At 43.7% G+C, this 72,089-nt stretch overlaps 1 protein-coding gene and 1 non-coding gene across 3 annotated transcripts; both read right to left on the reverse strand.

Moving 5' to 3' along the window:
- Window positions 1-15,235: 15,235 nt before the first annotated feature.
- EIF4E (eukaryotic translation initiation factor 4E) lies at window positions 15,236-59,207 on the reverse strand. Of its 2 annotated transcripts, none has more exons than XM_073601247.1 (7): window positions 59,062-59,207; window positions 28,784-28,875; window positions 23,980-24,075; window positions 20,814-20,877; window positions 20,616-20,729; window positions 18,604-18,743; window positions 15,236-16,370 (listed from the first exon to the last, which is right to left on the reverse strand). In XM_073601247.1, the coding sequence occupies exons 1-7, from the start codon at window positions 59,077-59,079 to the stop codon at window positions 16,256-16,258; spliced, it is 639 nt and encodes a 212-aa protein (XP_073457348.1). In that variant the 5' UTR covers window positions 59,080-59,207; the 3' UTR covers window positions 15,236-16,255. The 2 variants fall into 2 exon arrangements, with proteins under 2 accessions (XP_073457348.1, XP_073457355.1); XM_073601254.1 differs by lacking the exon at window positions 59,062-59,207 and adding an exon at window positions 29,626-29,753.
- On the reverse strand, window positions 20,141-20,270 carry LOC141125042 (small Cajal body-specific RNA 15). The gene has a single exon (XR_012241344.1).
- Window positions 59,208-72,089: the final 12,882 nt, after the last annotated feature.

Below are 72,089 nucleotides of genomic sequence, written 5' to 3' on the forward strand. Positions count from 1 at the left end.
CGTTTTGTTCCAAGGAGATAGAATACTGTTTTGCAACAGTTTCGAATGGAACTGGGCATAGGAACTGCTTCAAATGAAGCTACCATCTTTCCTAACAACCTCATGCAAAGGCGAATTGAGGGATTTGCTTTTTACCTGACCATCCGCACCAGCTCTCGTATGGAGCTGATCTTTGCCGAAGGCAAGAACACCCTTTTCTGGGCTGTGTCTATGATCAAGCCCAAATACTCCAGTTTTCTTACTGGTTTTAAGGAAGACTTCTCTAGGTTGAGGATACAACCCAGCCTTTCCAGGTAACTGGTTGTGATGCGTATACTTTGCTCAAAGCGAGCCACTAACTGGTCTATTAACAACAGATCGTCCAGGTACATCAAAACGGTTATGCCCTGTGCCCTTAGCCTGGCTAGAGGTGGGGCCAGTACTTTAGTGAACACCGGGGGTGTAATAGCTAGCCCGAAGGGCAGGGCTACAAGCTGAAAGTGTTGTTCTACTTCAAACCGCAGAAATCTCTGGTGAGCAGGAAATATAGGGACATGCAGATATGCATCTCTGATGTCAATGGATGCCATAGGTCCTCTTCCTCGTAGGATGGAAACTACTGACTTGATTGACTCCATGCAAAAGGAGCGGATCTTCAGGAACCGATTTAGATTCCTTAGATCTAGAATGGGTTTGACATTTCCATATGGTTTTGGTACCGTAAACAGGTTTGAATAAAACCCCCAAACCTTGCTCTTCTGTGGGAATCTGTATGATCACCCCTTGAGCCAATAATCGGTCTAATGCTTGAAAACAGGGATTGCCTTTTCCCTGGGTCTTTGGGAACGTTTGATCTCAGAAAACGAAACGGTGGGAACTCCTGAAATTCTGGTTTGTATCCTAGAGACACTGTGGAGACTACCTATCTGTCCTGAATTTCCCTTTGCCACACTTCTGCATATTTCAGAAGTCTTCCCCCCACTCTGTAAGGGGACACGCCTCTTCATGATGAGGCTTTAGTATTCTGCTTTGCGGCCCCAGGTCTTCTTTTGTGCCTGGGTCTGACCCTGAGGTTTTCCTCTAGAGTCTGACGGCAGAGACCATCGCCACTGCCTAGAGGCAGATGCCCCTAGCGCAGAAGAAAAAAAAAAAAAAATCTGTTTAAATGAAGGACGTTTATATTTTCTTTTGACTGGCAAGAGTACTTTTTCCGCTAGAAATCATCTGGATGTATTTATCCAAATCATCGCCAAATAGTCGCTCCCCATGAAAAGGGGAAACTAGGCAGAAGCTCTTTGCAAGGTGCTTCGGCAGACCAATCTTTTAACTAAAGGGTCCTACGCCTGTGTACTAGTACAAGCGCAAGGCGAGATGCCTGGTGAATAGATTCCGTCATAGCATCTATGGAAAAACATAATGCTTTTGGTAACTTGGCCAACTGACGGGCCTGTTGTGCAGGGAGCTCTTTAAGAGCCTCTGGGAATTGGTCCTTTAAGGATTGACGGATACCTATTGCTGCAACTGCAGGCTGAGTAACGGTTCCTGCTAAAGAAAAAGAAGATTTTAACAGGAATTCCAACTTCTTATCTGTTGGATCTTTGAGCATTGTCTACGGGACAAGTTAGACTCTTAATCACACTGGAAATCGCAGCATCCATTGCTGGAACCTTCCCCTCCATGGGATAGAGAACTGGCAATCCCTTTGGAGGCTGAAAATGCTTATCCGGATGATCCCATTCAGCATAAATAAAGCTTTTCTAGGAATGCATGGACCGGAAACTAAAGCAAAGGTTGTAAAGGTTTCAAAGAACCCAAAGAGGAAACTGGACTTTCAGCTAACTCCGTTAGGGGTAGCATGAAGATGGAACAAACCCTTTCTGCAAGGATTTGTACCTCAGATTGTGAAGCCGATTCATCAGCTGTTTCCTCAACAGAGGAATAATCAGCTTGTTTTTCCCTCTCGATCATCTGAGGGTAACACCTCATCTTGTTCCCACTGTTCCCTTGGGAAAAGGGTTTGGTGTGGGAGAGGGATCTAGCATGCTTCCTATCCCCTTGGATGGAGGATGCGATTAAAGTCGCTAATCTTCCTTCTAAGCCCTGCAGCGCAGAGGAAAATGCATCTTCAGTCATGTATACAGGGGCTGAAGTGTGAGAAGCAGCTGCACCGCCAATCGGTTCCAAAGACCCACCCTGGCTTGCCATATCTGGTATCTCCGGAGAGGATGACAGCGTGGAGGCATGGCTGGAGGTCCCAGCGCCTGGGGGTGGAACCTTTGGTGCCTTAGTAGTAACCCTGCTAAGCACAATGCAGAGGTACTCTAAGTACTGTTCTATTTGCTAAGCAATAGTAGGAAAAAGAATGGCAGCATAGATTAAACTGCTTAAAACTATAATTTTTTTTCCCCTGTACTGAAAATGCCTGTGTAAACCCCACTGACATGCTCCTATGGCTGCCTTGCATCAGCTGCTCTGGTAGACAGTTTCTGCTTCTCAGAGCATTTAAAAAAAAAAAAAAAAAAAAAAAACCCTCAGGTGTAACCCTGATTGTCTGTGCGCTTTCCAAGGATGCAGAGTCCGTACACCCAGAAATTGGCAGCCGCGTGTGCGCAGATGGCTTCGGAGACAGTCGGAAGGAGGAGAGGAGGCTGCAGCCACCATGGCTCCTGATCACCCCGAGAAGAGGGCTTTACACTCTTATGCAAGTAAATGCTTTCTGTAGCTAAAAATGTGACCCCACGAAGGGGGGGTGTGGTGTACTCAGCCGTTTTGCTTTTAGTGTTTATCACACACTTTTATAAGCAAGCGGTCTCTGTATAATACTTGTTTACAAATGAAATGTACATAGTACCTGTACCCCTAGCCACCCAGTTTACCCAATTGGGGGGAGAGAAGCCCCCTCCAGCTGCAAGAACACACGCTTGTTTGTAGCAGATTCAACAGGGTACACATTCTTACTCCCTCTAGGAGTCTTTAAGGCATTACAACATATATGTTAAAAGAAAAGTCATAGGTGGACTTCGCAGTTCCTAAGTTTTTCTCCTACCTTTTCCTTGTTGCAGGATATTGCTGTAAATAGACAGATCCAAATTTCACCCATCACGGCGGGCAGCGTAGTAAAACCTTCAAAGACCGGGTCCCTTTTAATAGATGTTCCATTCCGTTGGACCTGTATAGCACCCCTCAGGACAACTTTAGGTAATGTAGCAAGACCAAAAAGAGTCCTGGTTCCTAGGGTCCAGCTCTCAAAATAGAAGCGTTGCAGGTAAAACCTCGTTCTTCTATGTGAGGCCCGGGTACTATCCTGTGGCCGCAGTGGCATGGATGGATCCGGTTGTGGAGGCTTTTTAAATCCAGCATGGATCGCTCCTGGAGCTTCTCAGAGCACATCTTCAAGCATGACCAACACCTTAGACACTGGCAAAAAAAAAAAAAAAAAAAAAAACACTGGTGTGCTCCTGGAAGGAGGAGGGGTTATATAGGGGAGTCAACTTCCTGTTTTGGGTATACCAGTGTCAACAAATGAAGGTGGCCCATAACCCATTAAGTAAACACTTACGGCTTTGTGTCCCAAGATGTACGATAAAGAAAACCCTTTTTGGGGTTCACGGCTGGAACACTAAGACATAGGTGAGGGCACACCTTCATGCTGAAGGGTCCTTGTCCGTGGGTCTAGTGTGCAATGCTCTCGACTCGCCAGACCAGGTCCATTGCGCACCGAGAAGGACTGCATCCACTACGAGACCCTTTTCCCCCCATGTCAGACTGTGGAAGAGATGTACACTTACCTCCTGTGAGACTCGGAATGATGTCATCCAGGGTAGCCCCAGACAATTGCCTTGAAATGGTAACCTAGTCAGAGCTTTTTTTTTTTTTTTTTTTTTTTTTTTTTTTTTTTTAGCAGCCCAGTCCACAGACCAACACTTAAGCCACAGCTTAGCAACCAGGGGAACTGCATCCAAGAAGTATCACATACAAAACTGCAGCCCCCAAACCAACAGGTCTGCCAACTCAGCAAAAGCAGAGGGAATCTGCTCCCCCTCCAGAAATAGGTCAGCCGGATCCTTAAAAGCCGGAGACTCCTCTACCACCATCATGGTCGCCTCGCGCAACCTAGAGACAGGGGGATCCAGTACTGGTGGAAAAGTCCAATCTTTAAGGAGGGACCCCACAAAGAGGTACCTCACAGCAAAGCGTCTTTGGAACCACAAAGGGGCGCTTTGGACACTCCCAGTCTTTACAAACAAATATTCCAAAATAGAGGGGAGAAGGGAACGCTTTTGCTGTGTGAGACAGTTTATGGGTGCCAAGGAAACCAGCACCTCCGCCACAGCTGCATCTTTCATCTTAGTTTCCCGCACAGATGTAATAAGGGTGACAACAAGCACCTTCTTATGCACCACAGCAGTTGTGGGGGAACAACCTCACTGACAGGACAGGGAGTGTGGCCGCCAACTCCGCAAGGTGGGTCACATCCATGACAGCAGAGCCAGACATAAGATCAGTCAAGACCGATGAAGCAGCAGCGCCACCTGTGAAAAACGCAAATAACTAAGGGGGCCACCGTCTGAGCCCTCTGCCACCTTAGGCCCCGCACAGGAGCGTCACTGAGGTCCCACACAGGGGACATCAACTGAGGCTCCTCACAAGGGGCACCACCCGATACCCCACAAGGGCACTGACTGAGACCCCCACACAGTGGGCATCCACTAAAACCCCACACAGTGGGCACCTATGGAGTGCCCACTTAAACCCCCCAAGAGGGGGTCACCCTCAGAGCCGGCCCACTGGAAGGCATCTGGTGTGGCCGCGCAGACTAGTAAACTGCAGCCGCGAGTGCACAGGCCCACAGGGAGACCAGACCAGGCAGAGCCAAGGAAGGATCATGGATGCCCATAACAGAAAGCGGTGGCCTCCGCTCCGCTCTAGGGCCACCACACACACGCCTGGTCGGTAGGCTGCAAAGCCGCGGCCTAAATGAGTGGAGGGCCGCCGATCCCCGGCAACCCGCCCAACTATCCAGCAGGTGCCAAGGTGTACCCACCCCAAAGTGGGGTGCGGTCGGCCATGAGGAACCGGGACCCGGTCGTATACGACCTAGCAAGACGTTTAACTCGCAGGGCCAGCCCCCGTGCAGTGGGGCTATGTCGCGGCCCACCTAGCGCGTAGCTGCAGTCTGCACGCGTTTGCTGGCCAGATGGGGAGACCACTGGATCTTAGTGTCCAGCCCGTCGCCCAGTCCAGCAGTTAATTGTAGATCTCACAGGACCAAAAAAAAAAAGTCGTTTAAAAAGCAAAAAGGGGGGTGTGTGTATATCCCCTAGGACTGCCCATAGGCGTAGCCAAGTCTTTTTAATGCCTGGTGTCCTACTCCGGTAGGGGGCAATATAACCCTATGGTTCTGAATAATGGAGCCCTGTGTGTCAATGAACGAAAAAACTTTATTTTTTCCAAAATTGCCGCTCTTTGTTTATAGCGCATAAAATAAAAACCGCAGAAGCGATCAAATACCACCAATAGAAAGCTATTTGTGGGGAGAAAAAAAAACAAAACGACAGCAATTTTGTTTAGGTGCGTCACACGACAGCGCAATTGTCAGTTAAAGCAACACAGTGCCGTATTGCAAAAAAAATGGTCTGGTCAGGAAAGGGGTAAATTCATCCAGGGCTGAAATGGTGTGCCCTGCTGCTAGCTTTTTGTGAAGATGAATACAAAGAGAAATTGTATTCGATTTACTATCATATGGGCAGGTACTATTTGAGATTGCACAGAAACGGACATTTAACCACTTCAATAGAAGGCACTTACCGTATTTATCGGCGTATAACACGCACTTTTTTCCCCTTAAAATCAGGGGAAAGTCGCAGGTGCGTGTTATACGCCGATACCCTGCGATCCCAAGCTGTCAAAATTTCAAAATCGCCGCCCGCGATTTGAAAATGGCGCCGCCGGCGCCGAAATACACAGAGCCGGTCCTCGGCTCTTTCCGGCGGCTCTCGTTTACTTTCGGCTCCACTCGTAGTCCCGAGCAGAGCTATCCGAACCTACTCGGATAGCTCCGCTCGGGACTACGAGTGGAGCCGAAAGTAAACGAGAGCCGCCGGAAAGAGCCGAGGACCGGCTCTGTGTATTTCGGCACCGGCGGCGCCATTTTCAAATCGCGGTCGGCGATTTTGAAGCCCAGGAAGCAGGGACCGTTGATCGAAGGCTGCACTGGGGCAAGGCTGTACTGAGAAGGCTGCAATGATGGGCATTTAAATGTAAGTTTTTTTTCCCTTCAACTTCCCTCCTAAAAGTTTTTTTTTCCTTAAAATTCCCTCCTAAATTGGGGTGCGTGTTATACGCCGATAAATACGGTATATACCCTTCCCGCCCAATTTGCAGCGCTCGCACACTTTGAATGTGCAACACTACCTAAACTAAATTTGGATAATTTTTTCACACAAAATAGAGCTTTCTTTTTGTGGTATTTAATTACCACTGGGTTTTTCTTTTTGCGACATAAGTGAAAAAAAAAAAAAAAAAAAAAAAACGCAAAAATTTGTTCATAAATTTGGGTCAATATTTATACTACTACACATCTTTGTTAAAAAATAACCCAAATAAGTGTATATTATTTGGCCTGTGTGAAAGTTGGAGTCTACAAGCTACAATCTCATCTCTTGAGGCCCTGAAAACGTCAGGAAAAGTACAAATTCACCCCCCAGAAACCCAGCAAGAAAGGGGGTTGTAGATTTGAGAATAGACACCAATTGTGCTTTCTCTTCATATAAATATAAGTCCCATTTCAGCTTTATTTTATCAGCAGGCATGTGCCCAGTTTCATTTTCCTCCACATGCTTCAGTGGTTGGATCCTCAAACTGACACTTTGCAGCTTGTGCTGATGTTACACGTCAGGAGCTCTTTAGCACCATAGAGACGGTTACAAGAGTCCTGAAGCTATGATAAAAAGGCATGACTGACCTTCCTTAACCACTTGCCAACTGGCTCACGCCGATATATGTCAAAGTGGCACAGGTGCGCAAAACAATGTACCCGGACGTTGCTGCGTCATCTGTGGCTAGCGGGCACACGGAAGCTTGCTTACGGGTCCTGCATACACCATGTCTGCCAGTGGCCCCACGATCAGGGCATGGAGACAGAATGGGGAGATACACATGTAAACAAGGCATTTCCCTGTTCTGCTTAGCAACATGACAGGGATCTACTGCTCCCAGTGGTCTGTCATGTTCTAGTGAGCCCATCCGCCTACAGTTAGAATATGCTGAGGGAACAGTTAACCCCTTCTCATCCAGTGACATTTACACAGTAATCAGTGCATTTTTATAGCACTGATCGCTGTATAAATGCCAATGGCATCCGATCTTTCCGCCGCAAATCATACACAGATCACCATTACTAATTTAAAAAAAAAAAAAGTAATAAAAATGCCATAAATCTATCCCTTATTTTGTAGACAATAACTTTTGCACAAACCAATCAATATACGCTTATTACGTTTTTTTGCCAAAAATATGAAGAATACATATTGGCCTAAAAAGTGGAAGAAATTTGTTTTTTTTTTTATATATTTTAGCAAACAATATTGCTTTTTCTAAATTGTTGTTTTCTTTAAATCAAAAACCACTAAAAGAAAGCTCCACTTGTGGGGGGGGTGGTGTAAATTTTGTTTGGGTACAACATTGCACGACCGCGCAAGTGTCAGGTAAAGCAACGCAGTGCCGTATCGCAAAAAAGGGCTTGGTCAGGAAGAGGGTAAATCCTTCCAGGGCTGAATAGGTTAACATAGGCAGGCATACAGGAGGCCATGCAGCATCCTGTACACTGATACAGAGCACAACAGGACTTGATGTAAATGACTATAGGGTTACATGATATCCTACAAGTCCAAGACGAACATGCATGCAAATTGACCACATTAGGACAGATCTACTTTCAGGCTTTACATAGTTTCCAACATCCATCAAGGACTGGCAGATTCACCAGGGATTTTTAAGAAGACTAGCAACAGGACAACTGCACAAAATCTCACACACACATGGAAAAAGAAATTTAGGGGTAATATAATTTAATAACATCTTTTTATCACTATTTTATTTATAAACTTAATGAATTTTATTCTTGCTTTGAAAGGCAACAAGTTAACAGTTGTGTGTTCTCACAAAAAATAATTAGCAGCCCTTTATTTTTCAAACCGTAGCAAGTTTAAACAAAACATTAGTAGTTCTGGTTTGTTATTTGCATCTCACACCCAGTTCGGGGGGGGAGGGGATGGTGTTTACTTGTGCAGGCTCACTCTCAAGCCCTGTCCCCTTATAGAATTTGACTGACAACAGGAGGAGCCAAAGGCTCCTGCTGCTATCAAATCAGTCCTGTGAGAAGGGAGAGAGCAACTGCACAGCACTGGATCACAATCAGGCTCAGGTTAAATATACTTACCTTCTCTGTGCATTTATTTTTTTTACCTTAACACAGGGAATGCTTTATGCTGACACAGTGGAGATTCGCGCAACTCGCAGCAGGAGTCCGGTGTGTCTCCATTCAATGTTTCAGGACCAACGTCGGCCCAAATTTTAGGCTGAATTCACAGGGCTCCTGTGTAATTCGCACTAAAGCCACTGCAGAGATTGTGACCAGCTCTCCTGCGATGTGGGAAAACCTGCATCCAATTAGCAATAGTGTGAACCCAGCCTTAAAAAGGTTGAAAGCTATTGGGGGAGGGGCTGCTGGACTACAATATCCAATATTTTCTCTCAGTACATATCCACTCATAACATGGCTCAAAACATTACCCTGCTTAGTAGCAAAATAGATCATTGTCTTTGTGTAAAATTACATAAAGACCCTGAAGAACTGTCTGTGGCGCCCAATGCAAGAGGCTCTTGGCCTTTAGGCATTTGCATTCAAGGCATTTATTCCTGCTGTAAATGTTAGTACGGCTAGTTGCAGCACCATCCAGCCACAGTCAGACGCCTTTCACACTGAAGCACCGCTAAAACACTAAAGCGCCGGTCACTTTTCGGGCACTAGCGGAGCTGGTTATTTAAAGGTCACGTGACTTTTTTAAAAAAAAGAAACCAGTTTTGTGGCACATTGGAAGCGCTGCCCATTCATTTCAATGGGCAGGGGAGTTTTTGGATTGCTTTTTACAGCACTCCAAACCCACCCCAAAGATGCTGCTTGAAGGACTTTTTCTAACGTGCTGCAAGCACACCGCCCGAGTGTGAAAGCACTCCTGCAAGTGAATGGGAGGCAGTTTTCAGGCGCTATTACTAGCGCTAAAATGCTTGAAAACTGCCTCTGTGTGAAAGGGGTCTCAGTCTCTCAGAATTTGACAGGCTTTCAGCAGTGGGGCTGGACAGTGCACCAGTGTCTTGCCTTCCTTTCTCCCCTGCACTTAAATACAGAAACTATAAGCAGCAGAGCCTTACCTCTAAGCATGGGGTTTATCCCTTTCATGACTACGCCTATTTTTGAAATTTGGTGTTTACAAGTTAAAATCCGTATTTTTTGCTAGAAAATGACTTAGAACCCCCAAACATTATATATATTTTTTTAGCAGAGAATCTAGAGAATAAAATGGCGATTGTTGCAATATTTTTTATCACACGGTATTTGTGCAGCGGTGTTTTAAACGCAAATTTTTGGAAAAGTGACACTTTCATGAATTTTAAAAAATCCAAACAGTTAAGATACCCCCAATTTTTTTGTATAATGTGAAAGATGATGTTACGCCGAGTAAATAGATACCAAACATGTCACCCTTTATATTGCACGCACTCGTGGAATGGCGACGAACTACGGTACCTTTGAATTTCCATAGGCGACGATTGAAAAATTTTTTACGGTTACCAGGTTTGAGCTACAGAGGAGGTCTAGGGCTAGAATTATTGCTCTCGCTCTGACGATCGCGGCGATACCTCACATGTGTGGTTTGAACACCGTTTACATATGCAGGCGCGACTTCCGTATGCATTTTCTTCGCTGCGTGAGCTCGCGGGGACAGGGGCACTTTAAAAATTTTTTTTTTTTTAATTTATTTATTTTTGTACTTTATAAATTGTGTTTAAAATTTTTTTTTTTTTTTTTTTACTTTTATTGCTGTCACAAGCAATGTAAACATCCCTTGTGACAGTAATATGTGGTGACAGGTACTCTTTATGGAGGGATCGGGGGTCTAAAAGACCCCCCATCCCTACTTTACACTTCAAAGTATTCAGATCGCCGAAAACGGCGATTTCTGAATACTGTGTACTTTTTTAAATTCGGCGCCATTGGCAGCCGAGTAAACGGGAAGTGACGTCATGACGTCGCTTCCGCATTTACAAGAAGGCTGGAACGAAGCCGCTTGCAGCTTCGTTCCAGCCCGCCCCCAGCCGCCGAAGGCAGCCGGACACCGGGCCTCCCGATCGCACGGGAGGCCCGGTAACAGCGGCGGGAGGGGGGGATGTCCCCACCGCTGTAAACAACGGTACCGGGATGATGCCTGCAGCTGCGGGCATCATCCCAGTATAGCCCCGGAAAGCAGAGTACGCATATGTGCGTTTGGTCGGCGGGAAGGGGTTATACAACTACTTTCAGTGACCGAACACTGGTCAAAAAAAGCTGCAGGAATGTTCCCTATATATTCACCACCCCTCCCTCTTGCCCAGCAAGCAAGGATGAATTTAAAAGAGGGGATGGACTGTGTGCTGTAGGGTACTCTCAGAAACATTTTACTTGTAAGTACAATTCTATTTTCTTCTTAGCTGTACACAACAGAGGATCTTTAACCATGGGACATCCAAAAGCAGTCAAACTAGACAAAAACAGAAAACTGCTAGCTGGCTCAAACAAATGGGTGAAGAAGGGCTTGACAACTCAAAGCATGTGGAAAAGTCCATGAGACACTAAGAGATCTAGTAAAGTGCTCTTAAACAGCGAAGTGCATTAACCTTTAGTCCAGGGATTTCAAAACTACAGCCCTCCAGCTGTTGCAGATCTACACATCGCATGAGGCACTGTAAAACTCTGACATTCGGGCATGATAGGAATTGTTCCTGAAGAACTGGAAGGCCATAGTTTTGAGACCTTTCTTTAGGCTACAGGCTCAAAATAATGGACTACTCCAATCTACTTAGAAATGGTGGAGTGCAAAGTAGGGAGCCCTTTTCAGGAACCTTCTGGCAGAAGGAATCCAGTTGCTAAAGAGACTGTATCCTCTCACAGCACATGCCATGTCAATATGGTGGCAAGCTCTTTGGAATGTTTTAGAGCAGGGAAGGAGAATGTCTGTTGAGGTAAAAGGATGACACTATCTTGGATTAAGGCTGAAGTCATCGGGACAACCTTGTCCCTGTAGAACAGTGGTCATCAACCCTGTCCTCAGGGCCCACTAACAGGCCAGGTTTTATGCATTACCTTGGGAAGATGCAGACTAGAATACTGCAATCACTGAGCAGCAAATTATATCACCTGTGATGTATTTCAGTTATCTTGCAAAGCTGGCCTGTTAGTGGTCCCTGAGGACAGGGTTGATGACGACAGCTGTAGAACACAAAAAAAAAAAAAAAAAAAAAAAAAAAAAAGGAGGATCTTTGCCAACTCAAACTTTCTGCACAGAAGTGATGGCTATGAGAAAGGCCACTTTGCAAATGAAGTTCATACAAGGGAACATCCCTAATAGGTCTGACAGGGTGAAAGAACCAGTTAAAGAGGTCCCACAGAAGTTAAAGGAAAATGGACAGGTAAAGAAATATGCGACACACTGCACAAATGGGCTTAACACTAAGGAATGAGAGGTCAATAGTCTCTAAAACAAAATGGCATGACCAAGATTTTCCACTTGATGGTACCAAAGGCAAAAAAGCTGGTCAAGACCAGACTGCATGAAGGACAGGAACCATCCCACAGAGTGCTTCCTAGAATTAAAATTTCTTGGTCTTACACTAAATAGGCTTCTAGGTGCGATGGTAGACTTTGTGAGAAGTCAACTTCCTAATGTTAAAGTAGGGACAACAGAATCCAATAGGTCCATGTCCCTTGGCTTCAACAGTAACGCCAATGACCACAAAGCAGCATTATGAACCAGCCTTTGAGACAAAGTCAAGGTGATTCAGAAGGACCCATAGAGTCTCTGCCAGGAGCCCAATTACATCCAAGTACCACAGCCTCCAGGATCAGTTCAGTGAAATGAGAATCAGCACATACTCTCCATCTTAATCCTACAGAGCAGCCAAGGGAGAAGCTGTAGAGTCAGGAAAGGCATAAAAGTCAGGTGGAATTGATCCTATAAAAGTCACCAGAGCATCTACTGTGACGGTCCACGAGTCACTGGACCTAGAAAACAATCCTGTCCAGTTTGTTAAAACTGGATGCCATAAGATCCACATGCTGAATCCCCCCCCCCCCCCCCCACCTGTGGGAAAAAGCTTCAAACATCTCTGGGTGAATCCTGACAAAGTCCACCAGCCGGTTTTCCGCACCTGGAATGCGAGTGGCAACCAGAACATGCCATTCCACCCAAGAACCAAATGTGTTTCTCTGTTTGTCGTAACCTCTGGTCTACATAAGTTGCTTTGAGTTCTACTTTTAACAAAATAAAGGTGAATATTTGGAGTGCGGCTATACAGCAACAATTTTTGTTTCTATGCCTTCTTGTTGATGTAGGCCAGTCATAGCATTGCATGACTGGATTCTTATTGGGCACCTCACAGCCGAGAGGTCTATTGTTGGAGACAATTAATCAAGCTTCCTCCAACAACCAAGTCCCCTGCACCAAGAGGGCATTCCAGGATTACTCCCAAGCCAGAGAGGATGGCATCAGTCATGAGAACCAGCCATGTCATTTAAGTGGTGGTGGTGGTGGGGGGGGGCACGGCAAGAACATGTCAAAAACTGACTCAGGAGGGGAGACTGAAGGGGCTCATTTGTGACTGATGATCTATGGCCTCAAAAAGACCAAGACCCTGCCCATAATATCAGAGATGGTGGCAGAACCCTTATCCCAAGATAGGAAGGATATGTGGTCAGAGGAAGGCAGTGAATCAGACTGGGAACAGGGCCCTGCGGAGAGAGACTCATCAGCTGGGCCTGAGCCAACAAGGCCTCACAACCCTTTACCCCTGAATTTGTGATCTGCCATGTGGAGTGAAAAGCATCCCCCCAAGGGGCAGCTGCTGTGGAAAGGAAGGGTGAATCCTTTTGGGCCAGGCACTATAAGCTGTTGAACCAAGGAAGGCATCCAAGAATAGCTGTACTACTGACAAAAGTTGAGTGTGCCAAGAAGAAAATGGCATACATGCATATTGAAGCCACTGAAACTGACTTGACAAATATATGGCCAAAGGCTGGTAGAGAAAGGGACCAAAATCGAAATGGCCAGCAATCCAGCTCCATGGTTGCGGCACATCAATTGAAATGACGCAACCTGAGCTCTGCTGCACCCAAAGACATCAGAGCACTGGCACCCTGGAACAGAGAAGGCAGAAACTCAAACCAAAATGTGGCAGATGTCTTCATATGCTGGGCAGGATGTTGTTGGGGACCAGTCCCATTCTGGCTTCCTGCTCCACAAGAGATAAAGTCCAAAAGGTATCCAGGGACAGGGCTCTGCTGCCTGCAGACCAGTGCAGTGTATAGCACTATGTAGGCCAATTCAACAAGATGCACCAAGTGTCAAAAGCACCCACACAGGATCCAGTGCTCAAAACATTAGAGACCTACCTCCGCATCTTCGCCAGGTGGGGTCTGGGTACAGCACCCAAAGGTTGCACTTAAGTAAACCAATCTGGAAGCTGCAAAAAAAAAGGAGTATGAAGTGGGTATGGGGCAGCCAGGAATTTGCAAAAACTCCACATAAAAAGAAGAGGTAAGCATTTCTCAGTAGAAGGACACGTCCATCACAGGACACTAGCAAAAAAAAAAAAAAAAAAAAAAAAAAAAAAAAAAAAAAAAAAGGCTTTCTGTGAGTGGGAGGGGTTATATAGGATATGTGCTTGGATACTTTATCAGTGCCAAATCAGGGTAGCCAAGTAACAGGTTTAGAAACTAAAGATCCTTTGTCCTGTACGACTAACACACACTAAGTGGTACATAAGGAGTCTTAAAATGGTAAAAAATTTGAAGTAAAAAAGGAAGAGCGTACTGAAAGTACACGTTACAAAAGCATTCTGGTCCCACACTAATCTTTCTCGACTATCAGCTGGCTAATGAGCAAGTGGTATTTTATTCTCTACTAACACACCAACATGACAGAATGGTCGGCAACGTACACTGGCATATTTCCTGAAGGAAACCACAGCAAGACTACACCAATCAGGAAAACAGTTTATATGGCTAAACCGTGAAAACATGGAATATAGAGCCTTCAGTGTTGACATGTGCACTTAAAATGTATATTTCAGCAGGTTCAGAAAATGTTACAAAACAGAAAAAAAAAAATTACACATGGCAAGCAGGTTAAAAAGGAGTGGCTTACAAAGCTCTGATTTATAATATGAACAAGATTTCTTGAACCAACCAGTAAGAGGAAATAAATTATTTTCTTAATACTACCAAGCAAAGCAAGGGTAAAATGCATAATCCAGCACTCTAAATGTTTTAGCAGAAACAAAATCATACTTTGTACAACATATTTCAAAACAGAACATACCCACTGCAACTTTTAGACTACGGCAGCAATGCTGGAGGCCTTGTTTCATTGGGAGACCAGCAGATGCTTAATATTTCACTTTAAGCATCAATCATGTGATCTTTAAAAGTAACCCAATAGTTACGGCAAACCTTACCTGTGGTAGAAGAGCAACAATACTATGCATTCGAATACTGAGCGAAATTAAGTTTAATGCATCTATTTCATTTATGGGAGCATAATAATAAAAAAAAAAGCTACTAACAGCTTGAAAGCAACTAGTTTCAAGATCTGCAACTTTTATGCACAATGGCCAAAATAACTACATTTTAAGGCATAGCCATATACACAAAACACATTCTGGAATTTTGCATGCCACGTAAAATGTATCCAACTATAGGATATAAAATACAAAAATAGCAATTAGTGTAATTGCAAGTAAAAAAAAAAAAAATAATAATAAAAAAACAAAGTCTAGCCAATCAGAAGTCTTCATAAGTAGGGCAGTAGGTTACAAAAGATGCACACTGTTGCCAGACTGAAGGAAGCAGAAACATTTACCACTGGGTAAGGTGATTGGAAAACAAAAAAAAAAAACAAAAAAAAAAAAACAAAAAAAAACCAAAAAAAGAAGACGACAAATCTAGCTGTCTAAAAGACAATTCACTGTACACTTTTTATTTACAGTTTTGTACACTGTCTTATGAATGGTGACTGCTTTGCTACTTGAGCCGTTTAACCAAAGCAAAATATAATCTAATACAAAGTGTTAAAACGCGCCATAAGATATTAAGAAATAAAAAGCAAAAAAAAAACAAAAACAAACAAAAAAACTATTTCTAGTAAGGAATGTCATTATAAAACAGGTCACTGATTCTACTGAAATGCATAAACTTGCAGCAAAGCTTCATAATGGCATACAAAAAAAAAATTTTTTTTTTTTTTTTTTTTAAAGAATGTTTCTAAACACAAAAAACACTTTTATTCAACCCATTTTGTTTTCTTTTCCCAGATCCATCACCAATGTTACATGAGCTAAAAAAAAAATTAAATCAGATGATAGTACTAATGTTATCAAGGAGGGAAACAAATAAATTAAACCTAGCAGCCAACATCAGCACAAAATACAGCCAGAACAATGCTGTTAAAATAAGGGGGAAAAAATAAAAACAAACCATGAATCGCTAGAGAAGTTTGAATGCATTTTAATCCTCCGCCTTGCAAGATCAGCAAACTATTGTAACTGCATACAATGCAAAATGTAGAGATTTCAAGGTGGGTTATGCGAGCGCACATTTTGGATAAATAATTCTGTAATCGTAGTTAGCCCAAAAAAAAAAAAAAAAAAAAAAAAAAAAAAAACCTATTACAGAGATAACCTGGGCAACCACTGCGGATACTGGGAGGAAGGGTGTTGAAATGTTATGATTGGATAACTTAATCTTACCAAAAAAGAAAAAAAAAAAAAAAAAAAAAGTGAGGAAAATTGAACATTAGCACAAGACAAAAAAGGCGAATGACTTTTCACAATTCTTAGCAATATTGAGGTGGAAATCAAATCTGAATGCAGTCCACGCTGCTTTTGTAGAGGCTTTGGTACAGCTCCCAAATCGCAATTGCTTGACGCAGTCTCCTATGAAAAAAAATACTCAGAAGGCGTCTTCTTAAACAACAAATCTATTCTTGGTGGTGGAGCCGCTCTTAGTAGCCGTATCTGCATGGGACTGATATCCAATCACTACTTTTGCAGGAAGTCCTAATCTTTCCTTGTAAACCCTCCTAGATTTAAAAAGAAAGTTTTAAGAGTCAATTTTTTCAACAGTCAACAACTTTTTTTTTATAACAGTTTTGTTTCTGTAACGCATAGAGTGCACCGATATGCAACCAAAAAAAATTCAAGCAGTTATGAGAGCTACAATCCTTGCAGCATGCCTTGCCAGCACTGTAGAGCAGTAGCTGTCTATCTTGGTATGACCACTGACTGTTTTTGAAAGTGCAAGCTCCATGCCAGTCTCACTTAGGCCTCATGTACACTGCTGCTAAACGGACGCTTAGGAGCAGTTGGGCATTTTTTTCAATTGCTCATGAACTCTCCTATAGGTTATCTTATCAGTACATGTACACAGGGTCATTTACAGTAGTTTCTAGGCAGTTGAGTTTAGAGGCTTTTTTGGAATGCAAAAAAAAAAAAAAAAAAAAAAAAAAAAAAAAAAAGGGTTCAGAAGCTGAGTTTAGAGGCATTTCAAGTGCTAAATGCTTCTAAACGCTTTTGTTTCCAGGCGCTTTTCATTTTTTGCTTTTTTAAAACGCTTCTAAAATGTAATGCAGCAAAACACCACTAAACACGGCAAAATGGACGTTTTAAACATGGGTTACTATTAGAGGTCGACCGATATATCGGCCGATATTTGACGTTTTTTTTCTTAATCGGCATCAGCCGATTGTGCTGATAAAAAAGGCCGATATAACTCAGCGGACTTGCAAATGACTTCTGAAGTCAATACAAGTTGCCTGTATTCTTCTCTGAAGCGACTTCTCCCCCTCTCTGGGCAGCCTGCCAAATATGATAAAAAAAACCTGAATTGATACAATGTTTACACTTCTGAATGAGCTGAACTGTGTGTAGAAGTTCTCAGTTTAACCATTTAAAGACTAAATCTTTTCTGACACTCGTTGCTTACAAGTAAAAATCCTGTATTTTCTGCTGGAAAATCACTTAGAACCCCCAAACATTATATATTTTTTTTTAGCAGAGACCCTAGGGAATAAAATAGCGGTTGTTGCAATATTTTATGTCACACGGTATTTGCGCAGCGGTCTTTCAAACGCAATTAAAAAAAAAAAAAAAAAAAACACACTAATAAATTTACAAAAAAAATAAGCAGTAAAGTTAGCCCATTTTTTTTCGTCTAAAAGTTTTGATTACCTGTTTTTGTGTATTTATTTTTAAGATATAGTTTTTTTTTTATATATTTTTTTTAATCTAAATTCTACATACAAGTGAACTGATTGGAGGTTTGTTTTGTTTAATAAATGTTTAAATGTAAAAAATTTTCTGTATCACTTTAGGTTGCTTTCACACTGCAGCGGGCATGCATTGACGGTAAAACGCTGCTAGTTTTAGCGGCGCTTTACCGTCATTTTAGCGGCGCTATTCGGCTGCTAGCGGGGAGCTTATAACCCAGCTAGCAGCCGAGGAAGGGGTTAAATGCGCCCCTGAAGCGCCGCTGCCGAAGCGCTTTGCAGGCGCTTTGGCAGCGGTGTGCATTCATTTCAATGGGCAGGAGTGGTGGTATACACCGCTCCAAAGATGCTGCTTGCAGGACTTTTTTTTAACATCCTGCCAGCGCATCGCCTCAGTGTGACAGCACTCGGGATATCACACAGACTGCAGGGAAGACGTTTTACAGGCACTTTACAGGCGCTATTTTTAGCCCAAAAGCGCCTGAAAAACGCCCCAGTGTGAAAGGGGTCTAACTGTTAAATTTTATGAGATGGAGAAAAGAAAAAAAAAAAAAAAAAAAAAAAAATCGGCCTAATATATCGGCCCAAAAAAATCGGCATCACATATCGGCCATCGAGATTTCTAAATATCGGCATCGGCCAGAGAAAAACCCATATCGGTCGACCTCTAGTTACTATCGGTCAGGTTAAATCGTTCAGGAGAGGTAAAAACATCCCGTGCACAGCCTTACAGATATGAAGCCTACAGTAAAACAATGAAAAATTCATTTACAGTCCATTGGATTAAGGTCAATACATTCTGAGGAACCAAAATTATTCTGGTGGCATTCCGCCAGCAAAAGACCGATGGCGCATATACACTGTCGCATTTTCCGACAAAAAGCTCTCATCTGAGTTTTGCTGGCGGCATTTCCGATCGTGTGTACGCGGCATAAGTGTTAAGACTTGATCAACTGTTGGTGCTTTCCATGCATGTTTTAGTAAAATGGTAACAAAAAAACAAAAACGCAAACAAAAAGACAAACAAAACACAAACAAAAAAAGTTACCCTATATGTGTGACTGCTTCCCTGTTTTCACATTCAGTAGTCCAGATTGCTATTTTGTCTCCTTTTGCTCTAACATTTACAACAGCTCCACATACATCTTCACTGTGTTCATCAAATGACTCTCCAATAAGGCACATGAGCTGAAAAGGTAAAACAAGAATTGGAAATATTGTATAAAACTCTTCTTTGATCCACATTGTATCTTCTAAATACCATAAAGAAAACTCATGGACAACAAAAGAAACCATGGAAAACAAAAATCAGCAAAAAGTAGCCAAAACACAAAATAGTATCTGTATCTTGACAAAGAACATTTTGAAGTTATATATGGTATAGTAAACCCAAAAGATTATTGTTCTAAGTGGAGCTGGCATGGCTCAATCAGGATCTGCCACCTTTTACATCTTGGGTACTCTAAAGGAGTTCTCCCTGCCAACATTTTCAATAGTTCCTGCCCATATGGGAGTTTCCTTCCACCTTTGTGCATTTTAACTTCTCCCATTGAACAACAAGCAGAATAGGACCCCCTTCATAAAGGGAACAACGGGTCTGCAGAGATCAATAAAGTTGCCTAGAGATATAGTAAACTGTCAGCTGATTCAAAAGGGATTGCAAAGGTTCTGTCTTTTTCCATTAAAATAATAAACATCTTAGTTACCTGCTCTGTGCAATGGTTTTGCAGACCCGATCCTCCTCTTCTCTGGTCCTCTGCTGGCATTCCCCTGGCTCCTCATCCCTCACCAAGTGATGCTATGGGAGCACTCCTGCAGGCTCATTCCAGAGCAGTCCTGTCTGCGTCTATTGACAGCTGGGGCTCAGCCTCGCGTGCCCCCACATCATCATAGGATCTGATTTACAGGAGGTGGAGAACTGCTGCTCTCATGCACATCGCTGGATTGAGATCGGGCTCAGGTAGGGGGGCAAGGGGTCTGCAACATGTTTACCTTCTTGCATAGAATGCAGTAAGGTACAAAAAAAAGGAAGGCTTTAGAATCACTTTATGGCTGGGTTCACACCATTACAAATTGGATGCGGATCCAACATTTCTCCGCATTCAATTCGCATAGCAGGAAATTGTGACCAGCTCTCTATTGAGCCAGTTCACACATCGCCGCAGCGGCTCAGGAGCGAATTGCACAGGAGCCCTGTGCGTCTTTTGGTCCATATTTGGCCAAACATTCGGGCTGAAATTGGACCTGAAACTAGATGGAGACGCACCGGACTTTTGCTGCGAGGCCTGCATTCTGCAGTAGCTAGCAAAAGCTGAAAAGTTAGTTTTGGATGGATGGACCCTTTATTCTCACATTTCAACCCTATAACTCCTATAAAGAATTAGAGATATAAATCTCTATCTTAAACGCAAAAACACACTGTATATTGTCTGTTTTCAACAATGCTGGAGTCACAGGTGCCACCAACATTTCTGCACACACGTACGGAATAATTAGAATACTGGTGTTGACTACACTAAGACATCCTAACCTTTTATTGGTATGAATGGGTATACGCTACAGGTTGAACCATCTGCATATAATGACAGTGTTGATAGATTAAGTAGGTCCTTCACACACCTTGTAGTCAGACCTGTTCTTCTATCATTTTCTTTAGGAGGATAGTATCAGTAAAATCCAAATAACTTCTCTGGATTTACTTTCTTAGTCCTCCGTTCAGTCAGCATTTTCAGGAAAGAGTAGACATCCAGCATATAAAGCAGATTCAATATTAAAAAAAAAAAAAAATACACTGAAGAAACATTTTCTCTGGGAGAAATACAGTAGGTTATGGTTGTACCACTCGCACAAATGCTCTGCTTGTAGATAAGACAGATTAAATGAAGGGAACAATGGTTAAAGAGCTAAAAATTGTATGACAAACCAACTGAAATTATGAAGCAAGAAAAGTACTAAACACCAAAACCCAAGGCGCACATTTATGCAAATACAAAAAATTCAACTATAGATTACCATAATTCAGGAAAACCCAATAACTAAGCAAAAACCAAGAAAACCCACCGTTTCTAACCAAAAGCGGTCAAGGTCATTTCTCCTTTGCTGCTTATTAAGTGTAATTAACCATCTTCCCCCACGCTTATTTTTTTCATCTTCCCACATGGGCTCAACACCATCCTGTTAAAAAAACAAAAACAAACAATCAGTTGTTGATAAATATATAATTTTACAAATGTTAGGACGGAGAGATAAAGCACTTACCTTAAAAAGTGAGTAGTCGCAACCGGACATTAGGTTACTAGACACCTGGATATGATTGTAAAGCCTACAATAGGTGAAAAAAAAAAAAAAAATTTTTAGACAACCTCAGATGTGTCTCCTATCAGGAGATCCAAATCCTTACAGCTCTCTGCAAGACATTCTACACCTTGCTGCCAACAGAATTGCCATGTGTTAATTTTAAAAATCAGAGAATCCTCCAGCACAATGAAGGGCACCATGGAGAATTCTTACCATACATAACTATAAAAGGAACACCAAGGCAAATATAATGTTACCACCTCCATCATTTTTTAAGACAGACAACTGGATGAACGTTATTGCATATACAAACTTAACTACACTACAAAAAAGTAACCTTATTCTGGATTAAAATTCTGTACTAATACTTACATATTACAGTATACTGAAATGGCTAAGCTTGGTCTAAAAAGACAAATATGAAACCAGCGAATGTTCAAAATATTTTGATCTATTTTCTGAGATCTGAGTGGTTCCTTGCCGACAGCACTAGTCATTTTGCCAAGTGTTCTTAGTAGATTACTATAAAATAAAAATTATTTTCCACATACTATGGCCAAACAGTAGCAAAAAAAAAAAACATAGTGAATTATAACTAAATTCTTTTGTTCATTTTAGAAACTTTTTAAAAAGAAGGCAAAGCATGAACTGTCACCCAAGAAAACAAAAAAAAAAAAAAAACAAAAAAAAAAACAAAAAAAAAAAAAAAAACACACTGGCAGCTTGGATCCCGTTGGCTGGAACCTTGACTCCTGACTCATTCATGTGCGTACATTGCACCTTCAGCTACTGAGCTCTGTAAACAAATGGCTTTTCACAATAGGTCGTAAAAATAAGGAAACTGGTGAGAAGCATTAACACTTTACTGAATAGATAAAGAGATTAAAAATTGTGCTGTCTCCCTTTGATTTGTAAAAATGATGCAAACTGTTGGCACAATATAAATCGAGGATAGAGGGTAGAGGGACACTGACACACGTGTGTAAGTACACCCCTCACATTTTTGTAATTATATCTTTTCATGTGACAACACTGAAGAAATGAAACTTTGCTACAATGTAAAGTAGTGAGTGTACCAGCTTGTATAAGGACTCCTTCACACGGGACGGATACGAGATGATCCGCCCCGTGAACATCCGCTTGCTCAGCGGGGATCACTCTGTGGATCACCGCTGAGCAGGCAGATGACAGGTCCATCGCTGCACACTGTGCGACGGACCTGTCACAGTGCCGCTCTCCCCTATGGGGGATCGGCTGACGACGGACCATAGGGTCCGTCGTCAGCCAAACCGATAACGGATGGAAAAGTAGGTTTTTCCTCCGTTACACTTTTTCGGATCGGAGCGGGTCGGATGTCAGCGGACATGTCACCGCTGACATCCGACGCTCCATAGAGGTCTATGGAGGGTCCGCCTAAAAAGCTGACAAGCGGACCTGAACGGATCGTTCGTCTGAAAGAGGCCCAACAGTGTAAATTTGCTGCCCCCTAAAAATAACTCAAACAGCCATTCATGTCTAAACCGCTGGCAACAAAAGTGAGTACACCCGTAAGTGAAAATGTCCAAATTGGGCCCAAAGTGTCAATATTTTGTGCGGCCACCATTATTTACCAGCACTGCCTTAACCCTCTTGGGCATGGAGTTCACCAGAGCTTCACAGGTTGCCACTCCATGATGACATCACGGAGCTTGTGGATGTTGGAGACCTTGTGCTCCTCCACCTTCCGTTTGAGGATGCACCACAGATGTTCAATAGGGTTTAGGTCCAGAGACATGCTTGGCCAGTCCATCACCTGTACGCTCAGCTTTTTTTTTTTTTAAGGTAGTGGTCATATTGGAGGTGTGTTTGGGGTCGTTCTGTTGGAATACTGCCACCCAGTCTCCGAAGGGGGGGGGGGGATCAGGCTCTGCTTCAGTATGTCACAGTACATGTTGGCATTCATGGTTCCCTCAATGAAATGTAGCTCCCAAGTGCTGGCAGCAATCATGCAGCCCCAGACCACAACACTCCCACCACCATGCTTGACTGTAGGCCGGACACACTTGTCTTTGTACTCCTCACCTGGTTGCCGCCACACACACACTTGACACCATCTAAACCAAATAAGATTATCTTGCTCTTAGACCACAGGACACGGTTCCAGTAATCCATGTTCTTAGTCTGCTTGCCTTCAGTAAACTTTACAGGCTTTCTTGTGCATCATCTTTAGAAGAGGCTTCCTTCTGGGACAACAGCCATGCAGACCAATTTGATGCAGTGTGTGGCATATGGTCCGAGCACTGACAGGCTGACCCCTCACCCCTTCAACCTCTGCAGCAATGCTGGCAGCACTCATACAGCTATTTCCCAAAGACAACCTCTGGATATGTTGCTGAACATGTGCACTCAAATATTTTGGTCAACCATGGCGAGGCCTGTTCTGAGTGGAACCGGTCTTGTTAAACCGCTGTATGGTCTTGGCCACCGTGCCGTGCTGCAGCTCAGTTTCAGGGTCTTGGCAATCTTATAGCCTACGCCAGTGATGGTGAACCTCGGCACTCCAGATGTTTTGGAACTACATGTCCCATGATGGTCAACTACACAGCAGTGTGCATGAGCATCATGGGAAATGTAGTTCCAAGATATCTGGGGTGCCAAGGTTCACAATCACCGGCCTAGGCCATTTTATGTAGAGCAAATGTTCTTTTTTCAGATCCTCAAAGAGTTCTTTGCCATGAGGTGCCATGTTCAACTTCCAGTGACCACTATGAGTGAGAGCAATAACACCAAAATGTAACACCTGCTCTCCATTCACACGTTAGACCTTGTACCACTAACGAGTCACATGACACCAGGGAAGGGAAATGGCTAATTGGGCCCAATTGTTGACATTTTCACTTAGGGGTGTACTCACTTTTGTTGCCAGTGGTTTAGACATTAATGGCTGTGTGTTGAATTTTGAGGAGACAGCAAATGTACAGTTATACAAGTTCTACACTCACTACTTTACATTGTAGCAAAGTAATTTTTTCAGTGTTGTCACATGAAAAGAATTAAAATATTCACAAAAATGCAATGGGTGTACTCTCACTTGTGAGAAATATATTTAGTGCATGTTTGCAAAGACAACATAAATGTAGATACTTACGCCCAAAAATCTTCAACAGTGTCAAACTTTGAAATTAATCGAAGGTTGGCTTGCCAGGTTTTGCTTTTGTCATTTTTGAAGAACCACAAGGCCCATCTGCAACAAATATTTATCATGCCAAGTGCGATTATTTTTACGGTCTAATCCACAACAAAACACTACACCTAGATCTTGCAAAAGGGAGCAGGAACAAGGCATCAATATTTTCCAATAAAAAAAAAAAAAAAAAAAAACACACACAACAACACATGCTCAACACATTCTGGATGTCTGACAAAATACAAATAGAAACTCCTTTCACAATTAAATACAATTTTGGATAGTGGCTGGCAAGCTCCCCATTTGTCTCCTCTCTGAACATAGTACAAGCAACTGGAGTAACGCTCCAATAAATGTTATAAAAAAACCCCAAAAAAACCCCACACCTTGTAGAACAGGGATATGCAATTAGCGTACCTCCAGCTGTTGCAGAACTACAAGTCCCATGAGGCATAGCAAGACTGATAGCCACAAGCATGACACCTAGAGGCATGATGGGACCTGTAGTTTTGCAACAGCTGGAGGTCCGCTAATTGCATATTCCTGTTGTAGAAGATCAAAGGACACACCCAGCTTTAACAATCTGGCAGGTGATGCAATCCCTCTACTCATGATTGAGGCTGGGTTTACACTGGTGTGACAAACGCGCCGACATTGGGAGCTCATGTCGCATGACGTGTGAAAATCAAGGTTTCCCTATGGGAGCCGTCTTAACTGGTCTGACACAAGACGGTCCAGACTTTGAAAACGCTCCCTGTACTACTCTGGTCCGACTTTGATCCTACTTCAGCCCATTGACCATCATTGAAGTCGGATCAAAGTCGGATCGCCGTTTTGCATGATCCGACTTTAGCATGCGACTTGTGCTCTGATGATCTTGAGGGGGAACTCCACGCCAAATTTTAAATAAACGGCATGGGTATCCCCCTCCAAGAGCATACCAGGCCCTTCTGTCTGATATGGATACCAGACCCTTATCCGAGCACGTAGCCCTGCTGGTGGGGGGTGTGCTTTGGAGCAGGGGGGCTCCCTGCGGCCCCCACCCCAAAGCACCTTGTCCCCATGGGAAAAGGCCCTTGTCCTCATCAACGACAACCTTGGCCGTTGGTTGTCGGGGTCTGCGGGCGGGGGGCTTATCGGACTCCAGGAGCCCCCTCTAATAAGGGGCCCACCACCCTATGTGAATGAGTATGGGGTACATTGTACCCTTTCCCACTCACCGGGGGAGGAAAAAAAAAAAAAACCACACTAGACCGTTTTTAAAAGCAATTTATTATTAGGCAGCTTCGTGGGTCTTCTTCCGACTTCGGGGGGTCTCTTCCGACTTCTCTGCGCTCTCCAGTGCCTTCTGACGGGCTCCTCCGCTAGCTTTTGCTCTTCTGCCCGGTCTTCCCTGTCATCTTCTTCCGGTGTTGACACGACGCTCTCTCCCGCTGTAATGCCATGTGCGCAACAACCTATATAGACATGGGGCATGGTCACCGATGATGTCACCTGGTAACCCTGCCCCTTATGACGTCACAAGATGGGGCTGCGACCACGCCCCATGCCTATATAAGTCGTTGCGCACGTGGCATTACAGCGGGAGAGAGTGTCGTGTCAACATCGGAAGACGGCCGGAGGGAAGAAGACGGAGAAGACCGGGCCAACGCTACCAAAAGAGCAGAAGATAGCGGAGGAGCCCGGCAGAAGGCACCGGAGAGCGGGAGAAGAAGGAAGAGACCCCCGAAGTCAGAAGAAGACCCCCGTAGCTGCCTAAAAATTACTTTAAAAACCTGTCTAGTGTTTTTTTTTCCATTGACACTTTTTCACCTGAGGTGAATGGGTATGGGGACTCATTCACATAGGGTGGGGGACCAGGATCTGGGGGCCCCCTTATTAAAGGGGGTTCCCGGGTTCCGATAAGCCCCCTGCCCGCAGACCCTGACAACCAACAGCCAGGGTTGTTGGGAAAAGGCCCTTTTCATCAACATGGGGACAAGGTGCTTTGGTGTGGGGGTGCCCCTTGCCCCAAAGCACCCCCCATGTTGAGGGCATGCGGCCTGGTACGGTTCAGGAGGGGGAGCTCGCTCGCTGCGTGCTCGGATAAGGGTCCGGTATGGATTTTTAGGGGACCCCCGCGTCATTGTCGGCGCAGGGGGTTCCCCTTAAAATCCAAAACAGACCGAAGGACCTGGTATGCTCTTGGAGGGGTAACCCATGCCGGTCTAATTTAAAATTTGGTGTGGAGTTCCCCCTCAAGATTCACATCAAACACACTGCCTGGTATTGGCGGGGATCCAAGTCGGATCCCTGTTCATTGTATGTTGGCTTCATGTCACAGGGCAAAGTCAGATCGAAAGTAGGATGAGTGTCGCGTCGCACCAGTGTAAACCCGGCCTTAAACAAAATCAGTTTTCAGCAGCAATGGACTTAAATTAGGGTTTATGTATTCCCCATAAAATCCTTTTCTTCGAGTCCACTGTGGGACACAGGAAGACATTCACCTTGAAGTTGTACTACCACCTGCAAAAGGAATGGACACTAAATTGAGCGTAAATGACTGCCAATGTTCATAAAAATTTTTTAGGTTTAACCACTTACGGACCTCCCGCCGTTTTACGGCAATACTAAGAGGAATATCGTTATGGCAGCAGCCAGCTACCATAACTAGAGGTGGTCCAATAGGGGTTTGTGTCTGGCCGATGCCGATATTTAGAAATCGCGGCGGCCAATAAACGATGCTGATTTTTTTGGGCCGATATGTTAAGCAGATTTTTTTTTTTCCCCCCTTCATCTCATAAAATCTAACAGTTAGACCCCTTTCACAATGGGGCGTTTTTCAGGCGCTTTTGGGCTAAAAATAGTGCCTGTAAAACGGCTCCCCTGCAGTCTCAGTGCTTTCACACTGAGGCAATGCGCTGGCAGGATATTAAAAAAGTCCTGTAAGCAGCATCTTTGGAGCGCTGTATACCGCTCCTCCACCACTCCTGCCCATTGAAATGAATGGGCACCGCTACCGAAGCGCCTGCAAAGCGATTCAGCAGTGGCGCTTCACGGGTGCATTTAACCCCTTCCTCGGGCGCTAGCCCCGCTGGCAGACGAATAGCGCCGCTAAAATGACTGTAAAGCACTGCTAAACGCCTGCCCGCTCCAAAAACCAAAAAAAAACCCCCAAAAACACAACTATCTTAAATGTTAAATACACAAAAACAAACAGGTAATCAAAACTTTTGGACGAAAAAAAAATGGGTTAACTTTACTGCTTAGTTTTTTTTTCTTCAAAATTTCATTAGTGTATTTTTTCCAAAAAAAAATGCATTTGAAAGACTACTGCGCAAATACCATGTGACATAAAATATTGCAGCAACCGCTATTTTATTCCCTAGGGTCTCTGCTAAAAAATATATAAATTTTTTTGGGGGTTCTAAGTGATTTTCTAGCAGAAAATACAGGATTTTTACTTGTAAGCAACAAATGTCAAAAGATTTAGTCTTTAAATGGTTAAACTGAGAACTCCTACACACAGTTCATTGATAAGTAGAAACACTATCTTTTTAGCTTCTTTTATCAGACTTGGCAGGCTGCCCAGAGGAGAGAAGTCGATCCACCGAAGACTCCAGGCAACTTGCATTGACTTCTATTACAGAAGTCATTTGCAAGTCGCGCTGAAGTTATAAATCGGCCTTTTTTATCAGCACAATCGGCCAATGCCAGTTAAAAAACGCCAAATATCGGCTGATATATCGGTCGACCTCTAACCATAACCCTGGTATCCTCTTCAGCGGGCGGTCCGCTTTCAGATAAAAAGTGGGCTCTGCGGCAGATTCTCCGCAAGATAACTTTAATCGGCAGCAGGAGAGGAGGCCCCCCTCTCGCCGCACTCCGGTGCCCTCCGCCACTTACCAGAGCTGTCGGTATCGGCGGAGGCGAACGGGTTCTTCTCCCTGTTAGGTATGGAGACGAATGTGGGGAAGATGGCCCCCACCTGTCTCCATTTCATTGCAGGGCGGAAGAGACGTCAAAACGTCACTTCTGCCCATAGCTCTTAAAAAGGGAATTTTTTTTTTTCCACAATGATATTTAATTTTTTTGTTATTGCATTAAAGTGTAAATGAGATCTGAGGTCTTTCTGATCCCATTTCTCATATTTAAGAGGTCCTGTCATGCTTTTTTCTATTACAAGGGATGTTTGCATTCCATGTAAAAGGAATAAGAGTGATTTTTTTTTTTTTTTTTTTACAGAGAAAAAAAAAAAAAAAAAAAAAAAAAACTATTTGAAATGCACCCCATCGAGCTCGTGTCCAGAAGCGAACGCATACGTGAGTAGCGCCCGCCTATGAAAACTGTGTTCAAACCACACATTTGAGGTATCGCCGCAATCGCGAGAGCAATAATTTTAGCCCTAGGCCTCGAACTCAAAACATGCAACCTGTAGAATTTTTTTTTAAACATCGCCTTTACAGTGTACTGTATGTGTTATGAATTTGCCGTCAGGCACCGCCCGCATGCGTCGCGACACTCGCAGGGAACAGAGCCCGACACAGAGGCTTTGGGAGGAGGATAGAGCCCACGGACACAGCGGGGGGGGGGGGGGACGTAAATTTAACCCCGAGCCACACTTGGGAAAACCGCCAGAGAGGCACCTTGTAAACACAAAATCTCAGAAAGAGGCTTGGTCCTTAAGTGGTTAAAATCACTTTAAAAAGGCTGGGTATCGTTCAACTTTAAAATATGCCAATTTTAGTGTTCAAATTTAAATAAGCTATGCAAATGTAATTCCTACCTGTTCTGTAGTGGATGCTTAATGTAGTGCTCAGGGTTTACAATCTCCTGACAAGTCTCAGTTTTTTCTTCTTCTTGAGTATTGATAGTTTCCTGCAATGATACAAGACAACAGAATGAACAATAATTTGATCTACCTTTGGTGATAATTTGGCAAAGAGGGTTTTGGAGCTGTGGGGAGAGATGGTATGTTGGGGAGAGATGGTATGTTGGGGAGAGATGGTATGTTGGGGAGAGATGGTATGTTGGGGAGAGATGGTATGTTGGGGAGAGATGGTATGTTGGGGAGAGATGGTATGTTGGGGAGAGATGGTATGTTGGGGAGAGATGCAGAGCTGCTGGAGGGATGTGTGATAGCAGCATTGAAGCAGGGAAGACATGCACAAATACCAAATTTAAAAAGCTGCAAAACAATGAAAAAACAAAAATAACCTCAAGCCACTAAAGTTTCCCTTTAAAAATGTTGTAGATGCATTATAATTGTGGTTTAAAAAGCGTGCATGGTAAACTATGTCTATGAAAGCTACTTAAAAAAAAAAAAAAAAAAAAAAAAAAAAAAATGCAATCTGAACAGAAATAACTTCACATTAAGGCGACATGGTGATGGAGGCTGTTGCTGCACTACTCTTGGAAGCACTAGTTCTAAGGCAACACATCTTTCAACACTGGCACCTTTCCTGCCTGGCACCAACTCTAAACAGTTAAAGCAAACCTTGCAGTAAAAAAATGTAAGGTCCTTTCACACTGACTGGGCCCCCTTCACCTTCACAAATGACCCACTAGAAGTACGTATAAAATGTAAGTCAAAAAAAAAAAAAAAGTTAAGGTTTATACTTGGCTCACCATTTCCACCCACGGAGTCTGGGAACATACGACATCACACTGCTACTGGCTAGACACTAAATAAAGAGCAGCAAAAATCACAAGGGACGATGCTCGTGCAGTGGACTGGAGTATACTTTGCGTTCCCTAAGAATAGTCCAATAATGGCAATGCCTCACCTAGTTATGCAAAACGGGAGTGAGGCAAGAGAATTAAATCTATATTTAATTGTCTAATGATTACCTAATTGATTCCTGGTAAATGAATTGTGTCTATATTAAAAGGAGATGTAAATCTATTGCCATTACAAGTTTGTTTCAACCTGAAGGGCACAAGCTTTACAGCCCAAAACTGTTGAACTAGAACGATATGCAATTTAAATGTATATACCTGAATAAATCATTTTAAGTGCAGCAATCCTTGGACTCGACTATATACGGCTGTTTGGGAAGGCCTGATTGCATGCACTGGAAGATTGCCGTGGTCTTTTTTTACTGTATTTACTGTAGATGCAGCCGATGACATCAGCGTACCAAGTGCTCTGAAAGATCAGCCGCCCCAGCTATTCCTTCAGAGTCCTGTGTCATAAACGGCAACTCCCCCACGCTTGCACGGGAGCGATATTATCGCAGCTCCGGCCAGTCACACAGCCGGAGTCTGTGGACCCGGAAGGAAGTTGGGTGAAGATTGAAGCGGCCTCCAGAGTGACATTGCATCGCTGGAATGCTTGGTTTTCAGGCAAGTTTCACAGTGTTAGTAAGCAAAGAAAATAAAATCACCCAGAGATTTACTACCGCTTTAACCACTTGAAGACCAGGCCTATCTTCTAGAAAATTACTTATAACCCCCAAACACACATACATTTAGCAGAGACCCTAGGAAAAAAACCAGCGATCATTGCAATTGTCACACGGCATTTGCTCAGCGATTTTTTTAAACACAATTTTGAAAATCCCCTGCGCGTATTGCTGTACCTGTATGCTGGCTTCTTCAAGAGCCATAGTAGGCGCCCGCTGCACAGCGGGGAACCCGATGCGCATGGCCAGCAAGCGCTACGTCCGCTGGCCACCAGCGATCGCAGACACGATAGCCAGAACGGGGATTTGTGAATGCAAAAACACACAAATCCCGTTCCAACATGACTGATCTGCTGTTCCTAGTAATTAGGAACAGCGATGAGTCTCCTCCAGTCAGTACACTGCCCCCTAGTTAGAAACACAGAGGGTAAACATTTAACCCCTTGATCGCCCCCTAGATTTAACCCCTTCCCTGCCAGTGACATTTACACAGTAATCAGTGTATTTTTTTGCACTGATCTCTGTATAAAATAGCGTCAAAAGTGTCCGATCTGTCCGCCGCAATGTCGCAGCCCCGTTAACAATCAGAATGCCGCCATTAGTAGTAAAGAAAAAAAAAATTGCCATAAATCTATCCCCTATTTTGTAGACGCTATAACTTTTGCGCAAACCTTACTGTTTTGTTTTTACCAAAAATTATGTAGAATACATATTGGCCTAAACCGATGAATATATATTTTCATTTTTTGGGGATATTATAGCAAAAAGTAAAAAATAGTTTTCTTCAAAATTGTCGCTCTTTGTGTTTATAACGTAAAAAAATAAAAAAAACGCAGAGGTGAGCAAATACCACCAAAAGAAAGCTCCATTGGGGGGGGGGGGGGGGGGGGGAGGAGGAACAGTTTGGGTACAGCGTCGCACGACCGCAAAATTGCCAGTTAACCGCTTCTCAGCTTCCCCTGCGTGAGCCAACGTAGCTGTAGGTCGGCTCTTTAAGACGCTGTAGCAGGCGCGATGACCGCTGGGCACCCATGATCCCTTGTGACAGAGCGAGAACCGGGATCTGTGTGTGTAAACACACAAATCCTGGTTCTGTCAGGGGAGAGGAGACCGAGCGTGTGTTCCTACTAAGTAGGATCGTTGTTCCTACTAAGTAGGAACAACAATCCGTCTCCTCTAGTCAGCCACATCACCCCCCCCAGTTAAAAACACACAGAACACAGTTAACCCCCTGATCGCCCCCTAGTGTTAACCCCTTCCCTGACAGTGACATTTATACAGTAATCAGTGGCTATTTTTTGCTCTGATCGCTGCATAAATGTCACTGGTCCCAACTGGACGCAATGTTGCAGTCCTGATAAAAAATAAAATATATATATATATATATAGATAGATAGATAGATAGATAGATAGATAGATAGATAGAGAGAGAGAGAGAGAGAGAGAGAGAGAGAGATTTGCCTTATTGACTCCTGCATAGAGGACAAATGACATGGCAGTTCTTTGCCAGCCCTTTGTTCTCTCGAGATAAGCTATGAGAATTAAGTCTAGTTTGTTGTATGTGTCCCTTTTCTGCTATCCATTGACTTAGGAAGAGATGTGATAACCACATTCTGCATCCTGTGAAAGGTTGAAGAGACTTTTGGTAGAAAAACTTGGTTTTGCGAGAGGACTATTTTATCTGCCTGGATCAGTCAGTAGGGTTCCATTGTGTGAAAAAAACCTTGAGACTTTCACCTACTCCCCCTGGCCGATGCTAGGGCCACTAAGAGGGCGGTTTTTAGTGTAAGATTTTTATCTGAGCACTCCAGTGGTTCGAATGAGAGAGGAATCCTCTGAGCACCGTGGAGAGGGTCCATGTCGGAGTTCTGCTGACTTTAGCGGGCATGGCTCTATTTAATGAGATCAGGAATAGCTTTATAAAAGGGTCTTCTGTTAATCTGGTGTCCAGACAGGGGGAGAGTGCTACCACTTGTACCTTCGGCGTGCTCCGAGAGAGGTTCAAGTCTGCTCCCTCCTGCAGGAAATCCCGAAACGCTAGGATGATTCTCTGTCGGAATCCTGTTTCCATACCAGCAGACAAACTTCCTACTCACTCCAGTTATGGGGTTTTCTGCTGGCTAGAATGGGGTTGATCACTCTGTCCGACAGTTCTTTCTTTTGCAGCCTCACCCCCTCAGTAACCAAGACGAAAGCTTCATGAGTTTGCGATTCGGTGCTTGACTGGCCCTCGTGATAGGAGTTCTGGTAGGTCTTGCTGTATCTGGTGCTGCTGGAGAGTGGAGACAGTTTCTTTGAGTGACTGAACCATGTTCTCTGGGGCCAGTGAGGTGCTACGAGTATCACTGTTGCCCTTTCTTCCACGATTCTTTGGCTCACCTTTGGTATTAGAGCGGTCAGAGGGAATGCATAACACGGCTGGTGTGCCCAGCTTTGAATGAACGTATCCACTCTGATGTTGCCATCTGTGGTATCCAGAAGAACCTTGGCAGTTTCGCATTTGTCCATGAGGCAAACATATCTAGGTTTGCGTGATCCACAAGAAGGTTGCTTGGTTTAGAGACCACTCTGTCTGTTTTATGGTCTTTCGACTTAGAAAGTCTGCCAACGTGTTGTCTGTCCCCTACAAGTGTATGCCCGAGGTTGATCAGATGTTTGTCTTAGCCCATGACTGAATTGCTTCTGTCAGGCTCAAAACAAGGAGATTTTGTCCCTCCTTGCCTGTCCAGGTATGCCACTGTTGTGGAGTTTGACTGAACCCGGACATCTCTCCCCTGGATAGCTGGTTGCAATGCTCTCCACACTTCCTCTACAGCTTTTACTTCCCTCATATACTAGGAGGCTAGAGACCATCTGGAGTTACATCTGCCCTATGTACAGAGATCCCCCATGTGTGCCCCCCACACAGGCATACCCCACTTTTAAGTACACAATGGGGTTTGTTTACAACAACAAAGCTGGAAAGTGCAAAATCAGGCTCACTTCCGCATAGAAACCAATAAGTTTCCAGGTTTTATTACTGAAGCTTAATTGAACAAGCTGGGGTTAGAAGCTCATTGGTTTCTATGCAAAAGTGAGCCTGATTTTGCACTTTCCAGCTCCAGTAAATAAACCCCATTGTGTACTTAAAAGTGGGGTATGCCTGTACTAGGGTACTGGCGTCTGTGGTAATCCTCACAGGGTTGGCTTGCGCCCATCTGTACCCCTCGGCATAACGGAGCGGATTGAGCCACCACTGAAGAGATTGTTTGACCAACCAAGGGACAGGAATGGACATTTCTAAAGGATGATGGATCACATCCCACTGGGTCAAATGTGATTCTGTAGAGGCCTCATGTGGAGCTGTGCCCAGGTGATGGCTGGGATCGAGGACATTAGTCCTAGCACTGCCTCGTTATTTTCTTCCGTCTGGAGGGTTTAGCTTACTCTGGCGTCTAGCACATAATCCAAGTATATCACCTCTGGCTTGGGGTCAGCTACGATTTTTCTGTATTTACTATCCATTTTGGTTCTTTGCTGTATTTGCAAAGAACAGCAGATTGTCCAGGTATGGTATCACGCCTATGCCTTACAGTCTCATGCCCTTTAGCGCTTCTGCTATAATCTTTGAGAAGATTCTGGACACAGAAGAGATGCCGAAAGGCAAAAGATGAGTACTGCAGATGCAGGGTGGCCACCGGCCCCTGGATCGTGAACCTTTGGTATCTTTGATGACTTTTCTTTATGGGTACATACAAGTAAGCGTCTTGCAAGTATATTGTGGCCATGCATACCCACGCTCTTCTGTTGAGCAGCTTAAATCTCCTGGAATGACAAAAGAGCACCTTCCCCTGCTTGTTCTTTGCTGCAGTCCTGTCCAGTACCGTTTATAAGTCAGGCCCGAACAGAAAATTTCCTGTGAATGGGATCCCACACAGCCTATTCCTAGAGGCGATGTCCCCTCTGACATTTAACCAGAGGGCTCTCTTCCCTAAGGTCATGGCCCTAGAAGATATCTTCCCATTTCAGCAGAGGAATCTGCTAGAAAAGCTGCCACTCTGGTTAGTGTGGGAATGGTCCTCACTGATTCTACCCTTGGCGTGTCTCCTAGCAACGCCTGCAGTTGAGACAGCCAGCTACTAGGGTGCGAGCTGTGCAGGTGGAAGCCATTGCCGGATTTAAAACCGCCGCCCCTGCTTCTCATACTCCGCATCAAAAGCCAAGTCGGATTTGTTTGCGACTCTCACGAGGGAGGCATCCACTTTGGGACATTTTCGCCCAAGCCTTGGTGTCTTCCCCTGCAAATGGATACCAGGGCTTGACCGCACCTGGTAGGTTTTCTGGACTGCAACCCCTTGTATATTTTGTCGTGCAGGGAAAGCCCTGCAGCTTTTTGCTCTTTGATACCCAGTGTGTCTGCTATAGCCTTTGGGCTAGGTTTCACAATTGCAACCTGAAGGTCGCACGATTTGACGCAATTTTGCCAGGGATTTTGATGCAACTTGAAACCATGGTGTATTCTTGAGGTCTATGGACCTCAAGTCGCATCAAAGTGGGACCAAAGTAGTGCAGGGACCACGTTAAAGTCACACAGATATGAACGTTACTCATTGGAAGTCATGGGGTATGATTTGTCATGCAACTCTGCAGTCCCAAGTCGCATGACAAGTTGCACCAGATGAGACCGAGCCTTGGAAGATTATCTGCGTCTTCTGAGGAAAATAGGGTGCCCTCTGATGCTGAGTCATCCACCTTGGAATCCCAGTATAAGTCGTCCTGAGATTTGTAAGGAGTTATCCGAATCGACTAGATGGGGTACTGGCTTGGCTAGAGCTTGCTGGCACCTCCAGCTTCTCTACTGCTGAGTGTATTGGCCCAATAGTGCTCTTTATTTCCTTTTTGAAGGAGTTAAGTATGTCCTTAAGGAAGCCTTTTGACTCCTTAGCCACCATTTTATGCATAGTGGCTTTTTTCACTCAGGGAAAAACCAGTGACCGCAAGAGGGGCATGCCTTGCTCTGGTCTGCTCCCTTTTTTCCTCTGGGGCCTTTGCCTGCAAGCACAAAGGGCCTGAGTGAGGTTGGCGGTGTACAATGCAATTGTACAGTTTGTAGGGAGGTAAAGAGAGGTGACTCCAGAGTGCTCTGGCTTACCTTGGAGCTGTCCTGACATGCAGGATCCACAGGGCAGGGTGCAGAAGCGTCCGACCTGGCCGGCCACAGGGATCCTCTGTTAAGAGAACCCTTTCTGCTTCCTGCTCCAGCCCCTCCCCCAGCTGACCCCTTGCGGGTTGGACGCACCTGCCACGTCCTCTCTGGTGTCCTCCTTACTGCGTTTCCAATAGGGAGGGGGCACATTAAAGGCCTTTTCCCTGGAGGCTCCAGCCTCCACCAAGACGGCCGCCAACCGGACCCCACAATCGGAAATGATGCGTCCGGTCTCTCTTGCTATACCTCCCAGAACCGCAAATGAGGGGATCTTGCAGAGAGGTTTGTGGGATGCAAGCGGAAAACGATCGGTGAGCAGGAGGGTTGGCGGCCAGGTCGCCTGCACAGCGAGGGAACCTCTAAAGCACCTGGAGTGCGGGGCTCAGCCAGATGGCCCTCCACCATCGAGGAGCAGTAGCTGTGGGGAAAAATGCCGGCGGCATGTAGTGCAGCTTGGGGGGTAGTTGCATTCCCCTCTGTAGGGGCGAAACTTCAGGCAGAGCCTTGAGGCTCAGATTGCTGCCCTTGCTCGCCCTCCCAAGGCCCCCTGGGCTGAATGGGATGCTGGTCAGGGAGTCCCCTGCAGAAAGCACAGAGACTGGATAAAATAAATAATGTTGCAGCACCTGTGAGTCCAGAGGAAACAAAACAACTGAGGCACACAGGTGAGACTAACAAACTTATAATGGAGGACTAATGTGTTTCCTGTTGCAGGAAGGAGGAGCCTCTCGGATGCTGCCCTGGAAGACGATTGGAGAAATAGGACAACAATTTTGTTTGAGTACATCACATGACCGCACAGTTGTCAGTTAAAGAGACACCGTATCGCAAAAAATTGCCTGGTGGCAAACCCTTCTGAGGCTAAAGTGATGAGAATATAATATCTCTAGACACCCCTCACATTTTTGTAAATATTTTATATCTTCATGCAACAACACAGAAGAAATTACACTTTGCTACAATGTAATGTAGGAGTGTAGAGCTGCACAATTAATCGTTAAAAAATCATGATCTTGATTCAACCCCCCTGACGATCTCTATTGCAGAGTTTGCCAAGTGGAGAGACTTATCTGCTCACTCAGCTATCAAAAGAAAACATCTGGGCACTCTGCCAAGTTTTTAACATGAAACATTGTAACTAACGCTTCCTTATTTGATCAAAGGGAGAAACTCCTATACAGGCATACCCAACTTTTAAGTACACAATGGGGTTTATTTACTAAAGCTGGAAAGTGCAAAATCAGGCTCACTTCTGCACAGAAACCAATGAGCTACTAACCCCAGCTTGTTCAATTAAGCTTTTGTAATAAACCTGGAAGCTCATTGGTTTATATGCAGAAGTTAGTCTGATTTTGCACTTTCCAGCTTTAGTAAATAAACCCCAGTGTGTACTTAAAAGTTGGGTATGCCTGTATAATGAAAAAATCCAGGCAGTCTGCCAATTTTTTAACGTGTAAATGCAGGAAGTTAAAACACTTAAAGTCTAAATCTTTTTCAGAACTTAAGTTAAAATCGGTATTTTTTGCTAGAAAATTACTTGGAACTCCCAAACATATTTTAGCAGAGACCCCAGGGCAGGGATATGCAATTAGCGAACCTCCAGCTGTTGCAAAACTACAAGTCCCATCATGCCTCTGCCTCTGGGTATCATGCTTGTGGCTGTCAGTCTTGCTATGCCTCATGGGATTTGTAGTTCAGCTGGAGGTCCGCTAATTGCATATCCCTGCCCTAGGGAATAAAATGTCAATTGCTGCAATATTTTATGTCACACTGTATTTGCCCAGCAGTCTTTCAATTGCAATTTTTTGCGTTTGAAAGAAAAACAAACAAAAAAGAAAAAACAAAACAGTAAAGTTGGTCCAATTTTTTTTGTTTTAATGTGAAAGATGTTACGCCACAAGAATCGTGATCTATCTTCTAAGCAAAAAAAAAATTGTGATTCTCATTTTAGAGAATCGTACAGCTCTGAGTGTACAGCTTGAAAACAGTGTAAATGTGCTGTCCCCACAAAATAACACAGCCATTAATGTCTAAACCGCTGGAAACAAAAGTGAGTACACCCCTAAGTGAAAATGTCCAAATTGGGCCCAAATAGTCATTTTCCCTCCCTGGTGTCATGCGATTCATTAGTGTTACAAGGTCTCAGGTGTGAATGGGGAGCAGGTGTGTTAAATTTGGTGTTATCGCTCTCACGCTCTCATACTGGTCACTTGAAGTCCAACATGGCGCCTCACGGCAAAGAACTGAGTATCTGAAAAAGAGAAATGTTGCTCTACATAAAGATTGCCTTGGCTATAAGAAGATTGCCAAAACCCTGAAACTGAGCTGCATGGTGGCCAAGACCATACAACGGTTTAACAGGACAGGTTCCACTCAGAACAGGCCTAGCCATGGTCGACCAAAGAAGTTGAGTGCACGTGCTCAGCATCATATCCAGAGGTTGTCTTTGGGAAATAGACGTATGAGTGCTGCCAGCATAGCTGCAAAGGTTGAAGGGGTAGGGGGTCAGCCTGTCAGTGCCTAGACCATAAGCCGCACACTGCATCAAATTGGTCTGCATGGCTGTCGTTCCAGAATGAAAGCCTCTTCTAAAGATGATGCACAAGAAAGCCCGCAAACAGTTTGCTGGAGGCAAGCAGACTAAGGACATGGATTACTGGAACCATGTCCTGTGGTCTGATGAGACCAAGATAAACTTATTTGGTTCAGAAGGTGTCAAGCATGTGTGGCGGCAACCAGGTGAGGAGTACAAAGACAAGTGTGTCTCGCCTACAGTCAAGCATGGGGGTGGGAGTGTCATGGTCTGGGGCTGCACGAGTGCCGCCGTCACTGGGGAGCTACAGTTCGTTGAGGGAACCATGAATGCCAACATGTACTGTGACATAATGAAGCAAAGCATGATCCCCTCCCTTCGGAGACTGGGTTGCAGGGCAGTATTTCAACATAACGACCCCAAATACACCTCAAGATAACCATTGCCTTGCTAAAGAAGCGGAGGGTAAAGGTGATGGACTGGCCAAGCATGTCTCCAGACCTAAACCCTATTTAGCATCTGTGGGGCATCCTCAAAAATGGAAGGTGGAGGAGTGCAAGGTCTCTAACATCCACCACCTCCGTGATGTCGTCATGGAGAAGTGGTATAGGACTCCAGTGGCAACCTGTGAAGCTCTGGTGAACTCCATGCCCAAGAGGGTTAAGGCAGTGCTGGAAAATAAATGGTGACCACACAAAATATTAAGACTTTGGGCCCAATTTGGACATTTTTACTTAGGCGTGTACTCACTTTTGTTGCCAGCGTTGTAGACATTAATGGCTGTGTGTTGAGTTATTTTGAGGGGACAGCACATTTACAATGTTATACAAGCTGTACACTCACTACTTTACATTGTGGCAAAGTGTTATCACATGAAAAGATATAAACTATTTACAAAAATGTGAGGGGTGTACTCACTTGTGAAAATAAATAGAGAATATCTCTCTATCTTTCAATATCACACTACGGTAATTTAAAAAAATCTCTATAGGCAACACTTTAAATTATTGTTAGATGAGATCTAGCGCTAGAATTCTTGCTCTAATGTTCATGGAGATACCTCATGTGTAGTGCGAACACCATTTACATATGTCTGACTTTTTTTAAAAGAAAAAACAAACAATGGTTTTGCACAGAGCAGCCTCGATCAACCTCTTTCTCCAGCAATCCTGGCTCCTCCCACCCCATAGCAAGCCGATTGATATGAGGGCACTTTTAATGTGTGTTTTTAGGATACAGAAGAAGAAAAAAAAAAAAACCCTCTTCTGCCACTACTACCACCACTTTAATTTCTATAGAACTGAAAACTTACTAGTAAATATGAAATACAGTGGAACCTTGGTTAATGAGTAACGCGGTTAACGAGCGGTTTGAAAGACGAGCAACTTTTTTTAAATACTGACTCGCGAGTGTTGTCTCACAAAATGAGCAGAATTCAAAATAATGTGGTGTGCAGTACTGCATTTGGCCAGAGGTGCGGGGGCGCCGGTGACACTCAGAACGGTTCAGAAACACTCAGTTCCTGAGTTCAGCCAAGCTGTCCGAGTATTTCAGAGGCTCTCCGGCGCCCCCACCTCTGGCCACATGCGGTATTACATGCTACAGAAGTCAATGTGGAACTTATCTTTGTTTCCATTGACTTGGGGAAACTCGCATTGATATGCAAGTGCTTTGGATTACAAGCATTCTCCTGGAACGGATTATGCTCGCAATCCAAGGTTCCACAGTACAGCATACACATATTTTAAAGCGGACCTTCAATCTTTTTTTCAACTTTCCATCTAATAAATCTTCTGCCCTTGTATTAACTTTGGATAGTGAAACTTTTTTCTGCCAGTAAATACCTTATACAGCCCACTTCCTGTTTGTCTGGTAAAAAGCCTAGGCTTATGATATGTACAGCTCTCTCGTGTGAGAGTTTGCCAGGAAGGAAGGGATGAGTCATAAGAGGGCCAATGAAAGCTGCAGGGCTGCATAGTTGGAGGTGTACTTCTGGGTAAACCCAAGAAGTGAACAGGCAGCAGCCTGCCCAGTTAAAATGGATGCAGCCAGACTTAGTAGAGAGATTTCTGCAGCATATTTGGCAAGTACAGAATCAAAGTATATATATATAATATGCAACATGGTTGGAGGGAAGCTTCAGAACGGCAAAGATGTGAGCCGATTGTAGTTTCTCTTTAAATATATGATGGGAGACTATACATTCAGCTGCACATCTGAACAGATATAAAAAGAAACAGCTTAAGTCATGTTAATGAGTCGCACCCCCCTTGTCTGCCACTTATTCAGTCACATTGTTGATCATGAAAACTAACACTTTTGTAAAAAAATATAAATAATCTTACAAAAAGAAATTACATGCATTATCCCAAAATGTAAATTTGGCTAAACACATAAGGAGTGGGTGCAAAACTGCAACAATTAAGGGTTTTAAACTACCTAAAAAGACATTTGTTTTTAAAGTAGCCATAGATTAAAAACTTGTTTGCCATTCTTTAATGCTTAAAGTTTGTATACAAAAGTAACATTATGATGCTGATTGAGCACGCATAACAAGATGGAATTTTTACTTCCCAAGGTCTTCAATACAGTAACTGAGCAGTATTTGAGAGGCTTAGTCTTACTTCCTCAGTGTGTACTAAGTGTCCATAAGAATTTTGGCAACTAAGGTCTGGATATTTTAGTAGCAGTGACCTATGCTCTCAGGCTAAAATTGTCTAATTTTAGCCACACAAGTATGTTCTATGCAACTACATATAACAGCAGTGTACAGTTAGGAACTGAAATACAGACTGATCTAAAAAAGGTGTTCTACTGATTTACTAGTATACTGACTGATTGACTAGTGTTAGATCGTGGCTGGCTGTAGATGCAGGGATTTTAGTATTAGGGTGGACTTCTACTTTAAAATGACAATTGCGCCATAATGCAACACTGTACCCAAACAAAATGTTGATCTTTGAGACAGATAGTGCTCTCTTTTGGTGGCATTTAATCACTACTAGGGTTCATTTTTTGCTAAACTAAAACAAGACTGAAGAAAAAAAAAAAAAAAAAAAAAAAAAAAAAACGCAATAAGCGTATATTGATTGGTTTGCATAAAAGTTATAGCATCTACAAAAGTACGACGAGTCGCGGGATCGTGCTAACCTGCCGCAGTATAATGAAGTTGGCAAGCGGTTAATCTGCAAAAACACAAACAGGATTCCCATACTTCTTTAATCACTTGCCGACGGCTGGACGTCTAAAGAAATCCTGGGCTTTGTGGTGGTATATCTGAATGATGCCTGAAGTTACAGGCATCATTCAGATATCGGCGTTCTCAGCCAGCGATTTCCTACACCATAAGACTGATCATAGTGGCTGGTCAGCCGATTGATCGTTCTTACGGTCGGCAAGAGGAGACCCCCCCCACTGCTTCTACCGACTCACCTCTGCAATCGGCGAGTCGGAGAATGGATCCGCCAGCCCCAGATGTCCACCATAGGGATTTCTGGCGGACCAGATGGCTATGATTGCAGGAGGCCGGGCGCGATGTTATGACTTCACGCCCAGTCTCTGCATTCAAAAAATGGCACCGCCTCCACTGGGAAGCCGTGATTGTTTTTTTTTTTTTTTTTATTTCAGGCTTCCCAGCCTAGGAGGTGAAATGTGGAGTCTTATTGACCCCATATCTCACTGCAAAGAGATGGGAATAGGAATAAAGCGACCAAATTTTTTTTTTTTTTTTAACCGCTTCAGCCCCGGAAGATTTTACCTCCTTTCTGACCAGAGCGTTTTTTGCAATTCGGCACTGCGTCGCTTTGACAATTGCGCGGTCGTGCGACGTGTCTCCCAAACAAAATTGACGTCCTTTTTTCCCCCCACAAATAGAGCTTTCTTTTGGTGGTATTTGATCACCTCTGATTTTTATTTTTTGCGCTATAAACAAAATAAGAGCGACAATTTTGAAAAAAAAAAAAAAAACGCATTATTAAATTACATTTTGCTATAATAAATATCCCCCAAAAATATATAGAAAAACATTTTTTTCCCTCAGTTTAGGCCGATACGTAGTCCACATATTTTTTGGGGAGAGAAAAAAAAAAAAAAAAAAAAAAAAATCGCAATAAGCGATTATTGATTGGTTTGCGCAAAAGTTATAGCGTTTACAAAATAGGGGATAGTTTTATGGCATTTTTGTTAATTTTTTTTTTACTAGTAATGGCGGCGATCAGCGATTTTTATTGTGACTGCGACGTTATGGCGGACATTTTTGGGACCAGTCATTTATACAGCGATCAGTGCGATTAAAAATGCACCGATTACTGTGTAAATGACACTGGCAGTGAAGGGGTTAACCACTAGGGGGCGGGGAGGGGTTAAGTGTGTCCTAGGGGAGTAATTACTAACTGTAGGGGGATGGGCTAGCAGTGTCATTACTCTGATCACTGCTCCCGATGACAGGGAGCTGTGATCAGTGATACTTGTCACTAGGCAGAACGGGGAGATGCAGTTTACATCAGCATCTCCCCGTTCGTCCTCTCCGTGAGGCGATCGCTGGTATCCCCGCGGCGATACAGTCCGCGGGACCCGACTCACGGAGCTCCCGGCCGGCGCGCACGCAATGGCACAGCGGGGAATTCAAATGGACGTACCTGTAAGTCCATTTGCCCAGCTGTGCCATTCTGCCGATATACATCAGCGTGCCCCGGTCGGGAAGGGGTTAAAGAGTCAAATTAGAAAATTAAGTAAAATTAACAATAATTAAAAAAAATAAATGAAGTGCCCCTGTCCCCGTGTGCTCGCACGCAGAAGCAAACGCATAAGTCACGCCCATATATGAAACCACACGTGAGGTATCGCCGCGAACGTTAGAGCGAGAGCAATAATTCTAGCCCTAGACCTACTCTAACTCAAGACATGTAACCAGTAAAACTTTTTAAAGCATCGCCTATGGGGATATTTAAGTACCGAACTTTGGCACCATTCCACGAGCGTGTGCAATTTTGAATAACAACAAGGAAACGGGCGCCTCTGAATATATATCACAAACAAATTTTATTAAAAACAGCAATATCCACTCACATGAGGGTAGAAGAAGTTGCGTTCAGGTCAGTTGGCTGAGCAGTGGAACTACAAGTCGCAGCGGTTCCTGCAGGGGATGTGAGATCCAGAGATGGGAAATAGCTGGTGCAGCCAGATGCAGACTTTAGTAGTAATCAGTCCAACACATATCCTGTGTTTATCCTGGCGATTTCCTGGATATCAGGATAAGGGTTCCAGATAAGAGAACAGGAGAAGGGGGGGGACGTCACTGCGACCGTAGAGCCGCGCTGCCGCTCACCGCTGTTAATGGAGCGCCTCTGAGCTGTAACATGGCCGGCCGTGTGGGAGACCAAAGCGAGGCTTGGAAGGCAAACAGAGCGTGGCACCCGGTGATAACGTCACATTAGTGCGACGCGTTTCTGAATTGGCTTGCCATTGATGGTAGAATGGCCGCATTTCTTTATCAAGCATAGGGGATAGGAAGGACTTGCTGGGTTTAAATAGTCCGGGGGGGGGGGGGGGGGCAGGAAGTCCAAGAGACATGCAGAATCTGCGTATTGGGCAGCATTTGACAACATGGGGAAATAAGAACCTTACAGCAACATAGTTTGTGTGCAATTTTGAAGCATGAGATGTTGGGTATTTACTCGGCGCAACTTCATCTTTCACATTATGCAAAAAAATTGGGTTAACATTACTGTTTTGTTTTTTAAAGCATGAAAGTTTTTTTTTTCCAAAAAAAAAAAAAAAAAAAAAAAACACCACACGTTTGCAATGACCAGCATTGTATTCTCTAGGGCAGTGGTTCTCAACCTTTTTACTGTCGTGACCCCTTGATAAAATTTCACAAGTTGTGAGGACCCCTAACAAAATTATTTTCGTAGCGTGGGTTGTCAGCACCCAAGGCAAGACAAGTAATGTGCGCCCCTAACCCACGGACATTAAGTGCTCCCTGAGTCCCTTCCACACATACAGTATTAAACCCCTTATGGTACATTTTAGGATGTACCACTCTCTTTGTTCTCCTTTCGTTCCCTTTAATCTCCCTCTATCCTAATTTCTTGAGTTTTTTCCCCATCCTTCTCTCTATCCTAATTTCTTGTTCTTTCTCTCCCTTTTTCTTTGTTCCTCCCCCTCTTTTCCTCTCCCTTCCATGTATTCTCTATTTTCATTACTTCTCTTACTCCTTGGTGAGGGGTGAATGGGATGAGTGGCAGTGCTGGTGGGAGTTGGGATGAGTGGCAATGCTGAGGGGACTTCTGATCAGCCAACTTGGGTGCTCTTGATCAAGGTCATCTGCTGATCTTAGAACTGTAGTGGGGACTTTTAATGGCAACTACAAATCACAGATAGTGTTACTCACTGCATCTCCGGCTTCACTGTGTTTCGTAGCAGTGACATCTATGCTGAAATCAGGAGATGGGGTCTCCTCCAGCCCCTCTCACTTCACATTCCTCACCAGTCAGCTGACCTCTAGTCTCTGCCCCCCAGCCATGCCGTGCACTGCGGCTGCGAAGAAGCTGAGTGGGCGGCCGCGGGCTTCAGGAATAGCCCAGCTGGGCGGCCACAGGCTCCAGGGACAGCCCAGGATTTGGTGACCCCTGGCAAATCATCATTTGACCCCCAGGTTGAGAACCACTGCTCTAGGGTCTCTGCTATAAAAAAAAAAAATTATGCTTTTTACATGGAGAGAAATGTAAGAATTAGCATGGTGGGCAAGTGGTTAAGATTGTGTGGGGGATTGAATCGAGATTGCATTTTTTTTTTTCACCGATTAATCGTGCAATTCTACTTTAGGCCCTAAAGTGGTTGTAATGGCACAAAGTATCATGCTTGATTACTGCGCAGATCTAGACTACACAAAGCACACCAAAATTCAAGAATACACATGCCTCTTATTTGGACACCATCTGCTTATCCCAAGGTTTGGCTTACATTTTAGTTACGCTGGATATCTGCTGGGATTTAATTTTTTTTTATTTTTTTGGGGCTAGACAAATAAAACCTTCTAATCGGAAGCCCTTTTACGAAAGTACATATATTTGATAACCTGTCGCACAGAAAACAGTTGATTACAACTAGGGCTGCAACTAACGATTATTTTCATAATCGATTAGTTGGCTGATTATTGGTTCGATTAATCAGTTAATAAACAAAAAAAAAAAAGTGTGGTGTATAATTTAGTTAATATATAACGTTTTAAAAAAAGGCAATTTATTCTTAAATATCTCTATTCAGCGGTAAAAATAAACAACTAACTATATGGTTAGGGATCAAAATATCTAATCCACTGAGAATAACAGAAGAGATATACTGTATAAATTGTTAGAGAAGAGATATACTGTACATACTATTAAAGGGTGAATCTGATAAACATTTTCAGACTCAGAGATCAAATGTCTCCTTTCAAAAAAAAAAAATGTCATTTTAAGAACGTTCGTACGATTTTCTAATCATTAGTGGGGTCAAGTCGACGTTCATTTTCAACCACAGTGACGGGAAAATTTTGAAATAGAAAAAAAACTTCTTGGTCAAAGGAATTTTCAGACAGTGTATGTGGTTTTCGTTCAGAAATTACATTCATTTTAAAAACAGAATGTTAAAAACAAGTGAAAATGTCAAACAACATTCTTTCATTCAGCGAATGTACAAAGATTTTTCGTCTGAATATTCTCGTGTGAAAATTGATCCTTGTGGCCAGACTAAGGCTCGGTACACACCTAGGTAGTTTGCTTTTGATCTTTCTGCAGTGCTTTTTGCTGTGCGTTTTGATTTTTGCGCACGTGATTTTGCGGCGATTCGCGTTTTTGCTCAATTTGTTGGGCAGATTAAAAAACACAAATTGCTGCAAAAACGCATTAAATGCTTTTCTACACCTTCTCCATTGAAGTATATTAAACCAAAAGAGCACAGTTTTTGCGTTAAAAAAAAAAAGTCCCTGACCCTTTCCAAATACGCAGCGGCTGAAAAAAAGCATAGATGTGAACGCGTCCAATGAGAAACCATGTTAATGAACTGCAGTGCGCTTCTGCAAAAAAGCACCAAAAACACAGATGTAAACCAGGTCTAAGACGTTTAGTAACATAATGGGGTTAAAAAAAAAAAAAAACAAACCTAAAATTAGCCCTTTATATGTTACTGGCCGATTAATCGATTATGAAAATAGTAATCGATTAATTTCATAATTGATTTGTTTCAGCCCTAATTACAACATAGGCTTGAGATGTCACAGCAGTTGTGAAAGAAAGTTTCAAAAAGAAAATTCTTGGGGAAATAAGGTTCCAAGAAAGTTTGTTCATCTTTCCAAGAATTTTTGTATGATTTTTCCTTTTGGTTTGAAATTCTATCCATCTATGGCCAGCTTTAGTGAACTTAACAAGGTTAGAGCCTGTTTGCCTAGATAAGCAAAAACTTTACATAAGCACTTCGGTAGGAAAGAAATGCAGAACACTTACAAATAGAAATCCCAAGGACAGTAACCAGAACCTCCACAATTTACATATTGAGCTTGGTTCCCATTTTAAAAACCAAGTGTGCTCTTACAAAACACTAAAGAGAACCAAGTGTTAAAAGTTCTCTTTAGCAGCCATAGCACCACCCCCCCCCCCCCCCCCGGTTTTACTTAGCTGAGCCAGCCCTGGAACATCATCCGGCGGGGACGTGCTGTCCCTCTGCCTGGGGTTCTCGGCTCTTGATTGGATAGTTTGATAGCCTCTTTAGTTATGCCCCATTCTCATAAGCCAAATCTGTGCATATAGACACCTGAGAACGCTGCATCCAATCTTGGCAAACTGACATCACCCACCACTCGGTGGACCCTAAACTGCCAGAGATCACAGGATATCCCAGCAGGTCGCCACTGCCTGAGACAAATTTTATTTAATCCACAGACAAATTAATATGCACATGCAAGCAAAGAACATCAAGCAACACAAATCTGCTCTAGTTGGAACGCATTGCAGTTCATCCTGGGAACAAATGGTTGGACAGCTGACATGTTTTGGGGGGTCATGCCCCTTGCCGGAGCTCTGAGGAAGGGGCAAGACCTCCGAAACCCGTCAGTTCACCAACCATTTGTTCCCAGGACAAACTGCAATGCGTTCAAACTGGAGCAGATGTGTTGCTTGGCTTGATATTTTCTTGCATGTAAGTATCCATTTGTCAATGGTAATGCACGAGGTGGTTGCGCCCTCTTGTGTTTTATTTTTTGCAGTTGGTTGCAAAGATTTCCTGGTCTGGGGAGGGCTGCACCCTTGATTGCCAATTTGGCAAGGAGTGCGATAGAAGAATATCCCTGGGTTTAGCGCTAAAGTGTTTTTGGGTGTTTTCACTGCTACCTGATCCTGCCCAGGACAGGAGGTGGCAGACTTCAACGTGGCCACTACTCAGACCTGGAAGGGAGAGGAGGCTAACCAGCATACACATCTCCATCTTAGGTGATTCACCGGCGGCCGTTGCGCTGATTGTTTCTAAAGTTGCCATAAACGGGCAGTGACGGAGGAACGTCCCGTCCCATTGTTACAGGAAAGGGCTTTCTAACCTTTTTAAAAATGGCACTGTGATCTGCCTTAAATCACATCATTTCCTGTCAGGAGATAACGCAATTTTTGTTCACAGTACTGCCCACAGACACCTGGGAAATTATGGCAAGGAGCGCAACGGACCAAGAAGTAGCAGATTAGGACTACAAAAGCAACAGGGTGTTTCTGGCAAGTATACATTTAAAAAAAAAAAAAAAAAAAAAAAAAAAAAAAATTTAGGGTGGAACTCCACTTTAAGATTTTTAAAAGGCAGTTTCTTGAATCGAGTTGGATATGGAAGCTGTGTGAATGAAGCAAGATACATTCCTTTTGTTGACCGGTAAAAGCTGATGGCCAGGCCCGTCCCCTGCTTAGTTATACAGGAGCGGTTCCATTTCTCTTCCAGGGAGGTGAGAAATTGTAGGACAGAGATAGCCCATGCTTGATTAGAGGGTGAAATCCATGAGTGGAGCTAATGGGAAAGGAAATATTCCTAGGTTCATTAGGTAAAAATGTGCTGCAGTTATAGAGCACTCCAAAAAGGGAGAGGGGACTTGTATTCCGAGCTGGAGCAGAAGGCCTTGAGACAAAATTGATTATTTTGGAGCAAAGCTTGGAAAGGGAAATCAGTCAGGCCAGAGACAAATTTAGGTTGGTCCACTACTGGAATCAGACGAGATGAGAGGCTCCGGAGGAAACATCTTTCGGCTTGAAATAAATTTGACAGTGTAGCCTACCAGAGGGTGGGTTGAGGTCAAGGGCGATCCCAAGCCATGGGATACATAGAGAGGCTTCTTCCAGTTGGATCCAGTGTTTGTTCTGGGCGAAAATACACCAATCTAAAATATACACTAGATGGACTACTCTGTGGTACTTTACAGGATCAGGAAAACCCAACCACAGCATAATTTGGGGTGTGAGAGCAGCATGTTTGAGAAATGCTTCTGCCACCCCAGTTGGAGGGGTTTGAAGAAGGTAGAATAGCCTCACTTAAATATTCATTTTGATAATATGATTTCTACCAAACCACGAGAAAAATAGTGTAGACCACTTTCTCAGATCCTGCCGGAGCCTGGTCAGCACAGGGGGGAAATGAACCCTTTGAGACAATGTCAGGTAGGCCCCTAGGTATTGAATGTGGCTTTGGGCCCACTTATGAGAAATGAGGCTTAAGAGCATCCATAGTTACATAGTAGGTGAGGTTGAAAAAAAACACCAACCCAAAAGTCCAACCTGTGAGAGTGTTTTTATGTCATTATTACATTGTATATCCCTGTATGTTGTGGTCGTTCAGATGCCTAATAGTTTAAAAATGAATCAATGCTCTCTGCTGAAACCACTGCCTGTGAGAGAATTCCACATTCTTACCTCTCTTACAGTAAAGAACCCTCTATGCAGTTTAAAGTTAAACCACTTCTCTTCTAATTTTACTGAATGGTCGCATGTCTTTAAATTCCCTTTCGCGGAAGAGTTTTATCCCAATTGTGGGGTCACCAGTACGGTATTTGTACAATGAAATCATATCCCCTCTCAAGCGTCTCTTCTCCAGAGTGAAAAAGTTCAATTCTTGTAACCTTGTCTCAACCAAGGTCTTCCAGTCCCTTTATTAGCTTTGTTGCCCTTATCTGGACTCTCTCCAGTTCTAGCACATCCTTCCTGAGGACTGGTGCCTAGACCTGGACAGCATACTCCAGGTGCGGCCGGACCAGAGTCTTGTAGAGTAAGAGAATTATCGTTTTATCTCTGGAGTTAAATTTTCCTTTTAATGCATGCCATCAGTCTGTTGGCTTTGCTTGCAGCTGCTTGGCATTACATGCCACCACTGAGCCCATCTACTAGGACCCCTGAGTCCTTCTCTATCCTAGATTCCCCAGAGGTTCTGCCCCTAGTGTGTAGATTGCATTTATATTTTTGCCACCCAAATGCATTATTTTACATTAAACTTCAATTGCCATGTAGTTGCCCACCACATTAATTTGTTCAGATCTTCTTGTAAGGTTTTCGGTCTACAGAGACTTTATTGCCCTGCTTAGCTTTGTATCGTCTGCAAATACTGAGTTTGGGCTGTTTATCCCATCCTCCAGAAAGTTTATGAATTAAATAGGACTGGTCCCAGCACAGAACCCTGGGGGACCCCACTTTCCACACGGGACCATTTCGAGTACTCCCTATTAGAGGTCGACCGATATATCGGCCGGCCGATATTTGGCTTTTTTTACTTAATCGGCATCGGCCGATTGTGCTGATAAAAAAAAGCCGATTATACCTTCAGCGGGACTTGCAAATGACTTCTGTAATAGAAGTCAATGCAAGTTTTCTGAAGTTTTCTTCTCTCCTCCTCTGGGCAGCCTGCCAAGTCTGATAAGAAGATACATTTTATCTCTTTCAGGTTCTTTTATCAATAGACTGAACTCTGTGGAGAAGTTCTCAGTTTAACCATTTAAAGCGGGGTTCCACCCAAATTTTGAACAATATCTGTATGTATTCTCTTCCTTGCCTAGATGCTGACATGCCCTTTAAAAAAATTTAAATCGCTGTAATTACCTTTTATTTTTCTATTCTTCTTTGCACTTCCTGGTTCTCCTCCCGTGGGAGTAGGCGTGTTTCTAGCCTCTCCCAGACTCCTGGGAGCTAGTCTCAGGCTTCCCAGGATGCCACTGAGCATGTGCGGGAATGAGCGGTGAATGCTGGGAGCACAGCATTCGCCACATCCAGGAAATAAATGCTTGTGGGCTTCAAATGCCCACAATGAAGATGGAAACCGCCTGCAGTGAATAATATAAGTTATTCTTTCCGACGAAATCTGACACAGGCGGACTTATTACACACAATATGTGAGTATGTAATGCTGAAGTTTGTGAATGAACTCAAAAAAAAAAAAGAAAAAAAAAAAAAAAGATAGATAAGTGGACCCCCGCTTTAAAGACTAAATCTTTTCTGACACTTGTTGCTTACAAGTAAAAATCCTGTATTTTCTGCTAGAAAATCACTTAGAACCCCCAAACATTATATATATTTTTTCTAGCAGAGACCCTAGGGAATAAAATAGCGGTTTTTGCAATATTTTATGTCACACAGTATTTGCGCAGCGGTCTTTCAAACGCAATTTTTTTTGAAAAAATACACTAATGAAATAAAAAAAAAAAAAAAAAAAAAAAAAAAGCAGTAAAGTTAGCCCATTTTTTTTCGTCCAAAAGTTTTGATTACCTGTTTTTGTGTATTTAATATTTAAGATAGTTATTTTTTTTTAATCTAAATTATACATACAAGTGAACTGATTGGAGGTTTGTTTTGTTTAATAAATGTTTAAATATAAAACATTTTCTGTATCACTTATGGCTGCTTTCACACTGGAGCGGGCATGCGTTGACGGTAAAACGCTGTTAGTTTTAGCGGCGCTTTACCGTCATTTTAGCGGCGCTATTCGGCTGCTAGCGGGGCGCTTATAACCCAGCTAGCAGCCGAAGAAGGGGTTAAATGCGCCCCTGAAGCGCTGCTGCCCAAACGCTTTGCAGGCGCTTCGGCAGCGGTGCGCATTCATTTCAATGGGCAGGAGTGGTGGAGGAGCGGTATACACCGCTCCAAAGATGCCGCTTGCAGGACTTTGTTTTAACATCCTGCCAGCGCATCGCCTCAATGTGAAAGCACTCGAGCTTTCACATAGACTGCAGGGGAGCCGTTTTACAGGCGCTATTTTTAGCCCAAAAGCGCCTGAAAAACGCCCCAGTGTGAAAGGGGTCTAACTGTTAGATTTTATGCGATGAAGGGAAAAAAAAAAAAAAAAGAAAAGAAATCGGCCTAATATCTCGGCCCAAAAAAAATCGGCATCATATATCGGCCATCGGCCACCGCGATTTCGAAATATCGGCTTTGGCATCGGCCAGAGAAAAACCCATATCAGTCGACCTCTACTCCCTATCACTACCCTCTGAACTCACCCCTGTAGCCAGATTTCAACCCATGTACTCACCCTATGGTCCATGCGCACAGACATTAGTATGTACAGTAAACGTTTATGGGGAACTTTATCAAATGCCTTTGCAAAATCCAGATACACCACATCTATGGGCCTTCCTTTATCTAGATGGCAGCTCATCTCATAGAAGGTTAAAAGATTGGTTTGGCAAAAACTATTCTTCATGAATCCATGCCGATTACTGCTAATGATACCGTTTTCACTACTAAAATATTGTATATTGTCCCTTATCCCCTCCAAGAGCTTGCATACTATTGATGTTAGGCTAACTGGTCTGTAATACCTAGGGACGCATTTTGGCCCTTTTTTGAATATTGGTGCTACATTGGAGAAAAGCCAATCAGCTTGTACCATTCCAGCCAGTAGTCCAAAGTAGCCCAAACAAGGTTAACTTTGAGGGCTTCGGATTTGTGAACATGTTTAAGTCAGAAAGGTCACCATATTATCTAAACTCATGCATAAGACTTGGGAGGAAAGGGTAGACGGGGATATCAGTGTTTCTCAACTCCAGTCAAGGTGCCACAACAGGTCATGTTTTCATTTCCCATTATTTTGCACAGGTGATTTGATCAGATTCAGACTTGGTAATTACCACAGTTGTTTCATTTGAAGGAAATCCTAAAAACATGACACGTCATGGTGCCCTGAGAAATACTGATCTATATACCTGGCAATTGTGTTCCCCCTGGGATACGTGTAACCTGGAAATATTCTGATTAGCTCTAATATCTCCCAAGCGGGGCAGTAAATCACATTGATCAGATTCCTAAAATGAGCCCTGAATTTTAGATTCGGAGGACCCTTTTAATGAGAGGCCAATCAACCCAGTCAAATGTCTTCAGGTTTTAGTGCACAAAGACACAATATAATTACCAATTTTTGGTAAAATATAAAAGATGTTGCATGGAGTAAATACCACACCTGTCAAATAGAAACAAACTATGGTACTTAAAATTATCCATAGACAAGGCCTGTAAAAGTGATCACATGGCTGTAGAACTGCTCAGATCACTTTTACATAAAAGCAATTTGAGAAAACAACAAAAAGGACTATGGCTGCAGCCATGATCCTGGTTTAAGGAATATTAATTAGGGGTAGAGGGCGCTACCTTACCAGGGTACCTTGATTTTGTGATATAATAAACCTCAAAGGAAAAAGGGGACAAGAAAAGATGAAAGTGAAAATAAAATTGAAACCAACCCCTTATTCACTCATTTAGGTAGTGAGTCTAATTGTCCAGTGTTACCTAAATGGACTGTGCTACCAGGTGAGTCTTATACCTAATATGCAGGTATACACCGTGTGGCTAATCAACATAGATTAATAAAGTGACATTTTGTAAGAATTATGACATTCCAAAAAAATAAAATAAAAACTAAATAATAATTATAAAACACCATCGACGTTGTCAGCTGGAACGGTGGACCCTGAGGACCCATACACATCACACTGCTGGTTGCTACTACACGCCTACTACCCCTGCAGGGGTGCAGGGAGCTGGTGAGTGGGGATCTTTGAGGGGGAGCACCGCGAGTCACCGGATTTGATCAGCTGGTTATCACGAAAGTCACTTACCACAGACGTCTTTACTTTGATACTGGACTTTGATACATTAATTTAAATTTATTTAATATACTTTTCACTTATTTTATTTCACACCTGGTTATTTAATCTAATGTGCAGCCCTGCACTATATGCTTAATGGTGGGATCATCTAACTCACCTCTTATAAAAGCACATTTGGACATTATTGGAGACTAATATAGGTTTCAATCCGTGCTGTTTTATAATTATTTTTTAGTTTTTATTTTATTTTTTGGAATGTCATAATTCTTACAAAATGTCACTTTATTAATCTATGTTGATTAGCCACACGGTGTATACCTGCATATTAGGTATAAGACTCACCTGGTAGCACAGTCCATTTAGGTAACACTGGACAATTAGACTCACTACCTAAATGAGTGAATAAGGGGTTGGTTTCAATTTTATTTTCACTTTCATCTTTTCTTGTCCCCTTTTTCCTTTGAGGTTTATTATATCACAAAATCAAGGTACCCTGGTAAGGTAGCGCCCTCTACCCCTAATATTCCTTATATCATTTAACTCACTCCTTCGGGGGTAAGTGTAAGGGGAGGCTGCAAGCCTTCAGGTCCGTGAGCATGGAAACCCGTTCCCCATGATCCTGGTTTAACAGCCTCTCGCCCAGGACGTTTACATAATAACACTGGATGGGAAGTTGTTAAAAATGTTAGCCGACGTTCAGCTTTAATTTGTTTGATCCATCCAACACTAACCTCTCCTCAGACTGACAATGCTGCTGTCCAATGGTGGCTACATTACTCCATTCACACCATAAGGTGGTGCGGGAAAACTACTTTGCATGCACGTTTCCCACACCACAATCATACACACTGCAGTTGCGATCTGCAACAGGTGTCAATGTTAACACCCCAACTGAAAGTTGCAAACGATGTGCATTTTCCTGCACCAGATCGCATGGCACTTCCACTTGCGTTTTCAAAAAGTAGAGCATCCACTACTTTTGATGTGGTGGTTAAAAATGAATGGGCTCAAAGCTCACTGCACTGAACCACAGCACGTTCCTGTATGACTACTACTGCAAGGATATAAAAACTACTTGTCCAAGTGACTAAATCAGGGTCCCAATCTACTTGTCCTGATAAGTAATGTCTGGGGCTTTTTTTTTTAATGAAAGGGGCTTTACGGCAACATTTTAATGTTTAACATAGCACTGTTTATTGCCTACTCACCTCCCTGCCTTCAGCACTGCACACAGGGACTAGCAGGGATGGGAGAGACCTTGCGGTGTGGTGAGCACAGATTGGATGCACATCAGGAAACAGGAGTGTCAGGATTTAACGCTCAGCAAATAAATGAGGCACCGGTCCAATGTCCTCACACACAGAGGGACTTGGTTGCTCAGTACAAGCACATGCTGAGCAGCAAAGTCAAGCTTTGGTGTCCGCTCTGTTAACCACTTGAGTTCGAGGATCTTACACCTTCATGAACAGGCCATTTTTGCTATTCAGCACTGTACTACTTTAGGTGGCAGCTGCGCGGTCATGCAACACTGTATGCAAGTGTGTTATTCGTTTCACACAAAGTTTTCTTTTGGTGGTCGTTGATCACTGCTCATTTAAGTTTTGTGATTAACGAAAAACAAAACGAAAAAACAAAAAACAAAATGTGTGATTTCTCCCCCCCCCCGATATTTTTTCTTGTATGTTTTATGACAGTAGAAAATATCACATTTAGTGAAAAATTTAGGTCAAAAAGTATTCTGAGCATTCCAATTGGTCAGCGCCGTCACATGTGCAACACCGACCAATAAGCAGCCGCATAGCCCATCCTGTCAGCTATGGAGAAGGCACATGGATGCAGAGAGGATTTCTAACCCCAGGATCCCTTGGCGCAGATATACCAGGGTCTAGAACAAGAGATTGCCATGGTCAAGGTCAGGGGACTTGTAAGTTCACCTTACAGATTTTTCTGTAAAGGTGAACTTAAGCCCCATACACACTATCAGATTTTCTGCTGAGTTTTTCCTTCAGATTTACCAAGACCATATAATATGAGGTCAAACCTTAGGAGTTTCCATGTGTATGCAATCAGGCCGGCCCTTACACTACATGGTTTTGGTAAATCTGAAGGAAAAACTCAGCAGAAAATCTGATAGTGTGTATGGGGCTTTGCACTTTAAAATCAGATTTATTTTGATAAAATGTTTTTGGAGTAAAAATCTATCTAAAGATAGTTTTCTATTTAAGATACATTCATTTTGTTTATTAAGCATGAAATGGATCTTACCTATGTTTCATAAGGGATGTATATTCTGCAATAGTTACCTTTTTGGTAAACTAATTCTATGAGATAACATGCACTGCATTAATGCGCTCACAAAATTTCACAGGTGCCATAAGATAAAACAAAGTTGAGGAATATTCCTTCATCCCATTGTTTTGCAAATCAATGTACACTACAAACTAAGATTGAGTCGGTTCCGATATTGCCGTTTTACTAGCCTGACAGCTGCTTATTCCATATAGGAAAACTTCATTTTGTTTGCAAATATTAAAAATTCTAACTACCAGCAAGAATAAGACCTTACATTTAAAGATCATTTTAGATCCATCATGATAGCACCTGTTAGCAAGCATCCACTCACCTGCTGCCACCACGTCCCTCACCTTGTTGCGTCACTGCTGCATCACCAGCTGTCCCATTAACGTGAATGGGACTGTCGGTGAGTCAACAGCGGGTCAGAGGAGCCGCTGCAGAACAGAGATGACAGTTGCTCTTTAAAAATAATGATTTAAAAATCGAGCCTTTTACCTAGTGATTTAAATCTTGATTTAAATCAAATCCACCCTGGTCACCATAGTAACACTGTACAACTCTGAGGGTTCGATAAGGGTTTTTTTTTTTTACATTTTGTTTGTCATTACAATGAAGATCATTGTAAAAGCAAAGTTTTCAATGTTCATAATAGTTTAATCGTTCATGTGATTACTAGTGATCTGTGATTAGCTGTGGCCAATCACATTGTACAGGGTGCTGTGATTGGCCAAGGTACCATGTGACAACTGTTGGAATGAATTTATTCATAACAGCTTTGTTGACATTGTTAACTCCTCCCGAGTAACAGTATCTGCCGGACACAGCAGTTGCACGCTAAACCCGGTGTTGGCACATGATGTACGCGATTGTGCCTGCACGGTGGCACAAAATCGCAGTACATGTACAAAAAAAAAAAAGTAAACCCTGTTGCTTTCCCGCAGCAGGGATAAATGTAAAGAAAAACAAAACAAAAACCCCACACGCCTGCCCAAAGCCTGGGACCTGCAGTGACACGATTAGCTCATTCCTGTAGCGTGAACCAACCATAAGACAGGTGTGTGACTGACCAGATCACTGGGTGACAAAAAGAAAATGAATTAGTAAGCTGTAACAAGTTACAATTTTGGGGGGGTTAATAGCTCTGTTGAGTGGGAAACATGCTAAGAAAAATCAGGTGAACGATCGGATTTTCCTTGTTTCACAGCAAGTCTGAACTGAGAAAGGGAAAAAATGTATGAAAATTGTCGAAGGACAGCCTTTTTTATTTGATGTTTCTTGTACGAAAACTAAAAATGAAACAAAAAAAGGTTCATTTTTTTTCCGTACGAGAGATTTTGGAGTTTGACCCTTTGGAAAGGTCGGAATCGGCTGCTTCGAAAGTTGTGTACATCAGAAATTCACACGATCGCTCCGCAGATGAAAACGTGCACCCAATTTTCTTTACGAGCCTTAAAGTAGATGTAAGCCCAATTCATTAAATTTGAGTTGGGCACATATCTGCAGTGTTTTGTCAACTCATCAAAGCACTATGTTGTGTAGCTGTCTCCTGCTCCATTCTGTTTTCAGCCTGATAACTTCTGACAAGTTCTCTGTCACATGACAAAAGCAGCCCGAGTTTTGCGTTAGGGAGGATGCTATAAACAGATTAGCAGAGTCCTAAACTATTCAACGATCAGCTCTACGCCTTTCCTCCAATCAACTGTCTTGGCTGTATGCCCAAGGCTTCACTGCACTGTTGAAAAGGAAGAGAAAATCTAACACGATCAACTTTTTAAACAGTATATAAAGCTGAAGACAGCAGATACACATAAAACTTATGTAGGGAGATTTGTTTCATCTCTGTATCACCTGAGGCTTAACATCCACTTTAAGGTTACGTTTACACTAGCTTTAAAACCAAGCGTTTCATTAACTTTTTTTGAAGCTTCAGAAATGCCTGCCAAAACTGTATTGCAGCAGCCATGGTCTTGTCAAAATTGACCCAAGGTGTTTGCCGATGTTCTATTGAGAATTGCCCTCCGTCGAAAAATGCCTCTGATGGGTCAGCGCAGGCACAGTACACAACGTCACTCTACCTAATATGTTGATCAGCTGGCGTGATATGCGCAGATTGTCGGGGCAGTATCCGACGATCTGCCAAGTGCTGAGGGAGAATGTAATTGCCAGATTCTGCCTCGCTATTTGTGTGCAACCCGCCCTTAGACACAAGCCAAATCCATTTAACACACTCAAGCGGCCATGCAACAGACAGAAAACACGCCGTTCAATACAGCCAAAACCCACCCCGTAACAGCGAGGCAGAATCTGACAATTTCATTCTCAGAGCGCTGAGTAGATTGTCAAGATACTGCCTCTGATGATCTGCGCAGTGTTGTCACGCCAGCTGATCAACATATCAGCTGGAGTGACATTGTGTACTGGTTGCCTACCCCTGGTGTAGAGATTTTGTTATTTCTTGGCAACGCTTCCCAAACGTCACTGGGAGCTTGATGCGTTTGCAGTACATTTACATTAACGGACACATTTCAGAAGTGTCGAAGCCCGGCATTCTATTGAGAAAGGCCCTCCATCGAAAATGTCTGATGGGTCTGAAACGCATCAAACTCCCCAATAACGTTCACAGCACTTTTGTAAAGCGTTGCTAGCCAGGACGACAAAACAAAACGTCTACACCAGGAGTAGGCAACCAGTAGCCCTCCAGCTGTTGTGGAACTACATTTCCCATGAGGCATCGCAAGGCTGGTAGTTACTCCCAGAGGCATGATGGGACTTGTAGTTCTGCAACAGCTGGAGGGCCCCAGGTTGTCTATAGAATATAAAAACCAAGAGGGGAATCCGGTAAATGTTAATGCCATTAGGTGCATCAGCAGGTGCTTTGCAATGTCTAAAGAAGTTGTAAAACAATGATGCATAGAGCTCTGGTAGAAAGTAGAAGGTCCCACAGCCCAGACTAGGACAAAGTTCCTGGGAGGCCAGAGCTAGGCCGGGAATAGTAGGATGCACATTCCATCCGTGCTAAAGTCATGAAGCAGTTAGGCCCAGTTAGTGAATAGATAGAGAAAGCTTGTAGCGCCCTCACATGTGTGCCCCCCTGGAGGTGCAGGGAGCCCAGGGTGACACCACACGAGGAAGGAAGTGCCCAGCTGAAGATACAGAAGGAGGCTCGTGCTGAGGGGGCGGGGAAGCGGGACACGGGGGAGAGGAGGATGGGGGGGCTCGGCTCTTCCATATGTGACGGCCGCATTCCCATCCTCCTCAGGCGCCCGCCACGCGGCTCTCTCCTCGCGCCACTCGTGCGGCCCGACCGGCAGAGACACCTCAGGCGTGGCCATGGCGGCCTCCTATGGGAAACGCGAGAGTTTCCTCAGTTCAGAGACACGCTGCTCCGGGCTCCTCCTCCTTCAAACCCTCCGCTCCGTCCACAGCCAGCACATTCCACCCCATATCGACGTCTTCTCGCCTCCCCCCCCAACACCAGCCTCGCTAAGCCCATCTATCGCTCCCCGCACCGTATGGCTACGTTCAGTAACGGCCCCGGCGTCGCGGCTTTACTCACCGGTTCCACGGTCGCCATTTTAGATAGCTGTGACTGCACAGCTGCCGCTGGCAGGGATGAAGAGGAGAGGCGAGAATAAAAAAAACTATTCAAACCGGGTTGGTTTGGGGCGGGTCACGTGACGTCCGGCCGCTTCTGGGCCTGCGTGGCCCCGCCCGGTCCGCCTCCCCCGTTGCTCGCAGGGAGTTGTAGTCGCGTTTCCCTAATTGGCATTCGCGTCATGTGGGAAAGTGGGCGGTGACGTCAGCTTGGGCGGGCGAGGATGATGGTGATTGGTGGGGTGAAGGGTAAAGGGAACGTGTTTGCCTATCCGGGGGTGAGCACGCGGAGGGTGGCCTTGTATAGGTTTAGGGAGCGCTTTGTATTGTCGGGATTAGGATGGAGGAAGGCGGCTTTAGAAAAAGGCTCCTCAGCACGGTCCACGTGGTTAGATGGGGCATTCGCTCACATTGAAACTGGGGCTGGTCACAAAGGATGGCTTTATTGTCATTTGCATGCATACATGTGAGGAAGGACACGTGTAGTAAGAGAAACATGGGGGCTGGTATTGTGAAGAACTTCCAGAGGACTACAAAGCATATCAGTGTTGTACAGATAGGGGGTGGGCGAAGGTCAGAGCCTAGGGGGATGGGCAGGAATTCTACAAGTGATCACATAGCAGGGGAAATGTACAGGTGTGACCAGGCCTTATACAAAATACCACCGCTGCTCTTGTTGTGTGTTGGTGAATGCAAGTAAAATCGTACATATGTGAACCAGGACTAAAGCTGGCCCTACGATCATCAAAATCTAACCGCTTCAGCAAGGATTGGCCAAATTGGGTCAGTGTGTGGTAGACCTCGCTAAACACAAATTAACTTCTATCGAAGGGACATGTTAGAAAAATTTTCCTCGCTCAGCGACTTTGGGCAATCAGCTGTGACCCTTGCTCAGTGGGTTCTGAAAGCAGTGGGTGCCGCTGTCAGATTCCGATGGGGAATTTTATTATACAGGATTTATAGAGCGCCAACAGTTTATGTGGAACTACAAAATGTTAAACAAAGAGATGTCTCAAGAATGGTAAATAAGCGGAGGGTCAGCTACAGTCTATGGTACAAATATATAAGATTTTATTGATGAAAAGAGAAAGATTAAAAGACGTGAGGTTCATCAGAGGTGACACAACTTAGTGCCTCAACACCGGTGAACCACACTCTCACAATATCAAAAAACAATCAACTGACACACAAAAAGATATAAAATCAGTAAAAACCACTGTGCTCGAATCACCTCCCCACACACTCCACAGTCCAGATTCCCCCCTCACAGATGTGGGATACTCAATAGATGTTATGTGTTTGAAAAATATTCATTCAGGATAACTCATTGCTGTCCATTAATGTGGTTTCAAAATAAATACTTGATGAACATATCATTTAGAGCTAGTATTCCCATATAGCCACGAGTTGGCCACTAATATCTTGTGCACGGATCCTGATACAATTATTTTACTCCCTGCATTGATCAATACTGATCATATATTTTTGAATGGACCGACAGCCCCACAGTCAGTCCCAGTATTTTTGGGTGTGCTCCAACTTGCAGCTGAAAAGGAATTTAACCCTGTATCTTGTTATGTAGCTACATGATATCATGGAAGACAAGTCTTATAAGAATATAAGATTCCAGTTTCCTTTTATTCTGGCACAAAGAGGCTGATCGTCTGCTCAAACTGTAGGCAATGATGAATCACAAACAATATAGCAAAGCTGTATATGGACAATGCCTCTCAATAAGCAAATATCCTTCCTCCGCCTCAATCAATTTTTTGATATAGCAGGCGGGGTGTAGCAGTAGAGATTCATTGAATGAAAAGCAGAGCAGTATCCAGCCTAATCTTTGAATATCGCTATAATTGGTATGGAAGTATGAAAAGTTCACCTTGCAAAGGTGCTTACCCCTCCTTGGGTCATGTAGTTTGTTGCAGCGATTTCATGGGAAAAAGGCTCTCTATGGTCGCTCTGTGCGATTTCCCTTTCACAGCTGTTGTTAAAACGTTGGTGTGTAGATAGGATATGTGTTTTCCTTACGTCTGCAAGATGAATGGAGCATTCACTAAAGCAAATATAGCACAAACAATATAGCAAAGCTGTATATGGACAATGTCTCTCAGTAAGCAAATATCCTTCCTCCGCCTCAATCAATTTTTTGATATGACAGGCGGGGTATAGAGCGCCAGTTTATGCAGCACTTTACAACATGAAGGCAGACAGTACAATACAATTTAAAGGTGTTGTAAAGGCAGAAGGTTTTTTTTTTTTTTTTTTTTTTTATAGTAACCACTTCCGGACCGCCCACTGCACATATACTGCGGCTGCGCAAGCCGACATTGATCCGTGCATTAGATACAGGGGGTGTGAGCTTGCCTGTGGCTGGCCACCCACGATCGCGGCGAAGAGAGGCATATCCCTGTTCTGCCTATGTAAACAAGGCGGATCCCCATTCTGTCAGGGAAGCAGAGAGAGATCATCTGTTCCTAGTGATCAGAAACAGCGACCTCTCTCTACTCTCAGTCAGTCCGTCCCCCTGACAGAAAGCACCTCCCTAGGGGACACAACCCTTTGATCACCTCCTAGTGTTAACCTCTTCACCGGATTTGTTCACAGCAATGTCGCAGTCCTACGAAAAATCGCTGATCCTAGCCATTGCTAGTAAAAAATCAATAAAAAGTCCTGAAATCTTTCCTCTGTTTTGTAGACGCTATTAAACTTTTGCGCAAACCAATCAATACACCCTTATTGTGATTTTTTTTTTTTTTTACCATAAATATGTAGCAAAATACATATTGGCCTAAACTGATGAATACATTAGTTTTATTATATATATATTTTTGGGGAAATGTATTATAGCAGAAAGTAAAAAATATATATTTTTTCCAACTTGTCAGTCTTTGTTTATAACGCAAAAAATAAAAACCACAGAGGTGATTAAATACCACCAAAAGAAAGCTCTATTTGTGGGAAAAAAAGGACATCAATTTTGTTTGGGTACAATGTTGCACGACCGTGCAATTGTCAGTTAAAGGGACGCAGTGCCATATCGCAAAAAATGGCTTGGTCATTAACGGAGTAAATCCTTCCAGGGCTGAAGTGGTTAATGCATTAAGATTAAAAAAAACTTCTGTGTGTATCAGCCTCCCCAGCACCCCCTAATACTTACCTGAGCCCCATCTCTCTCCAGTGATGTCCACAAGTGCCTTGGCCGCCCAAGACACTCCTCCTGATTGGTTGAGACATGGGAGCTGCACCATTGGCTCCCATTGCATTCAATCAAAGTCAGCTAACCAATCAGGGGGGAGGGGGGGTGGGTCAGGGCTCTATATCTGAATAGACACAGGGAACTGTGACTCGGCTCGGGTGCCCCCATAGCAAGCTGCTTGCTTTGGGGGCACTGAACAGGAGGGAGGGACCAGGATCACAGAAGAGGGACCCGAGAAGAGGAGGATCCGGGCTGCTTTGTGCAAATCCACTGCAACAGAGCAGGTAAGTATAATATGTTTATTTTTAGAGAAAAGAAAACAAGACTTTGCAATCACTTTAATATAGGAGGAATCAGAGAGCCTGTTCGTTAGAGCTTACATTCTAAGAGGGAGGGTCAAGAGGTAATAACTTTCGGGACTGGGCTGATGGAGAAAATAAATGTGCAGTTGTTAGGTGGAGGCCAGATAGGCTTCTCTGAAGAGATACGTTTTCAGGGATCGTCTGAACGTGGACAGAGTAAGAGATAGTCAGACAAATTGGGGTAGAGACTTATAGAGGAAGGGAGAGGCTCTGACAAAGTCCTGGAGGCGAGCATGGGATGAGGTGACCAGGGAGCAAGAGAGCAGGAGGTCTTGGGAGGAGCAAAGAGAACAATTAGGTTGGTATTTTGAGACTAGGTTAGTGATATAGTTGGGGGCAGAGTTGTGCATGGCTTTGTAAGTTGTTAGTATTTTGAGACCAGTGGAGGGATTTGCAGAGAGTGGTAGCAGACGCTTAGCGGTTTGTAAGGTGGATGAGCCTGGCAGCAGCCTTGTTCATGTGGAGGAGTCTTTTTTTTTTTTTCTTTAACCACTTCAATACTGGGCCAATTCTGATACTTTTCAAATACATGTAAAAATCTACTTTTTTTTTTTAAATAGAAAATTACCTAGAACCCCCAAACATTTTATGTATGTGTATATATATATATATATATATATATATATATATATATATATATGTATATATATATATATATATAAATAAAATGATGGGTGTTGCAAATTTTTATATCAAATGGTATTTGTGCAGCGTTTTTCAAAGCAATTTGGGAAAATATATTTTAATTAATTTTATTACACACAAACACAATATACCACTGCTCAAAAAAGAAATAAAGGGACACTTTGAAAATACATTGTATGCTTGCCTGACAACGTTGGGGCATGCTTCTAATGAGACGGCAGATGGTGTCCTGGGGTATTTCCTCCCAGATCTTAACCAGGACATCACTGAGCTCCTGAACTGACCAAGGTGCAACCTGGTGGTGTTGTATAGACTGAAACATAAGGTCCCAGTGATGTTCTATTGGATTTAGGTCAGGCGAGCGTGGAGGCCTTTCAATGGTATCAATTCCTTCATCCTCCAGGAACTGGCTGCATACTCTCACCACATGAGACCGGGCTTTGTCATGCACTAAGAGGAACCCAGGACCCACTCTGACAACGGGTCCAAGGATTTCATCCCGATACCTAATGGCAGTCAGGGGGCCATTGTCTAGCCTGTAGAGCTCTGTGCGTCCCTCCATGGAAATGCCTCCCCAGACCATCACTGACCCACCACCAAAACGGTCATGATGAACGATGTTACAGGCAGCATAACGTTCTCCAAGGCCTTTCACCTCTGTCACGCGTTCAGGGTGAACCTGCTCTCATCTGTGAAAACCACAGGGCGCCAGTGGCAGACCTGCTAATTCTGGTGTTCAATGGCAAATGCCAATCGAGCTCCACAGTGCCGGGCAGTGAGCACAGGGCCCACTAGAGGAAGTCAGGCTACCCTCATGAAGCCTATTTCTGATTGTTTGGTTAGAAACATTCAAACCAGTGGCCTGCTGGAGGTCATTTTATGGGGCTCTGGCAGTGCTCGTCCTGTTCCTCCTTGCACAAAGGAGCAGATACTTGTCCTGCTGCTGGGTTAAGGACCTTCTACGTCCCTGTTCAGCTCTCCTAACTGCCTGTCTCCTGGAATCTCCTCCATGCTCTTGAGACTGTGCTGGGAGACACAGTAAAGCTTCTGGCAATGGCATGTATTGATGTGCCACCCTGGAGGAGCTTGACTGCCTGTGCAATCTCTATCGGGTCCAGGTATCGCCTCATGTTACCAGTAGTGACACTGACCCTAGCCAAATGCAAAACTAGTGAAAAACAATCAGAAAAGATGAGTAGGGAAAACCTACTTTACAGGCCTCCACCTGTAAAACCATTCCAGTTTTGGAGGTTATCTTGTTGCAAGGGCTTTTTTTCAGGGGGAACTTGGTGGAACTCAGTTCCACCACCTCTGGCTCAGACCCTTTGGTGCCTGCTCCCCACAATCACTTGTAAACACAGAAGTCTGGTTTCTGTGTTTACAAGTGACAGCTCTGCACTCTGTATGTAATGCAATCCTGGTATTTAATGCCCCTTTAAGACCCTCCTACTGTTTTTGTGAAATTTGACTGAACACACCCACTATGTGATGTGATTTGGAGGATGTGTAGGGGGAGGGGTTTTGTGGGGCCCTGGTTAAGTTTCAGCACCTGTTGTTTGAGAAAAAAAACAGGTGCACATCTAGTGCACCTGTTAAAGAGGAAGTAAACTCTCCCACTGTGATGCTGCTTTTCATTTAGTCCATTATAATAAGTAATTATCAAACTATAGCCACTGTAATCCAGCCCAAATCGCATATTACTTACTTTTTAAAGAAACTTTAAAAAACCTGTTTCCAGGGGTTAGGCAGCGCCATCTTAAGTATTGTTTTTTGAGTCCACAGTAGAGTGTATTTCCGCCCTTACATTGAGCACTTCCTGTACTGTTAACCAAGCCTTCTTCTCAATCCAGCGTTTCTTTGGCAACCCTGCATTACTGCTCATAGCTGACTTGTTTGATTTCATAGTATTTACTTGTGCCGATTATCTAGTGTTTGCCTTTGTCAGTCTTATCAGCTTCAGCTGATAAGGCTGCAGTAATGCTGTCCAATGGCCAGGTTTACACTGCATGTGATGTCACATGGTCACATGGGGTGTAGTAGGAAGCTCTGAGTGATTATGCAGTCTCGTGGGATTTCAGAGCTGTGCCGTAGGAAGATCTGATAATAGACAGACAAGTACACAGAGTGTGCCGTAAATCAGGGGAGATCTGGGCATGCAGTGAAGTCATTCTAAAGAACAAAAAGGATTACAACAATACTAAGCAAGTAAGAAGATATCTACAAGCAGTGTTCATTAGGGTTTTTTATGCCGATTTACATGGGACAAAGTTGTCGGGGAGAGTTTACAACCACTTTAATTTCATTAAAACTAAAGCAGCTGAAACTGATTAACAACCCCCTCTGCTCTTTAACCACTTCCAGGCCACCCCGCGTACATATACTGCAGCAGGGTGGCCTGGCTGTATGTAACTCACCCACGGCTAGAGGGTGCACGCCCGCTGTCCCCGCAGTGATCGGATTCAATTCAGAACCGATTATTCATCAGGTCCAGGCCATTGATTTATGGCCTGGACCTGATGATTGGTTCTGACGAATGGCAGAACTTCCTGTGCCTGTGTAATGTAAGAACAGGCACAGGAAATTATGCAAGCTCCTCTCCTGGAGCCCTTTTTGGTTCCAGCATGGGAGGAGAGAGCATCCACTGTAAGTACAAGCACTACACTGACACCAGTTCACATAGTTAGGCACATTTAACCCCCTAATTGCCCCCATTTAACCCTTTCATTCCTTGTCAGTGTCACTAGGTACAGATGGTTAGTAAGGTGGATGAGTCTGGCAGCAGCATTCATGATGGATTGAATAGGGGATAGCCTATATCAGTGTTTCTCAACCTTTTTTCAGTCAAGGCACCCTCTAAAATTTTGTATAGCCTCGAGGCACCCCATTCTAAAATGTTAAAAATTAAACTAATAGTTTTTACATATCGTGACAGCATCCACACACATGGGCCACCCAACGTTAGAGGTAATTTATTCCTCCACTTTTTTACAATGATACTGAGTATTATTCTAGTGTTCTTCTCCATCAGTTTATCTCCCTCTCACTGCTAACGTGGCAGAGTGCGGCAAACCAAGAACGATATGCAGGATCCTGATGTCCTCCTTATCAACTGATGACATAATTGGATGATAAAGCGGAGGTCTCACCGAAAAAAAAAATATTAAAAGCCAGCAGCTACAAATACTGCAGCTGCTGACTTTTAATATATGGACACTTACCTGTCCAGGGAGCCCGCAATGTTGGCAGCCGAAGCCGATTTCTCCGTCGGCTCTCGGCTGCTGCTGCCGCCATCCTCGGTAGGGGAATCAGGAAGTGAAGCCGTGCGGCTTCACTTCCTGGTTCCCTACTGCCCATGCGCGTCCCCACTGATTCCTGCTGTGTTCTGGGACCTGTGTGTCTCCCAGAAGACAGCGGGGGAAGACAGAGTAGGCGCCGGAAGTGGCGTAGATCACCGCAGTGATCTATGCCAAGAAGTGGGAGCAAATACCTGTATTAGACAGGTATCTGCTCCTTCCTCCCCCATGAAAGGTGCCAAATGTGACACCGGAGAGGGGGGAGGATTCCAAAAAGTGGAAGTTCCATTTTTGGGTGGAACTCTACTTTAAGATGCAAGTGGCTGGCAAGCACAATGCTAAAGGTTGTAATGCTGCACAATAAGGTGGCTTTGTGTAACAAAAAAGCAGACTTGATCCCCTTGCTGTCTTGTTGACAATTTTTGGGCAATTTTGTGGCAGTTTTTAGGCATTTTGCCAAGGCACCCCTGAAAACTTATAAGGCACCTGGGTTGAAAAAAGGCTGCCCTATGTAAAGGTAATCTAATGAGGAGGGAGTTGCAGTAGTTGGGGCGAGAGCTAACCAGGGAGTGAATTAGAAGCTTTACAGTGTTATTGATTAGGAAGGGACGTTGTAGATGTTGAGGCGGCAAGCTTTGGACATTGATTGGATGTAGGGCTGGAAGGAGAGTTCAGAGTCCAGAATAACACCTAGCTCTTTGGCATGTGGGCATGGGTTGATAGTTGTGACATCAATATTGACAGAGAAGTCGGGGAAGAGGCACATAGGGGAGGAAATATAAGCTCTGGGATTTGCCTCTATCTTGTCAAATTTGTTTATTAAAGTTTAACAAATCACAAAGATAGGTTCAAAAGCAGTGCTAGAAAGTAACATGTCAAAGTATAATAAACAAATATTGCTCCGCAATTTAACTGAAAGTAGCCTATTTTGCATAGTCTGTTTTAGGATTAGTGGTGTAGATAACATTTTATAGTTTGGTCAATAGAGGCTGGAATCTATAATGGATAATAAAGATATAATAAATGGATTTGCCTCTTTCAGATATCTTCAGGTCCATCATGAGGCACACTGGGTCTTCTTACCATTCGCCTTTTTTGTGATCCAGGGCACGCTGCTGCTGCTTGACTTACACCAGTGCTCCACAGCTTCAATACACTATGAATGAACCAAGCCCCTTTAGGGGGAATATGCCATGATGTCCACTTACTCATAGCATGTACTCAGTCCTCAGCGATGAATAATGCTTGCTGTAAGTACTGATAGTATTATGTGGTTTAATAGAAGAACTGTGAAGGACAACGGCAGATTAAAGGCTGGTATTGTAGCCTAAGGCAGGCCATAGAGGAGTCGAAAACCAAACAATAATTCTTGGTTGTTTGTTTTTTGTATCATTAGTGTGCCAGCTCCGAAATGCGATTATCATGTTACAATGGAAAGTGCCTGATCCAACATGCTGGATTTTGTTTTGAAAAATTAAACAAATGATGGCGCAATCGTATGCACCATTTTTATTTTTCGATCGACAGAACGTTCGGTTCTCAACTCGTTAAGCTGCTTTTTTATTTTTCACACCACTTAGAAGCCATATCAAAAAAAATGCTTAGAGTTGAGCTTTAAGCTATGTATGTATGTGTGCTGCATCTCTCACTGCTCAAACACCTTCTTGTTGGGGAAAAACGCAACTTACAGAATTACAACATTCAAAGCAGAACTAAATTGTATCTGCGCGCCACAAAATTAAAAAACTGTTTAAGTCAGCTGTAAAATTCAAAGCAAACTCACCAATCCATCCATGTCCTCATGCTTTATTTTGTTGGGAAATCACTTTGAAAAACACCTCCTAGCATTTCTAGCCGCAGACATCTTGAGTAAGGGCGGATGATTCATCGAGCATTTACTTACTGAAATCCACCTGCCCTTAGCTCAAGCATGAGTATGCTTAGCTGAGAAAGCTCCTTTGCCCCATTTCCAGATGAAAGGCTCCTGGGATGTATGAGATCATTCGGCCTAGGTCAGAAACCAGGAAGCAACTGAAGAAATGTAAAAAAAAAAAAAAAAGTTAAAACAAGAAAATATAATATACCTTCTTTTCTATTTACTAATGTTGGCATCATTATGATTGAACTAGTTAAAGCGGGTTGAGAGAGTTTAATTCTGCTTTAAGTAAACTGTAAGAGAATAATATTTGGTTTGCCAAAGCAATGTCTATTACTGTATAGGATACCAGGGATGGGTCCTGGACAGGAGCTACATGTCCCCACTATTTGGTTTGGGGTCCCTTTAAGGAATGCAAATACATTTTGAGTACTCAGGGGTTCTCACCCATTCAGGGTAGGGGGTTCTAGGGTTGGGAGGATTGGCAAGTCCTCATTTGAGACCCAGAATTCGGAGGCTCGAAGATACATTGGGTGGGAAAGAGCCTCCAACCCTGATAACTTTGGTCCTAAAAGGGTTAACCAGTCTGAAAATGAGCAGGAAGGAGTCAGCACAGTTGGTGAAGTGGAGTGGAATAATTCACAGATATGAGAAAGCTTGGACTGTCTAGCAACCGAGATATTTATTTGTGGAGCTCAATCCTAGTGTGGTGGTGAGAAATTGTGTTATCTTAATTATACCAGGATTGTCTCTACTTTTGCTGAAGAAAGCTGTTTTTGTTTGCTTGTTTTGAGAGACCAATAAAAACTGTTTACTCTTACAAGCAGCTGGTTGGTGATTCCAGGCTCCCAAAATTACAACAGTTTCCTTTTTTTTCAAAAACACTATTTCTGACTTTACTTCTTGCTTTTGCAGTCACTTTATGTATACATGCATGCACCCCAGCAATAAATGATTGGCAATTTTCAAGGCTGTTTTCTGATAGTGAAAAAAGTGGACCTTGCCTGCATAATGGGTGTTAATAGTCACTTGTATTCTAAACTGGATGCCCGAGTGACAGGGTGACACTGCATGAGTACAGTTGGGAGACAGGGACAGAATATTGTGTCTGAAATGAAAGTGCCTGCACAAGAACTTCCATGGCAGGATCACTAGGTCAGTAATAAACTAATGAGAGCTGCTAAATTACAAATGTGAAACATGACCTTTAACCACTTGCCGACCGCCTAACGCAGATATACTGTGGCAGAATGGCACGGGCAGGCAAAATCACATACCTGGTATGTGATCTGCCCCCGGTGCCCGAGGCGGTCGGCACCGTTAGGGGGGCGATCCTTGCTGAGGGGGAGGCCACTCATTCGTGGCCACCCCCTCGCGATCGCTCCCAACGAATGAAGATCTTCCTCTGCTGCTGTAATGTAAACAGCGGCAGAGGAAGTGATGTCATCTCTCCTCGCGTTGGTCTTTTCGTTCCGGCGCCGAGGAGAGAAGACATCCAAGTAAGTGCACCAACACTACACTTACAGTAGAACACTCTAGGCACACATTTCACCCCCCGATCACCCCCCTGCACCCCCTGTCACAGTGACACCAATAGCAGGTTTTTTTTTCTGATTACTGCATTGGTGTCATTTGTGACAGTTATAGGTGGTAGGGCAGTTAGTGTTAGGCCCCTTTAGGTTTAGGGTACCCCCTAACCCCCCCTAATAAAGTTTTAACCCCTTGATCAGCCCCTCTCGCCAGTGTCACTAAGCGATTGCTTTTTTGATCGCTGTATTAGTGTCACAGGTGACGCTAGTTAGGGAGGTAAGTATTTAGGTTCGCCGTCAGCGTTTTATAGCATCAGGGACCCCCATATATTACCTAATAAAAGGTTTTAACCCCCTGATTGCCCCCTAGTTAACCCTTTCACCAGTGATCACTGTATAACTGTTACTGGTGACGCTGGTTAGTTAGTTTATTTTTTATAGTGTCAGGGCACCCGCCGTTTATTACCTAATAAAGGTTTAACCCCCTGATCACCCAGCGGGTGATACAAGTTAGGTTTTAGGGTCAGATAGGGTCTGCGTCGCCCCAGGCAGCGTCAGGTTAGTGCCAGTATCGCTAACACCCACACACGCAGCATACACCTCCATTAGTGGTATTGTATCTGAACGGATCAATATCTGATCTGATCAGATCTATACTAGCATCCCCAGCACTTTAGGGTTCCCAAAAACGCAGTGTTAGCGGGATCAGCCCAGATACATGCTAGCACCTGCGTTTTGCCCCTCCGCCCAGCCCAGCTCAGCCCACCCAAGTGCAGTATCGATCGATCACTGACACTTGCAAAACACTAAACACATAACTGCAGCGTTCGCAGAGTCAGGCCTGATCCCTGCGATCGATAACAGTTTTTTGGTAGCATTTGAATCAGTCGCTAACAGTCAGGAGCGGTTCGCCGTCAGCGTTTTATAGCGTCAGGGACCCCCATATACTACCTAATAAAAGGTTTAAACCCCTGATTGCCCCCTAGTTAACCCTTTCACCAGTGATCACCGTATAACTGTTACGGGTGACGCTGGTTAGTTTGTTTATTTTTTATAGTGTCAGGGCACCCACCGTTTATCACCTAATAAAGGTTCAACCCCCTGATCACCCAGTGTTAGCGGGATCAGCCCAAATACCTGCTAGCACCTGCGTTTTGCCCCTCCGCCCGGCCCAGCCCAGCCTACCCAAGTGCAGTATCGATCAATCACTGTCACTTACAAAACATACGAGGTCCCTTGTATGGAGCAGAGCAGTACTAGCGCTACTTTTCCTTCTGGTGAACTGGCAAGCACCAGCGGCCTAGTACACCCTGGTTGTAGTCAAACCAGCACTGCAGTAACACTTGGTGACGTGGTGAGTCCCATAAGTAGTGTCCCGTTGCCACCAAGAAGAAGACGAACACAGGCCCGTTGTGCCCATAGTGCCCTTCCTGCTGCATTCGCCAATCCTATTTGGGAACCCACCACTTCTGCAGCACACGTACTTCCCCCATTCACATCCCCAACCAAATGCAGTCAGCTGCATGAAAGGCATTTTCTATATGTCCTCCCGAGTACCCCTACCCAACGAACCCCCCAACAAAGATGTTGTGTCTGCAGCAAGCGCGGATATAGGTGTGACACCCGCTATTATTGTCCCTCCTGTCCTGACAATCCTGGTCTTTGCATTGGTGAATATTTTGAATGCTACCATACACTAGTTGAGTATTAGCGTAGGGTACAGCATTGCACAGACTAGGCACACTTTCACAGGGTCTCCCAAGATGCCGTCGTATTTTGAGAGACCCAAACCTGGAACCGGTTACAGTTATAAAAGTTACAGTTACAAAAAAAAGTGTAAAAAACAAAAAAAAAGTAAAAAACAAAAAACAAAAAAATATATAAAATAAAAAAAACAAAAATAGCTGTCGTTTTATTGTTCTCTCTCTATTCTCTCTCTATTGTTCTGCTCTTTTTTACTGCATTCTATTCTGCAATGTTTTATTGTTATTATGTTTTATCATGTTTTCAGGTATGCAATTTTTTATACTTTACTGTTTACTGTGTTTTATTGTTAACCATTTTTTTGTTTTCAGGTACGCCATTC

The sequence above is a fragment of the Aquarana catesbeiana genome, linkage group LG01, assembly GCF_042186555.1.
Source record: "Aquarana catesbeiana isolate 2022-GZ linkage group LG01, ASM4218655v1, whole genome shotgun sequence".
Taxonomy (NCBI): Eukaryota; Metazoa; Chordata; class Amphibia; order Anura; family Ranidae; genus Aquarana; species Aquarana catesbeiana.

Bases quoted from the DNA above. Each gene is read 5' to 3' on its own strand.
- EIF4E (XM_073601247.1), bottom strand. The intron at 20,878-23,979 runs GTAAGTATCTAC...CACCTATTGTAG, and splicing joins ACTGTTGAAGATTTTTGGGC to GCTTTACAATCATATCCAGG. The intron at 18,744-20,615 runs GTGGGTTTTCTT...TTACCTTTTCAG, and splicing joins ACCGCTTTTGGTTAGAAACG to CTCATGTGCCTTATTGGAGA.